Raw genomic sequence first — 72,089 nt, 5'->3', positions numbered from 1 at the left:
GTTTGAGGTGGCGGCACGTCCTGAAGCAGGGGGCTGGCGATAGCCGTGTCAGCCGTCGGCATCTCTTGTCGGACCCTTGATGGTGAACCGTGGCCTGCTAGCGACTTGACTCGCTTCGATCACTGAATAAGGCGCTCCTCCTCCCTGAAGCAACGAAGGAGCTAGATTAGAATGGAAAAATTGAATGAATTGAGACATAGCGGCAAAAAAAGACAGGAAATTGGTTACTCTTCATCAGATTCAAGGAGAACACTCTTTTTTACTCGGCTGGCGGTGGAGAATCCCTGGCTCTCTTGATAGCCGGTGGCGGCGAGATTGCCAGGAACGAGACCTCATCCTCTCCGGAAAGTTCTTCCCGGGAGGACGGAGGCTTGATCTTGACCCGTCGTGCAGGCTGCTGATGTATCAACTCCTGCTTCCCGGTCTTGGTGGTGGACTTCCTTGCCGCATGAGCGGATCAGGGCGGGGGAGTACCCACACGCTCTTGACCTGGAATTCCCCTTCTCCGGGTTTTTCGGCTGTCTCCGTCCCGGCTGTCTCATCCCCAACAAGCCCTTCCCATCCCTCTTCAACACGCTCCTCATCGTCATCCTCGTCTTCCTCCTCTTCCTCCTCCTCATCATCATCTCCAGTACCCTTAGCAAGAACTGTGGCCCTCGCATATTCTGGCCTACGGGCCTCTACGATCCTACTAGCAATGTACACCTGCTCCTCTTCCGTGGTTGCCTTGACAAGGTCGTCCTCCTCTAGCTCAGAGGCCCATTTCGCCTCATCCGCCAACTTGGGCAGTTCCTAGATTTCCTTAACCACTGTGGCAGAGTAGTCTGGCATCCACGCCATGAAGGCACTCCTCTCCGAGTTGATGTGCAGCAGCACGACCGTGGTCGAGAAGTGGAAAGTGCCCAACTTGTGGAACAACTACTAGACGGGGCCCACCACGGTCAAGTTGCGGCCGTGGCCTGGATACAGCCGCATCTTGTCCCCGTCATTCTGGTATAGCCAGGTTGGCCTGTCTCTCTGTTGCAATGGGGCGATGCGACGCTGTAGGAAGTCAGCTCCGACCATCTCTATGTTCAAACTGGTGTCCCACAGGTAGGAAATCATGTTTAGGATTGGGCGGAGGTTCTTCTCGCTGGCGCCATATTTCTTCCAATCATCATCACGATCAATTTTCTTTGTCCGCAGCAAGCAGAATGCCGAGAAGTTCTTCTCCCGGATCAAACACAAGGTTCCCCTCCATTCCTCCCACTTGTCGTGGAGCTGTCCAGGGATGTAATCCCTCTCATCTTTCTTCCCCCTCGGGAACCATGTCACGCTCCTAGACAGCGCCTCGCCCTCAACCCGAGGGACAAAAAAATGGCGGAACAGGTCCACGTTGGGCATAACTCCGATGAAGTTCTCACAGAAAAGCGTGAAGACCGCCATGCACGCCATGGCGTTGGGACTGAAATCGAGCAACTGGAATCCATAGGTCGACATCAACTCGTAGGAGAAATCCGAATACGGTGGCGACCATTCGCAATAAAAGTGTGCGCAGAAGAAAGGATAGGAGTTGCTTGGGACCGTAGGGACAAAAGGGAAAACCTTGGGGGCTCCATGGATGTCGGTCTCCTTCCCCCACATGTACGCATACATTTCGATCAAGGTGTTGGCGGACAAAGTCGGCGGCGAGAAGACGACGTTTTCTTGTCGTCGTCTCTCCCACTCCTCTAACTCCTTCTTCTTCTTCTGGCCGCCTTCTTACCTTCCATGGCAGCTCCCTTGGGCGCCATCAAGGGTTCGGGGAGAAGGAAAACTTTGGAGTCGAGGCGGATTGATGGCGGCGGCGGTGGCAGCGAATGCGGTCTTTCTTGGCGAGAGGAAGAAGATGAAGCAGGGGAGGGCAAGAGTGAATGAAAAGCGAATGCGGTGGCAGCGAATGCGGTTACCTTTTTATGGGGAATACACGAGGGGAATGGCTCTTTGCCGCCTCCCCTAGCCACGCCCCTCGCAGGCGCGCCTTGATAGATAAATGCAAATACACCAACGCTCCCATGCCCCACGATTAATGCGTGGATTGGACGTGCGTCAGTGAGAACCGTCATGATTACATATCACAACAAAAGATTATGTCAGTTATCCTCAGCCACGTGTGTCCATGCACATTTTTGGGCTTAGCCCAACGACGCCTCAGATGTGAGTTTGGACCACGCCCGGGGGCTCCTGTCGGTGCACTAAGAATGGGGGCCTTAGCGCCCCTGACTTGTGCATGGACGGTGGCAGCGTTCGCGGCAAGGGCCCTTGGCGGGGACCAACAACCAAACCAGAGAAATCGCTCTTCATGAGATCAAGGAGCATAATGGATAAAACCAAGGCTTGGAGCAAGCCACGAAATTCACAACAGAAGCAGCCGATCCCGACAAATATGGCCTGCAAGACAAGACCCGGCAAGCTCACCAAGCTAAGACTTGCCGCCAATCGCCAGCGCTCCACCTCTCTGGCCAGTTGTGCGCTGATCAGTGAGGTGTCGAGCCCGCAGGTGATTAGGTGGAGGCAGATCATGCGTGTCAGCTTGTTGGGGAGGAAGATTATCTTTATTGACACCCGTCCTAATGGCGTGTCAAGCTAATAGGAAGTAGGTGGATAACAGGTGCATCACCCTTGTCGGGGTTCACCCTCCATGCGACACCTAGTAGTGCATTTAATGCGCTTTTGTCCTAACTAGCAGAGTTAGATATGATAGATCTGCATCAGTCTGATCACCCTGTAATGACCTTTTGCCATTGTGGTTACCCCTTGAGCTATAAAAGGAGGGCCAGGGCAACCTTTACGAGGGTTCGGAACCTTGCAACACACACGCATAGGTATCCGTGTAGCTGCTCACTCCTAGTGACTTGCCGGGAGAGAGTGCTCCATGTACTTTCTTCCACATTCACCCAATACATACAAGCAGGAGTAGGGTTTTACGCTTCTCAACAGCCCGAACCTGGGTAAAAATCATAGTGTCTCTTGTTGTGCTTCCTCTTCGCGCCAATCGACCCCCGCCGAACCAGAAAAGGGGCAGCCCTACCCCATAGATCGTCGGCTCCATGCCGACAGTTATATATATGGGATCAGATCATTTGTTGAACTCATATTTACACATGTGCTTTACAAATCTATCTTCTTCTAGGTGAACTTTTCAAATAATAAGGCGAGCCGTATGAAAGTGAAATTCCAACAGATGACCGGATCTCGTAGCTATATTGCACACTGCGAGGCTCTTGCAACTAGATGTTGTTTCACTCTTTTCGTTGTGCCATATTATCAAATCTATATTGACTTGTTCCAAATGCAAAGGAAATCCTGCAATGACCAAAAAGTACTTGAACCAAATGCGGTGGAAATCTTCAAGGATTGTCGCGCCAGCAAGACAAAGGGCATGACTACACCTGTCAAAGCCGCAGTTGTAAATCCTTAATCATCATGCCTTTGAACTACTAGTTACTCTGACTTGTGCATTAAACTGCGCGGTTTGCAGCCAATGTCTATTACTCTTTTCGGTTTTATACACAGTTGTCTTAACGTATCATTGCACCTTACAAGGTTTAAAAGAGAGGAGTGATGTTCCTTTGCTCTTGATCTGTAATCTAGTTCCGTGCTAGGCTTGCCCACACAATGTTACAATTGTTTGTTTATCTGTTCTATGTTGTTTTGATATGAATGATGTCATACTATGCTTACCGTATTATAAACTTTTTCTCTTTATCCTTAGCTGTCAATGCAATGTGTAGAAGTGGACAATACATTAGCCATGGTACATGGTCATATGTTTGGAACATGGTTTTATTATGTACTTTGCAATAAAATACAACTAATATTTTACACGGGTTCACCAAATAAGTTTTGTATATAGACCAAAGATATTACGTTTGGTTTTGCTCCCTCATTAATAACTAATGTTCTGGTACTACTAATGTACAAAGTCAACTTTTCAGCAAGCTATGGAACAAATGGTGGAACCGCCACCTCCTGAAGATGACAAGGCAACCATAACCGCAATGTCACCTCTTGCTGCAGTGGGTTATCTCTCCACTAACAGTGCCAAAAGCACCTTCCTACGTAATACTGGGTTGGTTGTTAAGGAAACGTCATCCAAACTGCCTCATGATCAAGATCTGCAAGCTCAAAAGAATGATATATCTGCGCTCCAGACACAAGTCCAATCCCTAATAGATACCCTTTTTAAATAACGACATCCATTGTTCGATGTCGCCAAGATATGCATGGTTTTGAAACCAGACTATCAGGCATAAAATTTTCTATGTTGTTCAGGAGCCTAGCATAAATGAAGGCAAAGGTTATGGTTCTCCATCAGACACTACAGCATGAAAACGTAACATTCAAGTCAAATGAACTGAGCTTCTGAACTTCTGATGGTGCATTTATCCGTCGGACTGTTAACTTTTACGCCAACCCTCCTTTTGTTATATGGTTGTAATTTGTTTTGTTGCGATACAACATTTGTTCTTAACGGGTAGCGACCGGGTGAAGAAAACAGGAAGCAATTTTCATATAGTGTAGGGTGTTCCCTATATTTGCACTGGTGGCAAACTTTGATGCCAAGTCGATGTAATCTGTGCAATCGCGGTAATAGTCGAGCATTAGTTGCTTGCTTATTTATTTCCTTCACCTTTGTTTTCCTCTGTTTGCTAGTGGCCGCAATAACCATGGGCCACATACGAACCTTGGTAACCATGGGCCTGCTACCTGCTATAGTAACCATGGGCCATCTGTGTCCCGTAGGATCAATGGGCCTCCTACGGGCTATACAATCCAAAGGCCTTTTGTGGTCCAAAAGTGGACTGCAATATGGGCCGTAAATGGGCCAAATTGGTAACCGTCCATTTGTGAGCCCGCACTTTAATAAGCCATTAACTAGCTTGAAGACAGCAAATTTTTAATTCTATTGACATATATTATGGGCCGTTATTGGGCCGCAATATTTTTCGGGATGAAAACGACCCAATGGTTTAATGGGCCACAAATGGGACGAGTGTATCCACTGGCTGAATTTGGCCCATTAGCCGAGCAGGCCAGTAACGGACCATGAGTAATCAAGGCCGGAAATGATCCCAAGAATATATGGCCCGTAGAAGGCCGAAAGATAACACGGGCTGGAAACAGCCCAACTGAATCATGGGCCGTTAATGGGTATTGTTTATTATGGGCCGGGATCACAAAGGGTCGTTAAAGGGCCTAGAGATACAAAAGGCCTCATATGGGCCAAAAGACGACAAGGGCCAGACATGGGCCAAAAGTGACAATGGGCTGGAATTATATTGGAAGGCCCACATGACGCTACTGGACCGAATTCAAAAAGGTCATAATGGTCCGTGAGTTAACGGGCCGTAAATGGGCTATATGCGATCAGGCCGTTAACAGGCTTTCCATGGGCCGACCCTCTAACTTTTGACCAAGCCAAATGGACCGGCCTTATAAACTAATTGGGCCACTGTTGGGCCGTGTGTCACTTTTTCATAGGCCCGTCTCGTCCATTGAATGAATGACATCTGTCATGACTTCGAGTTGACACGTTCTAGGATCAAAAGTAGGTCTCGAGGGGGGTGATTAGATTACTTGACAAAATAAAAATCTAACATTTTCCCAATTTTAGTTGTGGGGAGATTTTAGCTATTAGCACAAGTCAAGCAATCAACCAACACATGCAATTCTAAGAGTGTAGCAGCAGAAAGTAAAACTTTGCATATGAAGGTAAAGGGAAGGGTTTAGAGAGTGCAAACGCAATGATGACACGGAGATTTTTGGCATGGTTTCGATAGGTAGTGCTATCATAACTCCACGTTGATGGAGACTTCAAACCATGAAGGGTAACGGTTGCGCGAGTCCACGGAGGGCTCTACCCATGAAGGGTCCACGAAGAAGTAACCTTGTCTATCCCACCATGGCCATCACCCACAAAGGACTTGCCTCACTCGGGTAGATCTTCACAAAGTAGGTGATCTCCTTGCCCTTACAAACTTCTTGGTTCAACTCCACAATTTTGTCGGAGGCTCCAAGCGACACCTAACACTACTAGGGAAAACCTTATACACAGAACTTTAGCAGTAGCGCTGGACCAAACAGGGCGCTACTGCTATTTAGTAGTAGCATTTTTAAATAGACCGCGCTACTGCTACTACTTTAGCAGTAGCGCGTTCTTCCAAAGCGCGCTGCTGCTATATTTGTACTGGGCGCAGATGGCTAGCCCCACTTAGCAGTAGCGCGTACCACTGACAAGCGCTACTGCTACGGAACGTAGCAGTAGCGTGTTTCTCTGAAACGCGCTACTACTTACTTACCTTATCCTGGAGCGGTTCACCCTCTCACACTCACTCCCTCTCGCTCGCTCTCGCCCGCGCCGAACCCGTACGTCGTCCGCCGCCGCCGCGCTGCTCCTCGCCGTGGTACTCCCTCCTCCCCTCCCTCTTCCCCCCTCCTCCTCCGGCCGCCCTCCTCCCACCGCCCCTCCCTCCTCCTCCTCCGGCCATCCCCTCCCTCCTCCTCCTCCGGCCGCCCCCTCCCCCTCCACCCCCCGCCCCATCCCTCCTCCTCCTCCGACTGCCCCCTTCGCCTCGTCCCCCCGCCCCCTCCCTCCTCCTCCTCCCCCCCTCCACCCCCCGCCCCCTCCCTCCTCCTCCTCCTCCGGCCGCCCCCACCCTCTCTTTTTTTTCTATTTTTCACTGTAGTTTTTTACTATTGTATAATGTAGTTTTTTTACTGTTTTTAGTAAGTGTTTAAAATAATTAGTAAGTAAATTAATAAACTAGTTGAACTAGTTTAGTTTTAGTAAGAACTAGTTGAATTAATAGAACTAATGTATTTTTAGTAAGAAAATTAATATAACTAGTTGAACTAGTTTATTTTTAAAAAGAACTAGTTTATTTCTATTTATAGTAAGTTTATATTTAGTAAGAACTAGTTGAATTAATAGAACTAGTTGAACATGTCACATTTGTTGTTATTTCTTAGTCTAAGCAATTATTCCCGCATCGACGTCGACGATGCCTATCCGGCATCCTCGTCGTCGATACCCGTCGTTCGCTAGGGTTTTAGTTGTATTAGTGATGTTATATGTATGATGCTATTCAGGATGTATTAGTGATAACTTATAGGATTTTTGTTTTTGCAGAAATCAAGGAGCCCCTCCATCATCCCCGCCGTCATCCCCGTCACCGACCCCTTCCAGCCTCGAGGTGAGACCAGCCAAATCTCCATGTCAATATGAGTCCTATAAGATATGATGTAGATAAACTTGTGTTGCTCAAATAGGATATGTGGTTGCCCAAGTGGCCGGTCATGTTCAGGTTACACCTCCGAGTGGCCTATGTTTTGCTGGAGTGTTGATTAATTTCCGTTCCGACAAATCCGCGCTCGATATGTCCTGTTTTAGCAAAGGTCATGCCAGAATTTTCCGTGAATTTTGGCATGACTTGTGCTAGAATATGTAGGAAATATCGAGTGGCCTGGATTTTCTAGAAAGATAATTAAACGATATTTCGGGTTGACTTTAAGTCTGTCGAGTCTCCACCATATATGAGAAGACAAAGAATCCCGACTGTTGTCGTGCGGGTAACTTCTCCTTCGTTCCCGTGTGCTAGACAATTTGGTGTAATGCACTCGAGAACGAAAGGAGGAGCTACCATCACCGACGGTCGAATCTATCCACCACGTGAGCTGAGAGTTTTCAAGAAAAGACTCGACAGACCGATAGTCAACCCGTGATGAATAATGAACAAGCTGAGAGTTTTAATTGTACAAGTTTAATCTTTGAATTATGAACATAGGAAATGTCGTCGGACGAAGAAGGTCCCGGGGAGTGCTCCTGGTGCGGCGACAACCGGAGTTTCTGCGACAGGCCTCACCTGGAAGAAGGTCGGGGCTTCAGCATTAAGCTCAAGGAGGCCTTCGATTGTGATATGGTAAGCTACGACGCAAAGTGTTTTTTTCGTAATTAAGCTCGACTTCTACTACTTCAACATGTAATTTTCGTCTTTTACGATTCGACTAGCTTATCTCATGCCATGCAAGACGCTATGTCTTCGAGAGGATGGGTTTTGAAGATCGTGAGAGGAATGAAACAAAGAAAATTAACCTAAGGACCCATCATGGTATGGATTTTGAGGTAAATCTATACAATTCTGAGAGCGTATCCCATTTTGGTTGCCCGGGTTGGGAAGCACTTTGCAAGATGTATGATTTTCAAGAGGGTATGTTTGTCACCATGGATCTTGGTGATCCTGACATCGACCAAGACAATTTGGACATTTGGATCCTTGTTGATACGCTTCCAATTCTACCGCTATGTGAGTTCCTCAAACATAGTTATTAAGTAATTTATATTGTTTATTTCAAAATAGTTGACAGCTTATTTCCGTTGATAGCTTACTTTCATTCTTCAAAGAATGTGTGGAACATGGTAGACAGAACCAACTACACCGATGGCTCTGAGTTAACTTATCAGGAGAAAAGTCATCTGGTCGCATATTGTACTTATCTTGAGAATTACAATGCCTTTTATCGAACTCCTCCAAATTATGGTCAATACGTGCCACTAGTGCACGTGTTGAACCACGATAACTTCCATGGAGATATCCTGGTAAGATTTTATACTATTACGACATCCGTGCATCTTTTGCATACTTCTAAAACTAGTACATCATTGCTAACTACGAAGTTATTACTATGTTTTTCAACAGAGAATCCCGATGGATTGTGTGCCTCATTTGATGTATCAGAATGGTCGCCTTGATGTTTTGAGCATACAGCCAGGTCATCCTACGAATCTCACCTGTCCATACCGGATTTCTAAAACCGGTGAACACATGCTAAAATTGAAAAATGTATGGACAGTCGTAAGGAGGTTCTTGGAAGCAACATTGTGCGAAAGGCAAGAATTGGAGACAGGATAATCTCCATTCTCCATAATGGAGAGTCAGGGGCTATCTTGTTTTATGCTATTTTACCTCAGATAATATAGTAGGTCCTAAGAGAATGTAGTAGGTCCTATGAGGTACAATATGTTTATGAGAGTTGATAATGATGAGTAGTTGTGATTATGTCTAGTGACCAACTTGTATGTGATGTCTCATTGATGAAAACGATGATCATGAGGAGGTGTTATATGACAATGATGTATTATGATGATAAGTTGTTAATGATATGATGATGATGATATATTATATCATTGGATGAAAGAACCGCGGATTAGTTTCAAGTGGATGTCTATCCACTTGAAACTAGTCCACGGTTCTTTCTCCCAGTGATGTAATAACTCATTATGATGTAAAACCATTCTCTAAATTGCTGCGGTATGAAAACTTGTATAAAAGTGTATGAATACAACATGAAATAAAAAAGAAATACGGAATAATAGTAGTAGCGCGTGCTAGGAGAAGCGCTACTACTAATTACAAGTAGCGCTCATAGTATAAAGCGCTGCTACTAAGTCGATATAGCAGTAGCGTGGTCCAACCCACGCTACTGTTAACCTTTAGCTGTAGCGCCGCACCCCACGCTACTGATAGGCTTTAAATACGCGCTACTGCTAGGGTTTTCCCTAGTAGTGTAACCAATCTAGGAGACACCACTCTCCAAGAGGAAATAGATGTTGTGTTGATGATGAACTCCTTGCTCGTGTGCTTCAAATGATAGTCTCCCCAATACTCAACCCTCTCTCGCAGATTTAGATATGGTGGAAAGATGATTTGAGTGGAAAGCAACTTGGGGAAGGCTAGAAATCAAGAATCTTGTGGAAGGATTGGAATTCCTTGATCTCAACACATGGGTAGGTGGTTCTCTCTCATAAAATGTAACTTGGAACTGTAGGCACGTTCTGATGGCTCTCTCACTTATGGAGAAGGGGCTGGAGGGGTATATATAGCCTCCACACAAAATCCAACCGCTACACACATTTGACCCAACTCGGTCAGAACGAATAGAAGAACTCGGTGAGACCGATTTAGTTCAAAATGTGAACGTTAGGAATCTCGGTGGGACCGACTGGAACAACTCGGTGGGACCGACTGGAACAACTCGGTGGGACCGATGTGCTAGGGCTTAGGGAAAACATCAACTCGGTGGCGCCAATTGCATCAACTCAGTGAGACCAAAGTGAAGCAATAAGGCAATAGAGAACATGTCAAGCCAACTCGGTGTGACCGATCGCAATTTCGGTGAGACTGGAATAAATGCAATAGGTAATAGAGAGTTTGTAAGGCCATCTCAGTGAGACCGAGATCTGTATCGGTGTGACCGAAGTGTTAGGGTTTCTGGCAGTGGCTATGCCATATGAACTCGGCGGCGCCGGATAGGAAATATCGGTGGGGCCGAGTTTGACTATGGGTTTTGGACATATTTGGAATGAGAAAGTGGTTGAGGGCTTTGGAGCAATATCACTAAGCAATTTGAGAAAGTAGATCATTAAGCAACACCTCATCCCCTTTTAATAGTATTGGCTTTCCTATGGACTCAATGTGATCTTGGATCACTAAAATAGAAATGAAGAGTGTTGAGCTTTTGCCAATATGTGTCCTTAGCATTTTAAGGGGTCCACATCTCTAGTCCATGACATGACATTCATTGAAGTTTTGAAATATTAGATTTGAATGGATATTAGTTCAATGAGTTATATGTTCTTATGAATTACCAAAACCACCCAGGGATTAGTTGCACTTTCAATCTCCCCCTTTTTGGTAATTGATGACAACATATAGATCAAAGCTTCGACAAATGATAATATGAATTAAATACATCATCGCTTTGAGAAGTATGTGATAAGTAAGATCTCCCCCTAAATTTGTGCATTATTTAAAATTTGCGTTTGAATGCAAATGCACAATCGATTAGGATCATGGGTCACTCTTCCATGTCACATACATCTTGGTGGAGCGCCCAAAATGATAAGAATTAAGTAACATGCACTCATCACCAAGGATACAAGTGATTGATCATACATAAACATGCAAGGATATAATCATGCAAGCACACATTAAGCATAATATGATCAAACACATGATCAAATAAGTATCTCATGAGCATAACTCAAATTGTAGCAAAGGAAGACAACCAAAGTAGCAAGAGTAGCAAGGCAAATGAAACAAACAAAAGGCAAAAGGCAAAAGGCACTCTCTCTCGAAGCCTATGATCTATACACTTTCTCCCCCTTTGGCAACAAGTTACCAAAAAGTTCGAAAACGTATAGTGCTATATGGCACTCTAAGCACGATCTTCGGGAGCTCCTAAAGGGGTCTTCTGGCTTGTCGCTCCGGTGTGCGTAGACGGCATGGAGACGAGTCCATCTACAAATGCCTTTGAGGAAGTATGTGGAGCTGGAGGAGTTGACACTCGAGGGGCAACTGTGGCAGTGGCTGCAGGTGCTGAGATGGTAGTCCTGGGTCTCTCACAACTGGCACAACTGATGATCTTTGTGCCCTTGGCACTCTCTGGAATGTATCTATTGTGGGTCTATCATCACGGTCTCGGCATCATCCCTAAGATTCTCCACAACTGTCTGAATCTCAGTGACCTTCACAACAAGGTCATGTATCTTTGTCTCAATGATCCTTTCAAGACTCTCCTGATTTTGAGACAAGGTGGCCAAGCTCTTCTCAGTTCTCACGGTAGCCTCAAGTAGATAACTGAGTTGATCTTGCTTGGTCTTGAGATTCACAACTGAAGCATCTGAGGCACTTGCTACCTTTGCTGCTTTTGCAGCCTTAGCTCTCTCAATCTTCTCCTGGGCTAAATAGTACACTACATTGTCTCTTGAGTTGAAGCTCTGGCTTTGGACATTGGAGTCCTCTTTGCAGGACCCTTTTTGGAAAGGCCTGGCTTGGTAGCAGCAACAGTAGTAGCATACTCCTTCTTGAGCACCTTTTTCTTGGAGGTCACTTCCTCCTCAATCACAAAGTCTTCATCTTCACTGACAGAGTTTTTCCAGAAAGCATTTTGGAGCTACGGATTTGACAAACTAGGTGACACCAAAGCACTAACAGAGTCTAAACATGCAGTTTCGGTCAGACTAAGACACAGTTCGGTGACTCCGAGATGCTAGGGTTTCACCGAGAAAGCGATTTCGGTCTCACCGATTTGTACACTTCGGTCAGACCAAGTTGTACTTAGTGCAACGGCCAGGGCCAATCGGTGTGACCGAAATCTTCAGATCGGTTGGTCCGAGATGGGTTCGGCGGAAACCTAAACCTAAGTTTTTGCATCAAATCTATTCTAAAGGATTTCTTTGCTGGATAGATTGATTGCATACGTGGGAGGAATACATGCAATGTACTTTGTGCAAGAATTGGAGTAAAGGATAGCACAAAGGGGTCGAATCCGTACCCTAACTCGGTGACGGTTCGCTACGGCGGTGAAGATACCCGTTGACGGCGGCAGAGACCAGTGGCGGAGGCTCACTAGCGGAGATGGCGACGATCCGAAGACCAAGGGGCGGCAGTGCTGGGGAGGCGTGAGCGAGAGTGTTTGAAGAAATTTCCAAACTTCGAGCCGCGGTATATATATACCTAGACGCTGTCGGTGGCGCCGAGTGGAACGTCTCGGTGGCACCGAGATGCAAAACTGCTAGTAGTTGCTGCAGCTCGGTGAGACCGAATTGTTCTAATCGGTGGCACTGAGATGAAAACCTAGATCAACTTACTGATTTCGGTGAGACCGAGTAGGATGAGTTGGTCTGACCGAAAATCGCTAAGATGTTTTGGAAGTTAGCCCTTGACGGATCGGTGGCTCCGAGTGCTCCTCACCCGGAGGGTCCGAAAGTGACTTGTTCAAATTTTTTGATGTAGCATGAATAGAGTTTGAGACGAGAAAAAGCATAGATAGCTAGAGGGAGTACTTAGGCATTCTTGTCCATCCATTTGGCAAAAGAAGAACCAAACAATCAAAACTACAAATGGATGTCCTCGAATGGATAAAATTATGCAACCAACATGCTCACACAATAAGATAGCAAACAAAACATGTGGCAAAGCATGCACATATACTCTAGCATCTATCAAGCAATTGGCGATGACTAGGTCATCTATATATGAGTATATTGACTTAGGAGTCAAATGAAATCATTTGATCATAGGTCATACTGATTATTGTTTAAGCACAAGTGGGGTTACCACTTTTACGTAAAGCATTGTTGTGTTCACATCATTAGAGTTGCTTCAGCTCAATTTTTAGAGCAAAGCTCCCCCTAGATGTGATATCCCCCCTAAGAGTGATGAACTAACCTTGGGTTTTGTCGATGATGACTTCATGTAGATGTTGAAGATGTGGATTCTTAATGTTGATGTAGATCTTTTGGAGCAATCCATAGGAGTGTTGCACTTTTCCATACCTACATGGGTTAGTCCCACAAGGAACATACAACGATATCCATAGACATAGAGTGAAACACACATATGATGATGCCCGTGAAAGCACTAGGTTACCTTGTCCCTTGTCTTACAAACAAGAGGGTTTGTGACTCCATGAACTAGTGCAAGATATGAAAGTTGATTGCACTTGTCCTCGCCAAAATGAATACGAGTGAAGTATGTTGGCAGAGTCACCCTCAAGAACATTCTGGTTCTTCTTCTTTGGGATCCACATCAACTTGATGGGAATCCTTGGAGTTGTAGTCGTACTTGATGAAGTAGAACTTGATGTAGTCTTGGGAACCCACTTGACCATGGCCTTAGGAGCTTCTTCACATGAATCAATCTCTTCTGAAGCTTGTCCTTCCCTTTTAGCTTGTGGTCTTGTGGTGGAAGATCATCTTGAGCTTGTGTTCCCTTTAAAGAAGTGGGGTCATACTTCTCGTGTTGAGGAACAAACTTCATCTTGGGGTATTTATCTTCTTCCCACTCAACTCCATTGGCATTGAACTTTCGTTCAAAACCAACACCTTGATTCTTCTGGTGTCTTCCTTGCTTGCGTACAGTTTCCTCAAATTGCTTACTTCCGGTAAGGCTCGTGTAAACACCTTTTCTAGAATTCCCTTCAATAAGCTATTTTCTTGCTTAAGTGTAACTTGGCTAAGAGAATCATTAGAGGAATCAAGAGAACTACTAGAAGCAACAATATTGGATTTAACATGGTTATTGTTACTACTAGAGGAAGAATCTTTCTTGTTCTTATTGCTAGATTTTACTTGTGGCATGTAAGTGGACAAGACCAGACGTTTGGCAAGATAAGAAGAGCTCTTCTTTCGAAGATCATCATTGGTATCTTTTAGGAACTCATGCTCTTGCTCTAAAGTTAGCTTCTCGAAGCGTAGCTTCTCATGAGTATTTAGGAACTCTCTATGATCCTCTAGAGTTGTTTCATGAGCTAACTTAAGAGTGTTTAGTTCTTTAGTTAGACGCTCAATCTCCTTCTTATCATTGTCATTCATTTCATCTTGATTAGCATGAATACTAGAAATTTCATCATAGTTTTCATCACTGGTGTTCTCAACAAGTAAATCGTCATCACCTAGCAAATCATCTTCAGCACTATCGAAATCAACATACTCCGGTTGTGATACCTTAGGGCCTTTAAACATGAAGCATCTTCCAATTCCTTCATTTGGTGAGTCAAATATGTCATAGGAGTTGGATGACACAAGTGCAAGACCGGCAACACCTTCATCTTGAGTATATTCAGAGTCGGAGTGATAGCTTCTTGATACGTCTCCAACGTATCTATAATTTATGAAGTATTCATGCTGTTATATTATCTATCTTGGATGTTTAATGGGCTTTATTATACACTTCTATATGATTTTTTTGGGACTAACCTATTAACCTAGAGCCCAGTTCCAGTTTCTGTTTTCTCCTTGTTTTAGAGTGTCACAGAAAAGGAAAACCAAACGGAGTCCAATTGACGTGCAACTTGACGGAGATCATTTTTGGACCAGAAGAAGCCCACGGAGTACCGGAAGTAGGCCAGAAGAGTCCCGGGCTGCCCACGAGGGTGGGGGCGCGCCCCCTGCCTCGTGGACAGCCCGGAAACCCCCCTGACGTGAAATCAACGCCAACACCTCTCATATATACCCAAACTTCCAGAAAGAAACCTAGATCGGAAGTTCCGCCGCCGCAAGCCTCTGTAGCCATGAGAAATCAATCTAGGCCCTCTCCGGCACCCTGCCGGAGGGGACCATCATCACCGGTGCCCATGGAGGAGTATCCCGGAGAGGCCATCATCGCCATGAAGGCCAAGGACCAGAGGGAGAGCCTTTCCCTATCTAGGGGGGAGGCCATGAAGGAGGAAGCACAAGGGGGAGAACCTCTCCTCCTCTCTCTTGGTGGCGCCAGAGTGCCATCGGGAGGGGAATCATCGCCGCGGTGATCGTCTTCATCATCATCACCATCCTCATCTCTTTTACGCGGTCCACTCTCCCGCACCCCGCTGTAATCCCTACTTGAATATGGTGCTTTACGCCACATATTATGATCCAATGATGTGTTGCCATCCTATGATGTTTTGAGTAGATATCCTTTGTCTTTGGGTTGATTGATGATCTAGATTGGTACGAGTTGTATGTTTTATTTTGGTGCTGTCCTATGGTGCCCTCTGTGTCGCGCAAGCATGAGGGATTCCCGCTGTAGGGTGTTGCAATACGTTCATGATTCGCTTATAGTGGGTTGGTGAGTGACTGAAACACAAACCCGAGTAAGGGGGTTGTTGCGTATGGGATAAAGAGGACTTGATGCTTTAATGCATGGTTGGGTTTTACCTTAATGATCTTTAGTAGTTGCGGATGCTTGCTAGAGTTCCAATCATAAGTGCATATGATCCAAGTAGAGAAAGTATGTGTAACACCCCGGATGTAACTTTCCATAATTGTAACTCCAACTCTGCCATTTTCGGCTATGCGTTATGATATTCCCTCTGTGGTCGGGTTTTGTCTTTCGTTTCGCATTTTGTTCATGTCATGCATTTCATATCATGTCATCATGTGCATTGCATCCGCATACGTGTTCGTCTCATGCATCCGAGCATTTTCCCCGTTGTCCGTTTTGCTATCCGGCGCTCCTATCTCCTCCGCTGCACCCCTCTTGTTTTCTTTCGTGTGCGGGTGTCAAACGTTCTCGGAATGGACCGAGACTTGTCAAGTGGCCTTGGTATACCACCGGTAGACCACCGGTCAAGTTTCGTTCCATTTGGAGGTCGTTTGGTACTCCAACGGTTAACCGGGTAACCGCAAAGTCCATTTGTGTGTTGCAGCAAAACCCCCTCTCTAAACAGTCCAAAACCCACCAAACTCTCTTCCATTCTCTAGGTCGTTCGATCACGATCGCGTGGGCGAAAACCGCACCTCATTTGGACTCTCCTAGCTCCCTCTACCTATAAATATGTGAGACCTCCCGTATACTTTCGCAGACGAAACCCTAACCCACTCCTCTCCGCGGCCGGACGCGTCCAGCCGCCGCCGGACGAAACCGCAGCGAACCAGCGCCCGCCACGTGGCAGCCGCGCCACCGCCCGTACCCCGCGCCGCCACGGCCCGCCGAGGCCCGGGGCCAGCCCCCGCGGCCCGACGCCGCCCGCGCGAGCCCGCGCCTCCGCCGCGCCTCCTCCGAGCACCCGCGCCTCGCCGCCCGCCGCCTGTCCTCTCCCGCGAGTCCCCGCGCCGCGCCGCCCTCCACCGCGCCGCCTCGCCGTCGCCGCCCGCAGCTCACCGTGCACCGCCGCCGCGCCCGAGGACGAGCCGCCGCCCGGTGCTGCTCCTCCTCCCTCCGGCCGCCTCCTCGCCCCCGCCGTCCTCTCCTTCCCCTCCGCCGCCTCCCCGCACTCCGGCGAGCTCCAACTCCGGCGGCCCGAGCTCCCTCGGCCAGATCCGATCTGGGATCCCCTACGGTTGACTTTTCCCGAACCCTAAAAATCCTCCAAGTCATTTTATATTCCAGCACGTGCCCATGTTCATAGCATCGTATCTCTCTGCATATAGCTCCGTTTCGCGCGTGTAATATACCGAATTGTTCGCCTCGTGATGCTCTACATTTTGTTCAATTGCACCATGTTCATTTGAGGCCATATTGATGCCCAAATCTCTGTTGCAAGAGTGCTAGTTGCTGTTATCTTCTGGTTCTTAGCAGAACTTGGAGATTTGTTATTTTTGTATCTTTTAATCTGTGCATCTTATGGGCATGAACTCTACATGTGTTTTGTTGTATGCCATGCCATCTTTCCAATGGTGTATGCCATGTATTTTTGTGATCTCTGTGGTGACTAGCACAAGCATGCAAACTAGGCTCCGTAATGTTTCTGATTTCAGGGACTTGGTGATTTCTCTAAGTCTTTGTCTGCTGTTATTTTGTTGCCATGTAAACTTGATGCTACAGAGAGATCCATGCATATTTTGGAGATGTTCAGTAAGGATGTTTTGTAGATATTGTTGTAATTGATCCATTCCTGCCCTTGTTTGCAATTATGGAGTGCCATAGTATGACTCAATCTTGCTCTACTTTTGCTATAAAATATTTCTGGCAGATTGTTTACGTGTTATTCGATTTTGCCAAGCTTATTATAGTTGATCCATACATGCTATGCTTTTGTTCTTGCCATGGATAGCTTCATAAACATGCCATCTTTCTGTAGGTATGATTTTTTTGTCATGCATTGCTTTGTGGTGAGTGCATCAAGCTCACCAAGATGCCCTCATATTATTGTTTCTGTCATGCTCTGTTTTCTGCCAAGTCTGAAACCTGTTAACGAAACTTGCTATGTTTACGGGGTTGCCATCATATCTTCTGGTCCTTTTTGGCTTATGGTCAGTAAGGGACTTTTGTAATATGCATTTAGTAGAACACATCCATGCCTTGTTTTTCTATGTTAAGTTCCTGTAGCATGTTCATTTCGTGCTCTGAACATTGCTACCTGATGCTGTTTTCTGCCATGTCCAGTAATTTCACAAGTCTGTGAACCTGTTATCTTTTGCACTTTTGCCATGCTTGTTTGAGCTTGTTATGTTGTGATCTAGCCATAGCTCAGTGTTCATCTTTTGTCAAGCATCTCCTGTAGACTACTGTCATATGCTTTGTTGCTATGTTGGAGTGTTGTAGCATTGTTACTTGTTGCATTTTAAGTGCTATCATGCTGTTAATCGCAGATTCGTGTCATTCTCGTTTTGCTTGCCGTTTGCAAACCGTGCATCCGTTTCCGGTGATCTTTATATCGATTTCGACCGAAATCATCTCATCTTTCCAGTGGCATGCTTGGTTTGCCAAGTTACTGCCTTGTTCATCATTTTCCTCCCGGAGCATGCATACGCACCGCATATCATACATGTTGCTCGTGCATTTCTCGTGATTGATTGTGGTTCCGTTGCTTGTGTTCTTGTCTTGGGTAGAGCCGGGAGACGAGTTCGTGAACGAGGAACCTGTTGAGTACGCTTACGAGGATCAAGCTTTCGACAACTCTGAGAACCTTGCAGGCAAGATGACCACCCCTTGAAATCACTTCTATCTTTGCTTTGCTACTTGTTCGTTCTATTGCCATGTTGCGCTACCTATCACTTGCTATATCATGCCTCCCATATTGCCATGTCAGCCTCTAACCATCCTTTCCTAGTAAACCGTTGTTTAGCTATGTTACCGCTTTTGCTCAGCCCTTCTTATAGCGTTGTTAGTTGCAGGTGAAGTTGAAGTTTGTTCCATGTTGGAACATGGATATGTTGGGATATCACAATATCTCTTATTATATTAATGCATCTATATATTTGGTTAAGGGTGGAAGGCTCGGCCTTATGCCTGGTGTTTGTTCCACTCTTGCCGCCCTAGTTTCTGTCATACCGGTGTTATGTTCGTTGAGTTTGCGTTCCTTACGCGGTCGGGTGATTTATGGGACCCCCTTGACAGTTCGCCTTGAATAAAACTCCTCCAGCAAGGCCCAACTTTAGTTTTACCATTTTCCACCTAAGCCTTTTCCCCCGGGTTTTCGCGAGCCCGAGGGTCATCTTTATTTAAACCCCCGGGCCAGTGCTCCTCTGAGTATTGGTCCAACCTGTCAGTCGCCGGTGGCCACCAGGGGCAACTCTGGTCTGGCCTACCGGAAGCTTGGACAATCCGGTGTGCCCTGAGAACGAGATATGTGCAGCTCCTATCGGGATTTGTCGGCAGATTCGGGTGGCTTTGCTGGTCTTGTTTTACCATTGTCGAAATGTCTTGTAAACCGGGATTTCGAGACTGATCCGGTCTTTCCAGGAGAAGGTTTATCCTTCGTTGACCGTGAGAGCTTATGATGGGCAAAGTTGGGACACCCCTGCAGGGTATTATCTTTCGAAAGCCGTGCCCGCGGTTATGAGGCAAATGGGAATTTGTTAATGTCCGGTTGTAGAGAACTTGTCACTTGACCCAATTAAAATACATCAACTGTGTGTGTAGCCGTGATGGTCTCTTCTCGGCGGAGTCCGGGAAGTGAACACGGTTTGAGTTATGAATGACGTAAGTAGGAGTTCAGGATCACTTCTTGGTCATTGCTAGATGACAATCGCTCCGTTGCTTCTCTTCCCGCTCTCATTTGCGTATGTTAGCCACCATATATGCTTATTGCCTGCTGCAGCTCCACCTCATTACACCATCCTTTCCTATAAGCTTAAATAGTCTTGATCTCGCGGGTGTGAGATTGTTGAGTCCTCGTGACTCACAGATTCTACCAATACAGTTGCAGGTGCCGACGATGCCAGTGCAAATGATGGGATCGATCTCAAGTGGGAGTTCGATGAGGAACGTGGTCGTTACTATGTGTCTTTGACTGATGATCAGTAGTGGAGCCCAGTTGGGACGATCGGGGATCTAGCATTTGGGGTTATCTTATTTTTCATTTGGATCTTGACCGTAGTCGGTCTATGTGTGTATTTTGGATGATGTATGAATTATATTTATGTATTGTGTGAAGTGGCGATTGTAAGCCAACTCTTTATCCCACTCTTGTTCATTACATGGGATTGTGTGAAGATGACCCTTCTTGCGACAAAACCACAATGCGGTTATGCCTCTAAGTCGTGCCTCGACACGTGGGAGATATAGCCGCATCGTGGGCGTTATAGTATGTTAGCTTATGCCTCTCCCTCATATGAAATTGCAATGACGACTATTGGTCTTGTTAACAATTGCCTAGGACAATTCCGCACACCGATCCACCATTATTCCACACTCGCTATTTATAATATTTAGTAATATATTCTAACTTCATGATAACAGCACCTACTTTTATATTTTAGCTCTCCGATATCATACAAAGATATCCTCTTCATACCCACAACATAGTTTTATTTCTCGTTTCTAGTTGGAAGCAAACGTTCGGTGTACGTAGAGTCGTATCAGTGGCAGATAGGGCTTGAGAGAATATTGATCTTACCTTTAGCTCCTTGTGGGTTCAACACTCCATACTTATCACTTCCACCTTTGGAAATTGCTACGATGATTCCCTACACTTGGGGATTATCAAGCTCTTTTCTGGCGCTGTTGCCGGGGAGCAATAGCTTGGGGTTGATATTCTTGTATGTGCTTGTTTGCTTTCTTCACTAAGTAGATTTTGTTTTTTCCTTTTTGTTTCTGTTTAGTTGTGGGTGAAACATAAAAAAATTAAAAGAATGAAAATACAAAAAAAAATATTACTTGCCTCTCATGCCTAAAAAGTTTTTCAAAAAGAGAAGTGATTGGAAAGTTATGCATTGAAGAAGTGAGGGTCGACCTTGAGCACTTGTGTTCATGCTCACCGAAACAATGTAGAATTTTTCATGGAAGTTTCTCTGTAAATAATTATCCCCTTGTATATATCCATTGTATTATAAAAATAATGTGCCAAGCTTTGGTTTTAGGATGATTAGATTGCTTGTTTACTATGTGCAGAACAAAAACAGAAACTTTGGCTGTAGTGCATGAATTTACATTTTTTTACTGGAGAGTCAAATGGGTCTGAAACGTTTTGCACATTACTTCTGTACAAATTTTTCAATTTGTCAAATTTATTTCATAATTTTAGGAGTTACAGAAGTTTACCAAACTTCCAGATTACTACAGACTGTTCTGTTTTTAACAGATTCTGTTTTCGCGTGTTGTTTGCTTATTTTGATGAATCTATGGCTAGTATCGGGGGGTATGAACCATAGAGAAGTTGGAATACAGTAGGTTTAACACCAATATAAATAAAGAATGAGTTCATTACAGTACCTAAAGGTAGTGATTTGCTTTATTACACTAACGGATCTCACAAGTTTTTGTTAAAGTTTTGTGTGGATGAAGTTTCCGAAGGTCGAGGAGCTATCAATATGAGAAGAATAAAGAGAGGCAAGAGTTCAAGCTTGGGGATGCCTAAGGTACCCCAAGTAAATATTTCAAAGTATACTCAAGCATCTAAGCATCTTTCTTCTTCAACAAATATCGGTATACCTCGGTTTTTGTTTACATGATTTGTGTCCTTTGTGTTTTTGTTTTTCCTTTAAGAACCATGCTAGCACGAGATAGCCCTTAATTTATTTGTAGAATACTTCATTTGCTTCACTTATATCAAGTATGACCTTATAGAATTACTCTTTGTGCTTCACTTAAATCTTTTGAGTATGGTTTTATAGAATGCTTCGTGTGCTTCACTTATATATTTTGAGCTTGGATATTGGTTAGTCTATGTTAATTGTAGAATAATCCATGAACTTCACTTATATCTTTTGGAGTATGAATAATACTATCATTTAAAGTGGGTTTGGAAGAGTGTCAACTTTAGGAATTAGTGATCCCACTATTTTGGAGGTGTTGAATCTTAGTGTGATATTTATGAAAGTGGATTTGGAAGAGTGTCAACTTTAGCTAGTAATGATTCCACTATTTCGGAAGAGGTTCCAATTAAGTATGAGAACAAAGTTGCTATCCATGATGCTACTGAAAATTATTATGAGGGAGGAATACATGCTTGTAGGAGTTGCAATAATATCAAGTTTCATCTCTAAGTGCTTAAAGTTTTGAAGTTATACTTGTTTTGCCTTCCTATGCTAGTTGATTGTTGTTCTTATAAATGGTGTGCTCACAAAATGCCTAGGAATAGGAAGTGGGTTATGTTTAAATGTGCTAGTCATATTCTTCATGATGCTCTCTTTATGTTTCAATTCTTTTCTTTTATGTGAGCATCATTAAAATCATCATGCCTAGATAAAAGGCATTAAAGAAAAGCGCTTGTTGGGAGACAACCCAATATTTACCCTTACTGTTTTTGTGTGTTTACATTATTAAGCTACTGTATTAATCATGTTTTATAGCTTTTGTTTCAATAAAGTGCCAAGTAAGACCTTTGGGAAGACTTGGGAGAAAGTTAATGTGATCTTGCTGTAAAAAACAGAAACTTTGCGCTCACGAGAATAGATGTAATTGTTTACAGAAGAGTGCTTTTGAGTTGATTCTTTTTTCAGAAGATTAATAGACAAATTCCTCACGTCCACCAATTTATTTAATAATTTTTGGAGTAGCAGAAGTATGGTTATTGTTCAGATCATTACAGACTGTTCTGTTTCCGACAAATTCTGTTTTCATTGCATAGTTTGCTTGTTTTCTAGTTTCTATGGCTTATATTCCTCAATATAAATTGTAGAAATGATATGGTACAGTAGGAATTATGTGAGAACAATTATGAACCTTGTCTTTGACAGTACCAAAGTGAATGGTTTGCTCTTTATCATACTAACCTATCTCACGAAGTTACGTTAAGTTTTGTGTGATTGAAGTTTTCAAGCTTTGGGTGAGATATCGATATGAGGAGAATAAGGAGTGGAAAGACCCTAAGCTTGGAGATTCCCAAGGCACCCCAAGGTAATATTCAAGGAAGACTCAAGCACCTAAGCTTGGGGATGCCCCGGAAGGCATCCCCTCTTTCGTCTTCAAAACTATTGGTATATCTTACTCGGAGCTATATTTTTATTCGTCACGTGATATGTGTTTTGCTTGGAGCGTATTTTCAATTTTACTTGCTGTTTGAATAAAATCATTGGATCTGAAATATTAAATGAACAAGAATCATCCCATGGCTAGTTAATTATTTGACTACTCAGTGTTCTTCACTCATATCTTTTGGAGTAGTTTGTCATTTACTCGTGTGCTTCACGTATATCCTATGAGTAAATGGTTGAATAAATTGAATGTCATAAACCTAAATTTATATATGTTTCATATGCTTATAACAGGGGGAGTAATGACTTCACACATAATAAGTATAGGTAGTAAACTTATTAAAAGTTAGCAAACGTAGAATTGGTCACTTGAACAATTCATGAAAGAATATCGAAGGAAGAAAGATTTCACATATAAATATACTATCTTGGACATCTTTTGTAATTGTGAGCACTCATTAAAATATGACATGCTAAAAGGTTGATGTTGGACAAGGAAGACAACGTAATGGGTTACGTTTTCTTAAATCTGAAATAAAGTATATTGTCATGGATCGCCCAACACGTTGATCTTGCCTTTCCCCCTCATGCTAGACAAATTCTTCGCACTAAGTAGAGATACTACTTGTGTTTCCAAATACCCTTAAACCCGGTTTTGCCATGAGAGTCCACCATACCTACCTATGGATTGAGTAAGATCCTTCAAGTAAGTTGTCATCGGTGCAAAGCAATAAAAATTGCTCTTTAAATATGTATGATTGATTTGTGTGGAGGAAATAAACTTTATACGATCTTGTGATGTGGAAGAAATAAAAGCGACGGACTGCATAATAAAGGTCCATATCACAAGTGGCAATATAAAGTGATGTTCTTTTGCATTAAGATTTTGTGCATCCAACCCTGAAAGCGCATGGCAACCTCTGCTTCCCTCTGCGAAGGGCCTATCTTTTACTTTTATCTCTTAACCTTATGCAAGAGTCATGGTGATTTTCACCTTTCCTTTTTACATTTTATCTTTTGGCAAGCACCTTGTGTTGGAAAGATTCTGATATATATATATCCAATTGAATGTAAGGCATCATGAACTATTATTGTTGACATTACCCTTGAGGTAAAAGGTTGGGAGGCGAATCTATAAGCCCCTATCTTTCTCTGTGTCTAATTAAAACTTTGAACCCATAAATATCGCGTGAGTGTTAGCAATTGTGAAAGACTAAATGATAGTTGAGTATGTGGAGTTTGCTAAATCAAAGCTCTAACATAGACTCTTCCTGAAAATAAGATGAATTGTAATTGTTTGATGACTGATAACACGGTTTGTTAGTTTTCAAGAAAGTTTATGATCTATACTTTAACATGTGAATAGCTTGTTACTTGATCATGAAAAGTTTTATGAGATGAGCTACTGTTATGACATATAATGATGCTAGAAAAAGTGATTGGAATTATCATTGATCAAACTTAAGCACTTGCTAGCATTCACACTTCATAAATTAATTCTTTTATCATTTACCTAGTCGAGGACGAGCAGGAATTAAGCTTGGGGATGCTGATACGGCTCCAACGTATCTATAATTTATGAAGTATTCATATTGTTATATTATCTATCTTGGATGTTTAATGGGCTTTATTATACACTTTTATATGATTTTTTTGGGACTAACCTATTAACCTAGAGCCCAGTGCCAGTTTCTGTTTTCTCCTTGTTTTAGAGTATCGAAGAAAAGGAAAACCAAACGGAGTCCAATTGACGTGCAACTTGACGAAGATCATTTTTGGACCAGAAGAAGCCCACGGAGTACCGGAAGTAGGCCAGAAGAGTCTCGGGCTGCCCACGAGGGTGGGGTCGCGCCCACCCCCTAGGGCGCGCCCCCCTACCTCGTGGACAGCCCGGAAACCCCCCTCACATGAAATCAACACCAACAGCTCTCATATATACCCAAACTTCCAGAAAGAAACCTAGATCGGAAGTTCCGCCGCCGCAAGCCTCTATAGCCATGAGAAATCAATCTAGGCCCTCTCCGGCACCCTGCCGGAGGGGGCCATCATCACCGGTGGCCATGGAGGAGTATCCCGGAGAGGCCATCATCGCCATGAAGGCCAAGGACCAGAGGAAGAACCTTTCCCCATCTAGGGGGAGGCCATGAAGGAGGAAGCACAAGGGGGAGAACCTCTCCTCCTCTCTCTCGGTGGCGCCGGAGTGCCATCGGGAGGGGAATCATCACCGCGGTGATCGTCTTCATCAACATCACCATCATCATCACCATCCTCATCTCTTTTACGCGGTCCACTCTCCCGCACCCCGCTGTAATCCCTACTTGAATATGGTGCTTTACGCCACATATTATGATCCAATGATGTGTTGCCATCCTATGATGTTTTGAGTAGATATCCTTTGTCTTTGGGTTGATTGATGATCTAGATTGGTACGAGTTGTATGTTTTATTTTGGTGCCGTCCTATGGTGCCCTCTGTGTCGCGCAAGCGTGAGGGATTCCCGCTGTAGGGTGTTGCAATACGTTCATGATTCGCTTATAGTGGGTTGGTGAGTGACTGAAACACAAACCCGAGTAAGGGGGTTGTTGCGTATGGGATAAAGAGGACTTGATGCTTTAATGCATGGTTGGGTTTTACCTTAATGTAACGCCCCGAGACCGATGCTCCAGACGCCTTCCATCTTTTTCGTTATCGTTGTGTGTATTTATTTATTTGTTGCATTCATCATCGCATCATCCGCATTGCGTCGGCACCTCGTTGCCGTCGTTGTTTTTAAAACTTGCATCCGCTCGTAGTTGCCGCTCCTCGCTTTTCTCTGTTGCGTTCGTTGACCATTCTGAGTCTAACCGGATTTTCAATTCTCTCTTGTCTGACCGTTTGACCCTCTCTGCACAACCACCGAGCCCCTCGTGTGCGCTTCCGAAACTGTCCCGAACTCGAACCGTTCAGTCATCACCGTTGCATACAAATCATCCCCAAACATCTACAAAACATCTCCGTTTTCTTAATTGAGCTCCCTAACCTAATTTTCCCGGACCGTCCGATGATGAACGGAGGGACCGGATACCCCTAAGCTATCCCCTACCTATATAAATAGTGGGCAACCCTAGATACTAGGAATCCTGTCCCATCCATCCATTTCGTGCCCGCCGCCGCCACTCTGTCCAATCTTCCTCCTCGGGATCCCTCCTGATCCTCTCTCCTAACCAACTGGCACCCGAGGCCTCCCCTCGATCCACCCGGCCAACCAGAGGAGCTCCTCCTCTCCCGCTCCTCCCGCAGCCAGCTCCTGTCCCAAGCGCCTCCTCTGCTCCGAGCGCCTTGGCCATCTCCTTCCTCGGGCCCCTGCACGGATCCAGCCAGCCCGCTCGATCCGGATAGGACCGAGGCAGCAGCCTCCATCCTCGAGCGCGAGAGGAGCTCGCCCGAGGCTTCCGTGACCATGACCTCGACTCCAGGCCGCCCCTCTGCTCCCCGCGCCTCCCCGTCTTCCGCCGAGCCGCCCGCCTCCTCTCCAACTCCGGCGCCGACCTTCGCCGCCGCCCCGTCGCCGGTGCGCCTCGCCACAGCCGCCTTCCTCCGCAGCAACCCAGTGCCGCCGCCCATGGAGCTCCTGCCTCCGCTGCCGTCCGTCCGCGCGGCCGCCCCACTTCATCTCCGCCTTGATCCGATGCCGCCGGACCCGCTCTTTTCCTGGCCTCCTCGCTGCCGAACCGTGGGTTCTCCTCAGGCCATCGCGCGCCCGTCGCCCTCGCCTTCTCTCTTCTTCCCCTTTCCGTTCTGGTTCTCTGAATATCTCTCTCTCTGTCCTTGCCTCGAACAGGAGCACCAGCCGGCGCCACCATCATCAGAGATGGGCTCCCCCCCCCCCCGGCCGGATCCGACGCCCTGGAGACCCGCGCCCCCGCCGGACCTCCTTCCTCCGCGCCAAGTCCGCCCGTCATCCCCTGTTTCGCCTGGTCCTCGGCCAAGGAGGACGAGCAGCGCTGCTGCCTGCTCGATCCGCCCGCATGCGCGCCTCACGCGTTGACCGCTTTCACTCCACGCGCTTGGGCCTCATCCACAGCGCCAAGGCCCAGCCTCCCCTCGGCCCATCCGCGCGAACCCAGCTCTGCCAGCCCACTGTGAGCAGCCGCCCTAACCCCCACTGTGCACTGTTGGGCTAGCCAGTTTTGGCCCGAGACATTGTTTTTTTTCATGGACGAATTTGCTAATTAACTGAGTAGTTGCTGTTTTACAGAAAAACCCATGTTCTTCATGCATTTAATAACTCCACAACCGTGCATCGGATTAAAACAAACTATATATGAAAAACACTTAGAATTTTGTGTAGATTAATAATATGCCACTTTCATCCCATGATAAAATGTTTAACGTGCTGTTTGTGTTTATTTTGCATAATGCCATGCTAAAATGCTTTAATTCATAACTAAATAACCGTAACTCGGATTTTAATAAACTTCATATGTAAATGGGGTAGAAAAATGCATAGATTAACATGGTGCACTTCATTTTGCTGTTTAACAATATTAAAATTGCATTTATGGCAGAACAGTACCAATCCCAATATATGGACATGAGGATTTTCCGGAATTGTTGTTGTTTGTTACCGGCCTCATTTAACTTGCTTAAATAGGTAGTTTCCTTATGCTTCACCTCTTGCCATGGTTAACAACATTTAACATTGTTGGGTACATAACGAGAGAGAACTAAATAATTGATGTGGTGTTTCGTCAATATGCAACTCGTTGCATATTGAGCTCCACTTAATTTATAGTGTTGTTTGTTGCACTTTGCCATGCCATGCCTCATTAAACCGGACATGCATCATATTTGTTTTGCATCATGCCATGTGTATGTGGTGGTTGTTTACTATGTTGTTTGTTTCTTTCCGGGTTGCTTCTCTCGTTAGCTTCGGTTTCGTTCCGGAGTTGTGAGGATTCGTTCGACTCCGTCCGCTTGTCTTCTTCATGAACTCGTTCTTCTTCCTTGCGGGGTCTCAGGCAAGATGACCACCCCTCGAAATCACTTCTATCTTTGCTTTGCTAGTTGCTCGTTCTATTGCTATGCTGCACTACCTACCACTTGCTATATCATGCCTCCCATACTGCCATGTCAGCCCCTAACCTTTTCACCCTTCCTAGCAAACCGTTGTTTGGCTATGTTACCGCTTTGCTCAGCCCCTTCTTATAGCGTTGCTAGTTGCAGGTGAAGATGAAGATTGCTCCATGTTGGATTATGTTTATGCTGGGATATCACAATATCTCTTATTTAATTAATGCATCTATATACTTGGTAAAGGGTGGAAGGCTCGGCCTTATGCCTGGTGTTTTGTTCCACTCTTGCCGCCCTAGTTTCCGTCATACCGGTGTTATGTTCCTTGATTTTGCGTTCCTTACGCGGTTGGGTGATTTATGGGACCCCCTTGACAGTTCGCTTTGAATAAAACACCTCCAGCAAGGCCCAACCTTGGTTTTACCATTTGCCTACCTAAGCCTTTTCCCTTGGGTTCTGCAGAATCAAGGGTCATCTTTATTTTAAACCCCCGGGCCAGTGCTCCTCTGAGTGTTGGTCCAACCCGTCAGTCGCCGGTGGCCACCAGGGGCAACTCTGGGCTGGCCTACCGGAAGCTTGGACAATCCGGTGTGCCCTGAGAACGAGATATGTGCAGCTCCTATCGGGATTTGTCGGCACATTCGGGCGGCTTTGCTGGTCTTGTTTTACCATTGTCGAAATGTCTTGTAAACCGGGATTCCGAGACTGATCGGGTCTTTCCGGGAGAAGGTTTATCCTTCGTTGACCGTGAGAGCTTATAGTGGGCTAAGTTGGGACACCCCTGCATGGTATTATCTTTCGAAAGCCGTGCCCGCGGTTATGAGGCAGATGGGAATTTGTTAATATCCGGTTGTAGAGAACTTGACCTTAATTAAAACGCATCAACCGCGTGTGTAGCCGTGATGGTCTCTTCTCGGCGGAGTCCGGGAAGTGAACACGGTTTCTGGGTTATGTTTGACGTAAGTAGGAGTTCAGGATCACTTCTTGATCATTGCTAGTTCACGACCGTTCCGTTGCTTCTCTTCTCGCTCTTATTTGCGTATGTTAGCCACCATATATGCTAGTGCTTGCTGCAGCTCCACCTCATTACCCCATCCTTTTCCTTTAAGCTTAAATAGTCTTGATCTCGCGGGTGTGAGATTGCTGAGTCCTCGTGACTCACAGATACTTCCAAAACAGTTGCAGGTGCCGATGATACCAGTGCAGGTGACGCAACTGAGCTCAAGTGGGAGCCCGATGAAGATCTTGTTCGTTGTGTTGTTCTTTTCTTGTTGATCAGTAGTGGAGCCCAGTTGGGACGATCAGGGATCTAGCAGTTGGGTTGTCTTCTTTTCTTTTGGTTTCGTAGTCGGACCTATGTGTGTATCTTGAATGATGTATGACTTATTCATGTATTGTGTGAAGTGGCGATTGTAAGCCAACTCTTTATCCCATTCTTGTTCATTACATGGGATTGTGTGAAGATGACCCTTCTTGCGACAAAACCACAATGCGGTTATGCCTCTAAGTCGTGCCTCGACACGTGGGAGATATAGCCGCATCGTGGGTGTTACAAGTTGGTAATCAGAGCCATCCCCGACTTAGGAGCCCCCTGCTTGATCGAATCGCTGGCGTTGTTGAGTCTAGAACAAAAATGTTTTGAGTCTTAGGATTATATATATCGGAGAGTAGGATTCTTTTTACTCCTCAGTCCCTTCGTCGCTCTGGTGAGGCCTCCTGACGTAGAAGTTTTGACTTTTCTCTCCTCAAATTTCACTCAATTTTTTTTAGGATCACGCGGGTATCTTGGAATCGTTCCGATGGTTTTGTGACGAGAACATTGTTCTTGGTGCCTCCTGACATTTAGGGGTTGTGGCAGTGTCCTGGGGAGTTGAGCTCCGAGGTGTTGTCGTCACAATTTTATCGTTGCAGTTCTGGAATACCTGAGTTTCGCCGACATCGAAATCTCTTTTATGCAGTTGTTGGTGAGATCACCTCGACGCCACCCAGTACTGGGGCGGGAGTTCGGGAGTATTGCCATAACTTGTATAACGGATGTTTTTCGAAGGTTGAGGTAAATGATTTCCGAAGGTTTCTTGGTTATGTGTTGAAGGATGGATACAGCTAGATCTAGGTATTGTTAGTTTGGGTGATATATTTTGTGTCCCCTGTATCCCCAACACCAGATTGCATAACCAGAAAGTTTCGGGAGTTTATAAGTGGGAATTCAAGTAGCCTTAGGATATCTTTCCGACAGACGCATGATATGAGATTGGGGTTCGACGTCTAGTGGTCCGCCTGTACACGGTTGATTTTACAGTGGTCTCGTAGTGTCTTAAAGAGTCCATGGCTATGCCGACTCGGGGACGCTTCGTATGTCATGTGCACAGCCTTGTACATGATGGTGCTGTACGGTTGATCCCGTGTGGGCCCCACCACGAAAACTTCGGATGAAATATCTATCATATGTTTGTTCCGGCTTATTCTGCAAGCCAAATCCTTTGTTTTGTTTTATTTGTGGTATTCGAGTTGCTTCAATGACAAGTGTTGATTCCATACCTTATTCTGAGTGGTGTTCTCATATTTCTATGTGGATGATAATCCTTCTTGATCATCGAGGTCGTCATGTTAATTCTTTTCCAACCGGCGTGCTTCTCTTCAAGATGATCCCATCATTCTCCCCATCCACAAGATCAATTCTAAGTTCTCTCAATGATGTCTGTTTCATTCATCCCAAGTTGCCTTTGTTTTCCTGCCCTCCCACCCTCTTTCTTCAAGGACTCAGATGTATTAACCAAGTATCCATTTTATTCACGTGAAGTCCCTTCATTCTTTTCAATCAATGTTCTTACCCGGTGGTTCTCATGAAGATGTTCTTCAAGTTTATTATTCTTCGTTCTTTTTCTTCTCCGGTGGATTCAATTCAAGCTTTGTCGATCATGTCCTTTCCTCGTTTCAAATGTTTTCTCATGCCGGTGCAACTCTTAATCATTCCCCGCTTGCTATTCAATTGTTCCAGAGTGTACAAGATATCTCAGAAGATTTGTGTCTCCATTATCAATCTGTTCAAGCTATTTTGAGGTTCTTATCTCATTAAAGCCATTTAATTCAACCGGTGTATTCTATCTTTCAAGCAATCTTTCCAACGGTGTTTCTTTTGAGTGGGCCCTAACCCACAGGTCTTTTTTCCAAGATCTTACCTAACTCTTCTAATTCTTTCCGGAGTTATTCTCAAATTCATTGCAAAGTTTTACGTAAGAATGATTTAACATCGGTCAGATTTCTTTCTCCAAGATCTTTCAAATTCTTTTCATCGTTGGTTCAACCTTTCTAATTTTTCATCCCGGAGTACCTCAATAATTCATGGTGGTGTTTCTCATCATCATTCTCCACATTTGAAGACCGAAGAAGAATTTCTCCTAAATCTTGATCCGTTCTCTTGAAGATTCATAGTTCTAGATTATGCCATCCTCTCATAATTGTTTTGATTGTGAGAATTCTTTTCACCCACCCGGAGTATTTCAGAAAGTCTTTTCGGTTTGATTCTCCGGAGCCCATCATCTCAGAATTATTCATTCAAGCTTTCAGCTCTCGTTCTCCAAATCATACCGGTGCATCACTCAAATATCCTCTAGTCAGCTCGTGATCTATTCGTTCTCTTGTATCTAATTTCCCTCGAGTATTTTCGCGCGTTCTTTAATTCTTACGGTGTTTCGTCCTCTTTTCTTCAATTGTTTTCAATTCTCGCGGTGGTTCGTTCAAGATTTCTCTTCCTTCGTTATCATATCAATTTATTCGTTGTTTCAATCCTACCGGTGGTTCGATGAAGACCTTCCCAAGTTTGCGCTATGTCTATCTTAATCCTTTCTACGGGGATAAGTAGTATGAAAAATCCATTGCTTGTCATCAATTAATTGGTGAAGGATGAGCATAATGTAATTCTTATTCTTGTTTCATCCAAGTGTTTAATCCTTGCTTTTGGAGTTCGTTCATGATATAAAATTCTCGGCTCCAAGTTGTTCATCTTTTCTTTCCGGAGTTCCAAGTTTTCTCGGTTATATCATTTCAAAGCTTCATCTAATCATTGCAAGGCTTCTCCTGGAGTTCTTTTCAACTTTCCATTTTGTTTGATCATTCTTTTATTACCGGAGTTCTTCATGGAGGCTCTACATGGTGGTTCTTCAGGGATTCTTTTCATTCTTCAATTGTTCTTCAAGATTTTCTCGAAGTTAAGATCCGTCAAGCTATACTCTAAAAAAAGAACATGGTGCTCAACACATGTTTTGTTTTTGCGGAGTTCAAGCATTTTTCATCTTGCATTCTAAAGTGCAATTCGTTCTACCCTATATTTTGAGGTGGTGTTATGTCATTCTTGACAATTTGAGTTCGCGTTTCTTGTTTCACATGATTGTCAAGAATGAGATATTTTAAATCCACCAATCTCTTTGTTGGAGTTATCTTGTGTCATGTTTCACCTAAAGCCTTCCCTAAGGAATGTAGCTATTTGTGGTGCTTATCAATGATCCAAGTTTTCTCCTATCCTCTTGGTGAAAAAAGCTTTTCATCACCTTGGTGCTCTCACTCAAACCATTGGCTTCCTTTAGTGGCCGTTCGTCACCTCATAATTTTGAGATGTGGTCCATAAGCCCACTACTAGCTTGTTCTTTTGTTGTTGGGTTTTCCAAACAACTCCGTTATAACCTTCTTGGAAGGATGCTTTCCAAGCTCATTTGTGGTGGAAGTTGTCATTTTCTTCTCCATTCTTTATTCCAATGATCTATCTTCTATTTTTCTTTCGGAGGCATTGTGATGTTGCTCTCTTCACTCATCTTCTCGGTTTGTGAGGACTGTGTTCTTTTCGTGCTTATCAATTTCCAACCGGAGTGCCGTGCCCTCTTTTCAAGTTCTTCCCATTCTGGCAAGTTTTGCCTCCCTTCTCAACCGGAGTGTTGTCTGAAATCTTTCTTACCCCTTGTGCCATTCTTTCTTTAGTCCCGGAGGCAGTGTGTTGTTAATTTCATCGAGTATCCTCTCATCTTGTCAAGATCATGTTCAATTCCTTCCATTTTCAGTCGGATTGCTGCCCAAATTATATCATTCTCATTCCTTCTTTATCTTGTTTTAACCGGAGTGTTGGTGTCTATCATTCCTCTTCTAACCGGAGTCTCATCCAAGTGCTTTCATTTTGCCAAGTCCATATTGTACCCCCCCCCCTTCCATTTTCCAACCGGAGCGTTATCGTATTTGATCATTATCGTTCCTTGTACATCTCGTTTCAACCGAAGTGCTTGCATGTATTTCTCGTCCATTGTTCTCGTCATTCATAGCTTTGCAAACTCCAAAGTTCACATGGTGTTCCTTGTTTTCCGTTTACTACGGAGTGCTCTCAATTCACTTATCTCCGTTGTGTCATTTCTTTCGATTTGTTCAACCTCTCAAGGTTCTTTGGTTTCACTCTTTTGTCAATGAAGCAACTTAGTTTTACCTCTTCTCTTCCTCTTCCGTTTCTCTCCGGTGCAATCCTAGATCTCGGGACGAGATCCTCTTGTAGTGGTGCAGTGTTGTAACGCCCCGAGACCGATGCTCCAGACGCCTTCCATCTTTTTCGTTATCGTTGTGTGTATTTATTTGTTTGTTGCATTCATCATCGCATCATCCGCATTGCGTCGGCACCTCGTTGCCGTCGTTGTTTTTAAAACTTGCATCCGCTCGTAGTTGCCGCTCCTCGCTTTTCTCTGTTGCGTTCGTTGACCATTCTGAGTCTAACCGGATTTTCAATTCTCTCTTGTCTGACCGTTTGACCCTCTCTGCACAACCACCGAGCCCCTCGTGTGCGCTTCCGAAACTGTCCCGAACTCGAACCGTTCAGTCATCACCGTTGCATACAAATCATCCCCAAACATCTACAAAACATCTCCGTTTTCTTAATTGAGCTCCCTAACCTAATTTTCCCGGACCGTCCGATGATGAACGGAGGGACCGGATACCCCTAAGCTATCCCCTACCTATATAAATAGTGGGCAACCCTAGATACTAGGGATCCTGTCCCATCCATCCATTTCGTGCCCGCCGCCGCCACTTTGTCCAATCTTCCTCCTCGGGATCCCTCCTGATCCTCTCTCCTAACCAACTGGCACCCGAGGCCTCCCCTCGATCCACCCGGCCAACCAGAGGAGCTCCTCCTCTCTCGCTCCTCCCGCAGCCAGCTCCTGTCCCAAGCGCCTCCTCTGCTCCGAGCGCCTTGGCCATCTCCTTCCTCGGGCCCCTGCACGGATCCAGCCAGCCCGCTCGATCCGGATAGGACCGAGGCAGCAGCCTCCATCCTCGAGCGCGAGAGGAGCTCGCCCGAGGCTTCCGTGACCATGACCTCGACTCCAGGCCGCCCCTCTGCTCCCCGCGCCTCCCCGTCTTCCGCCGAGCCGCCCGCCTCCTCTCCAACTCCGGCGCCGACCTTCGCCGCCGCCCCGTCGCCGGTGCGCCTCGCCACAGCCGCCTTCCTCCGCAGCAACCCAGTGCCGCCGCCCATGGAGCTCCTGCCTCCGCTGCCGTCCGTCCGCGCGGCCGCCCCACTTCATCTCCGCCTTGATCCGATGCCGCCGGACCCGCTCTTTTCCTGGCCTCCTCGCTGCCGAACCGTGGGTTCTCCTCAGGCCATCGCGCGCCCGTCGCCCTCGCCTTCTCTCTTCTTCCCCTTTCCGTTCTGGTTCTCTGAATATCTCTCTCTCTGTCCTTGCCTCGAACAGGAGCACCAGCCGGCGCCACCATCATCAGAGATGGGCTCCCCCCCCCCGGCCGGATCCGACGCCCTGGAGACCCGCGCCCCCGCCGGACCTCCTTCCTCCGCGCCAAGTCCGCCCGTCATCCCCTGTTTCGCCTGGTCCTCGGCCAAGGAGGACGAGCAGCGCTGCTGCCTGCTCGATCCGCCCGCATGCGCGCCTCACGCGTTGACCGCTTTCACTCCACGCGCTTGGGCCTCATCCACAGCGCCAAGGCCCAGCCTCCCCTCGGCCCATCCGCGCGAACCCAGCTCTGCCAGCCCACTGTGAGCAGCCGCCCTAACCCCCACTGTGCACTGTTGGGCTAGCCAGTTTTGGCCCGAGACATTGTTTTTTTTCATGGACGAATTTGCTAATTAACTGAGTAGTTGCTGTTTTGCAGAAAAACCCATGTTCTTCATGCATTTAATAACTCCACAACCGTGCATCGGATTAAAACAAACTATATATGAAAAACACTTAGAATTTTGTGTAGATTAATAATATGCCACTTTCATCCCATGATAAAATGTTTAACGTGCTGTTTGTGTTTATTTTGCATAATGCCATGCTAAAATGCTTTAATTCATAACTAAATAACCGTAACTCGGATTTTAATAAACTTCATATGTAAATGGGGTAGAAAAATGCATAGATTAACATGGTGCACTTCATTTTGCTGTTTAACAATATTAAAATTGCATTTATGGCAGAACAGTACCAATCCCAATATATGGACATGAGGATTTTCCGGAATTGTTGTTGTTTGTTACCGGCCTCATTTAACTTGCTTAAATAGGTAGTTTCCTTATGCTTCACCTCTTGCCATGGTTAACAACATTTAACATTGTTGGGTACATAACGAGAGAGAACTAAATAATTGATGTGGTGTTTCGTCAATATGCAACTCGTTGCATATTGAGCTCCACTTAATTTGTAGTGTTGTTTGTTGCACTTTGCCATGCCATGCCTCATTAAACCGGACATGCATCATATTTGTTTTGCATCATGCCATGTGTATGTGGTGGTTGTTTACTATGTTGTTTGTTTCTTTCCGGGTTGCTTCTCTCGTTAGCTTCGGTTTCGTTCCGGAGTTGTGAGGATTCGTTCGACTCCGTCCGCTTGTCTTCTTCATGGACTCGTTCTTCTTCCTTGCGGGGTCTCAGGCAAGATGACCACCCCTCGAAATCACTTCTATCTTTGCTTTGCTAGTTGCTCGTTCTATTGCTATGCTGCACTACCTACCACTTGCTATATCATGCCTCCCATACTGCCATGTCAGCCCCTAACCTTTTCACCCTTCCTAGCAAACCGTTGTTTGGCTATGTTACCGCTTTGCTCAGCCCCTTCTTATAGCGTTGCTAGTTGCAGGTGAAGATGAAGATTGCTCCATGTTGGATTATGTTTATGCTGGGATATCACAATATCTCTTATTTAATTAATGCATCTATATACTTGGTAAAGGGTGGAAGGCTCAGCCTTATGCCTGGTGTTTTGTTCCACTCTTGCCGCCCTAGTTTCCGTCATACCGGTGTTATGTTCCTTGATTTTGCGTTCCTTACGCGGTTGGGTGATTTATGGGACCCCCTTGACAGTTCGCTTTGAATAAAACACCTCCAGCAAGGCCCAACCTTGGTTTTACCATTTGCCTACCTAAGCCTTTTCCCTTGGGTTCTGCAGAATCAAGGGTCATCTTTATTTTAAACCCCCGGGGCAGTGCTCCTCTGAGTGTTGGTCCAACCCGTCAGTCGCCGGTGGCCACCAGGGGCAACTCTGGGCTGGCCTACCGGAAGCTTGGACAATCCGGTGTGCCCTGAGAACGAGATATGTGCAGCTCCTATCGGGATTTGTCGGCACATTCGGGCGGCTTTGCTGGTCTTGTTTTACCATTGTCGAAATGTCTTGTAAACCGGGATTCCGAGACTGATCGGGTCTTTCCGGGAGAAGGTTTATCCTTCGTTGACCATGAGAGCTTATAATGGGCTAAGTTGGGACACCCCTGCAGGGTATTATCTTTCGAAAGTCGTGCCCGCGGTTATGAGGCAGATGGGAATTTGTTAATATCCGGTTGTAGAGAACTTGACACTTGACCTTAATTAAAACGCATCAACCGCGTGTGTAGCCGTGATGGTCTCTTCTCGGCAGAGTCCGGGAAGTGAACACGGTTTCTGGGTTATGTTTGACGTAAGTAGGAGTTCAGGATCACTTCTTGATCATTGCTAGTTCACGACCGTTCCGTTGCTTCTCTTCTCGCTCTTATTTGCGTATGTTAGCCACCATATATGCTAGTGCTTGCTGCAGCTCCACCTCATTACCCCATCCTTTTCCTTTAAGCTTAAATAGTCTTGATCTCGCGGGTGTGAGATTGCTGAGTCCTCGTGACTCACAGATACTTCCAAAACAGTTGCAGGTGCCGATGATACCAGTGCAGGTGACGCAACTGAGCTCAAGTGGGAGCCCGATGAAGATCTTGTTCGTTGTGTTGTTCTTTTCTTGTTGATCAGTAGTGGAGCCCAGTTGGGACGATCAGGGATCTAGCAGTTGGGTTGTCTTCTTTTCTTTTGGTTCCGTAGTCGGACCTATGTGTGTATCTTGAATGATGTATGACTTATTCATGTATTGTGTGAAGTGGCGATTTTAAGCCAACTCTTTATCCCATTCTTGTTCATTACATGGGATTGTGTGAAGATGACCCTTCTTGCGACAAAACCACAATGCGGTTATACCTCTAAGTCGTGCCTCGACACGTGGGAGATATAGCCGCATCGTGGGTGTTACACTTAATGATCTTTAGTAGTTGCGGATGCTTGCTAGAGTTCCAATCATAAGTGCATATGATCCAAGTAGAGAAAGTATGTTAGCTTATGCCTCTCCCTCATATGAAATTGCAATGACGACTATTGGTCTTGTTAACAATTGCCTAGGACAATTCCGCACACCGATCCACCATTATTCCACACTCGCTATTTATAATATTTAGTAATATATTCTAACTTCATGATAACAGCACCTACTTTTATATTTTAGCTCTCCGATATCATACAAAGTTATCCTCTTCATACCCACAACATAGTTTTATTTCTCGTTTCTAGTTGGAAGCAAACGTTCGGTGTACGTAGAGTCGTATCAGTGGCAGATAGGGCTTGAGAGAATATTGATCTTACCTTTAGCTCCTTGTGGGTTCGACACTCCATACTTATCACTTCCACCTTTGGAAATTGCTACGATGATTCCCTACACTTGGGGATTATCACTTCTCTCGGAGTAGTTGTTGGAGTCGGAACCGGATACCCATTCACCAACATGAGCTTGATGTCTTCTTCTTGTGTAGCTCTTTGATGACTTGTCCATCCTTTCCGAATCCTCGCTTCTACGAGAGGGTCTTCGTTCATAACGATCATCTCTACTCCTTCTCTCTCTTGGTGGTGATTCATCTCTTTTACTTCTCCTTTTTGGTGAATCTTCTCTTATCTTGTAGGGAGTCGTACACTCATTGGAGTAGTGTCCGGGTCTTCCACGATTGTAGCAATTATGATCATAACTAGAAGATCTTTTATCATTGTAGGATCTTGACTTGGAGCTTCTCTCTTTGCTTCTATTCTTGTAGAACTTGTTGAAGTTCTTCACCATTAAGCTCAATTCTTCACTGGAAACTTGTTTCTCACTTGATGTTGTAGGAGCATCACTTGAAGCTTTGTAAGCACCACTTGACTTGTTGTGGAGCTCTTCCTTATCCTTGAGTGACATCTCATGAGCAACAATTCTACCAATGACTTCCGTGGGCTTGAGATCTTTGTAATTGGGCATCATTTGGATCAAGGTGCACACAATATCATATTTTCCATCCAAGGCTCTTAGGATCTTCTTGATGATGGATTTGTCAGTCATCTCTTCGCTTCCTAAGCCGGCAATCTTATTTGTGAGAGAGCAAGCCTAGAGTACATCTCAGTGACTCCTTCACCATCCTTCATCTTGAACTTGTCAAGTTGCCTTTGAAGCACATCCAATTTGGACTCCTTGACGGACTCGGTACCTTCCTTCATATCAACCAAAGTATCACAAATTTCCTTTGCATTCTCAATGCGGTTGATTTTGTTAAATTCTTCAGGGCACAATCCGTTGAAGAGAATATCGCAAGCTTGAGCATTGTATTGCAGCATCTTCATTTGTTCCGCGGACGCTTCACGATCCGGTTCTTTTCCATCCTCGAAGAAATCACCTTGCAAGCCAATGCGCACAATAGCCCAAAACAGCGGGGTTATGACCAAGAATATGCATTTTCATCCTATTAGTAACATCAAAATAAGGACCTCTACGGTAGTAATTTCCCTCGCTAGACGACATACTCTCCTAGGTTGTGAAACCAAGGATATGATCACCAAAACTATGGAAATCAAGGAAAATGGAGACCAAAGCTCTGATACCACTTGTAGGATCGAAAGTAGGTCTAGAGGGGGGTGATTAGACTACTTGACCAAATAAAAATCTAACCTTTTCCCAATTTTAGTTGTGGGCAGATTTTAGCAATTAGCACAAGTCAAGCAATCAACCTACGCATGTAATTCTAAGAGTGTAGCAGCGGAAAGTAAAACTTTGCATATGAAAGTAAAGGGAAGGTTTTGGAGAGTGCAAACACAATGATGACACGGAGATTTTTGGCGTGGTTCCGATAGGTCATGCTATCGTACATCCACGTTGATGGAGACTTCAACCCACGAAGTGTAACGGTTGCGCGAGTCCACGGAGGGCTTCACCCATGAAGGATCCACGAAGAAGCAACTTTGTCTATGCCACCATGGCCATCGCCCACGAAAGACTTGCCTCACTCGGGTAGATCTTCACGAAGTAGGCGATATCCTTGGCCTTACAAACTTCTTGGTTCAACTCCACAATCTTGTCAGAGGCTCCCAAGTGACACCTAACCAATCTAGGAGACACCATGCTCCAAAAGGTAAAATATGTTTTGTTGATGATAAACTCCTTGCTCTTGTGCTTCAAATGATAGTCTCCCCAACACTCAGCTCTCTCTCATAGATTTGGATATGGTGGAAAGATGATTTGAGTGGAAAGCAACTTGGGGAAGGCTAGATATCAAGAATCTTGTGGTAGGATTGGAATGTCTTGATCTCAACACATGAGTAGGTGGTTCTCTCTCAGAAAATGTAAGCTGGAAGTGTAGGCACGTTCTAATGGCTCTCTCACTTATGGAGAAGGGGGTGGAGGGGTATATATAGCCTCCACACAAAATCCAACCGTTACACACATTTGACCCAACTCGGTCAGACCGAATAGAAGAACTCGGTGAGACCGATTCAGTTCAAAATATGGACGTTAGGAATCTCGGTGGGACTGACTGGAACAACTCGGATGATTTTGATATAAAAATCGTCTTAATCCAAGGTCGTATGCAAATGATACGGCCAAAACTATGCGTTGCAACAGTGTTTGGTTGGATCATTCGGCTGGAGCCCAGACGAACGACCCGGACGTACGGGCTTCATCCGAGAAGGGCAACAGAAGTTTGAACGCGAAGCCGGAACATCTGGAAGGAGTCCCGGGTGATCCGGGTTGGACGTTCGGACATTTTTTTCCTGCAGCGGACTTTATAAAACAGCCGAAACCCACCTCAAGATGATCTCAAATCGAAAAGTGTTTAACATCAAAGTTATGCGTCTCATCAAAATGGTTGATTTTGATATGCAAACCGTCTTAATCCAAGGTTGTATGAAAAAGTTACAGCCTCATCAATATGCTGCTGTCAAAAATCTTGGCTTGGCCGCATCATCCGAGCCTCCAGCCGGACATCCGGGCCAGAGATCGTGAAAAGTCCGTGTTGGTTAGTTTTTTATGATTTGGACAACAAGGCAAGTCCTTTTCTTGTACGGGAAGTCCATCCGCCCCTTATATAGACAGGAGACGACCGCCGATTGAACAACACACAATCGCAACGCATCTACCATTTTTTTTTCATCTACGTTTTGTCCCTCCCTCGTTCTTCATGATTCTTCATGTTGGAGAGCTGCGAATCCCGAGGCTCTCATGGCGGCTTGACCGACTTAGGGTAGCCCATAGCCGCCGCACTCCCCAACAGAGTCCCTCCCAGGCGTGTGGGGTTTCGGGTCTTCAAAAGTTCTCTCTGGTTGTGGTGAACAGGGCGCATCACCCCCGGCATCGAGGGTAGACGTGACGTGTTCGTGTGCGAACACACTTTTTCGTGAACATTTTTTCTAACTGTGGCTCAGTTGCCCCTTGCAAGCGACGCACCCTGTAACAGATCAGTAAATATATTCATTCCTTTTAACAAGGCAAAACCTTAGCCAACATCTGTGTAGCGAAAGAAGAGAGTAATCAAAGTGGAAAATGACGCATAAAGCTCCCCAATGTGTTGACACCAGATTTTTGCATGGCCAAAAGCTCAATTAAGATGGCCTCGGATGAAAAAAGTTTCAACAGCGAAGTTCTTTGTCTTGTAAAAAAATATGATTTTGATATAAAACCATCTTAATCCAAGGTCGTATGCAAAAGATACAGCCAAAACTGTCACCGCAGTAGTGTTAGGCCAGATCATCTGGGCCGGGATCCGGATCATCCGGCCGGTGCCCGGACGAACGACCTAGACGTATGGGCTTCATCCGAGAAGGGCAACAGAAGGTTGAACGTGGAGCCGGATCATCTGGAAGGAGTCCCGGATGATCTGGGTGGAGGCCGAACGATCCGGGCAAGAGTTCGGACGTCCGAACAAAAAAGATTCTGCTGCAAACTTAGAAAACAGCCGTAAACCCCCTCAAGCTGACCTAAAAACAAAAAGTGTTCAACATCAAAGTTGTGTGTCTCGTCAAAATGGTTGATTTTGATATAAAATCATCTTAATCCAAGGTTGTATGCAAAAATTACAGCCTGATCAATGTGCTATTGTCAGAAATCTGGGCTTAGTCACATCATCCGGGCCTCTAGCCGGACATCTGGGCCAGAGATCGTGAACAGTCCGTGTTTGGTTAGCTTTTTATGATTTGGACAGTAAGGCAAGTCCTTTCTTTACGGGAAGTACATCCGCCTCTTATATAGACAAGCCTCTTATATAGACAAGAGGTGACGGTCGATTGAACAACACACAATCGCAACGCATCTACCTTTTTTTCATCAACGTTTTGTCCCTCCCTCGTTCTTCATGTTCGAGCGCTGCGAATCCCGAAGCTCTAGGTGCGGCTTGACCGACCTAGGGCAGCCCATAGCCGCCGCACTTCCCAACGGGGTCCTTTTCGAGCGTGTGAAGTTTCGGGTCTTCAAAAGTTCTCTCCGATTGTCTTGCGAATCGCGTTTCTAGTAAGACTCCTTCAATGTGAGCTGCGATTCATCATCTTCAATTCAAGGGTACACGTGACATGTTCATGTTCGAACACACTTTTTCATGAACATTTTTTCTAACCGCTGCTCGGTTGCCCCTTGCATTCACGTGCGAACACACTTTTTCATGAACATTTTTTCTAACCGCTGCTCGGTTGCCCCTTGCAAGCGCACCCTGTAACAGATCAGTAAATAGATTCATGCCTTTGAACAAGGCCAAACCTTGGGCATCATCCGTGTAGCGAAAGAAGAGAGTAATCAGAGTGAAAAACGACGGCATAAAGCTCCCCAATGTACAATTGAATTGGACGTGTTGCACGTACACCATTACTAGTTACTGAAACGAGCGAAGCGAGAAGCTGTCCTCCTTCATCGTCCTTCTTATCCCTCTCCCTCCTCCCAACTATTACTTGCTCGTGAGATCTACTAGATCGGTCCTTTACAATGAGGCAGGGAAAGACCTCTCTTGGGACCAAACACATGCACGAAACGTTTTCAAACACTATTAAGCACGAGATAACGAGGCATTCATTTTCCTTCCCAATTTCCATGTACACATATAGTTGAAGCTCAACTACAGACTGCATTTTCTCATCCCAGCTTACTGAAAATTAGATGCCTATGAATACGTAAACATGATTAAGATATGAACGAATGGACTCAACTCACGACTTGCCTATACACTATGATAAACTTTGGCTAACTAACCTTACAACAAGTTCAGTATTCTTGATGTGCATGTAAAAACCTGGTAACGTAGTGCGAACACCGGATGATCCCTCTTGGAACAACCATGGCCCTTGAAATTACCCATCTGCAGGGTTATCCATGTCAACAGAAGAATCTGCTGTTTACTCCGGCTCTGTACAGCTGCAAGCACCCAGGGCCAGAAGCGTGAAGCTTCACCTCCGTGCGTGCCGGCACAAAGAAAACATCCCCTTCTTTTGCTACTCCTTCGTCAGGCATGCCATCAGCCTGGATCTCGCCCTCCCCAGTCATGACGAGGAAGATGGATGGGCCAGGCACTGGTAACATGGTAACCGATTCACCTTGAGGTAGTAAGTAGCGATCAACTTCAAACTCATCGAATGGGGGTGTATAACGAATTACATATGGCTGAACCAGAACACCTTGCAAAATTTCGGGGAACATCTGCATGCACAAGATCAAATGTGTATTACTTAAGGGAATAAAGCATAGTGTTTTAGAGAATATTTAAGCAACATATGTAAAAGCCTCATTGGCCCATCGGTTATTCCAGCCAAAGTTTCTCAATGTGATCAAACTCCAAATGTTCTCAAAAACCACTTCTAATTGCTAAATTATGTTACAAACAACCGATTTTAGCACACTAGCATGTAACAAAATAACCAATTACAATTAACCTGCAGCAAAAAATAATCAGAAACACTATTGACTGCCGATAGATGATGCTAAGCTGCATGCTGACAAAAATGAACACAATATGGCAAATAAAGAAACCGCATGCCAAAAGAATTGAGATTATAAACAGGACACTAGACGTACAAATGAAAGGAACACAAAAAAACAAACCTGCTTGTATGTCAGCATGGAGCAAAGAGTTTGGACATCTTTGTACTTAGGAGTCAGACCAGCACGAATTACATTGTCTGAGGTAGCCATACATTCAACACACTCTCCTGATAGATATGCATGTGGTTCGTTGGCACCAATGTAAAGTGCTTCACCAGGTCTGAGCTTAACATAGTTAAAGAAAAATGCTGATAAAACGCCAACATCTCCTGGGTACTGCTGCTCTAGTGATAAAACTAGTTGCTCCTTCTCTGTAAAGGTTCTAATCTGAATGGGAGAAGACATTATCAGTGCAAATAGTTGAATTACAAATACTAGGTTTTCCAAAACATATTGACTCTTTTCTTCAAACCAGCAATAGCTGCATATGTATATTCCTAATGGTGTGATGATCCTGACTCAAGTAACACAAGACAGCAAAATGAAAGTAGCACAAAATGAATCAATGTGCTGTGAGGAAAAGAACAAAGACACCAATAACAAAGATATCTTATGCTTGCAATAGTTTTCAGATTATATGGTGGCTCCATGTATGCAAAGTAAAACTTCATAAAATTTTCAATTAGGAAAACTCCTCCACAGGGAAAGCAGCAGTGCAGAAGTTAACAGTCTACTTGCATGTATCTTAGCGAGATTTTCAACAACCTAATTTGTACTGAATACTTGGGACATGCATTACCAGATGATGCTGGCTGCCCACTACGATATAACTGAATAATTAGCTTCAGCAAGCAGTGATATCGCTTTGGTGGCTACAACCAAACGATGATTACTACCTAGTTAGCTTGATTGTCCCATCGTTAATATTCACAACCATCACCTTCCAAATTAAATACCCAGCTTAATACTTCCAGAATCTTTTTGAGTTGAAATGAATGCTGCTTGGTGTCTACGTATTCCATAGGTAGGATCCTAGAGCAAACTCAATTATACCCAGACAACCATCAACTACACTAGTGCGTAGTTATAGCAATCCTACTCCCACCAGGGCAGCTCCATAAATATTGGTACTTATGCATTCCCTTCAGCGCATTGAGATGTTACTCTCAAGCAGCTATCGAAATTCATGTTTACTTATTTATAGCATAGCACATACATAGTTTATACGTGCACAGTCTTCAAGGACAAGTAAGTAACAATTCAAATTCAGATCTATTCTTCTACCTTTTCCAGGTAGTCGACAGCTATTCACAGCTACCACCTTACACCAAAGAAGAGTTCGACCCAATGTTTTACTTCTGTCTTAGTAAAACCCGATTCAACACTAAAAGTATATTGACTCTTTCCCAAGACTTGTTCCTGTAAATACTGCATATTTGATTCCATCCATAAATTTACTTTCCCTCCTATGCTCTGAGTTCCAGTGTCGATAAGAATTTGAGTTCTTATTGTTCTTATGTTATGGTATGAATATACCATACCAATTTGTTATGTATGGATGATGGATGAGATTCCATGGATAGAGAGTCAGTTTCAATAGACTTATGGAACGTTCCCGTTCGTGTGCATCCAGCAGGAATTGAACCAATAATTTACCAATTATGAGTTGGTCGCTTTAACCATTCAGCCATGGATGCTTAACAGGGATCATCTTACATCATAAATAACCAATTTTCATATATAAAGACATATCATAGAAAAATGAAATCAGTTACTCATATTTACTATATTTTTTATACTGTACAGTTGGCCTAAAATAATTTTTAGACACTGGAACTGTAAGAAAGCATTGAATAGCCAAGTGTAGGTCTCAAAAAATTACTGTGTCATCTACGACAAGATTGACCTACATGACTCTCTGGTAGGCAGCATTCAACTATGCTTTTCCTAGACATTTCCTATGACTTTCACTTCCACCATTGTTTAGAAAGAAAATAAAAAATGGAGGAGCTGCTTATGGTTGATACACAAACATGGACAAAACAATTGCAGATACTAGAGCACTAGGAAATGAGAGATACTGACATCAACCTCCCAGTGAACACAATCATAGGTAATTCAAATGAACATGAAATTGTCTATGGCAATAACCCAGCAAAGATATTTACCTTTATCTCCCCATTCAAGCGACTCCTTAATTTGGAAATTGCTTCAGCAACTGCTTCTTTGCTTGTTGCCATTAGCTTAGTAAAAGCTGATTGCAGATATGACCTTACTCCAATACCTCCATCGTGCTCTTTGGCAGTCATAAGCTTCACAACATCTTCTTTGCCAACTAACATTCGAACCTCAGGTACAGTCCTCAAAACATCCTTGAGCTCCTGGACCACAGTATGAATAAATCAGTACTTGATTCTAAAATGATCGACTGTTAATTTCTTACAGTTCCAAAAGCTCATAGTCAATAACATAGCCCACATTTTCAACAACCGAGTGTTTGCGCTATCTGGAACAATGCATCCTTTTTGGAAGAATATAACCAATGCAAGATAGAATTTGAAGTATCTAAAAAGAGGCAAACTGTACTTTCTACAAAACAGGATAGTTCTTCCAAAATGAATATAGCAAAGGTTTCTCTGCTCCATACTTCCCTCCCTAAATGTACGTATCTAATCATTAGTCAAGAAAAGAGGAGTGCCTCTTACAATACTTTAGCTACACTAACCATTTAGCCAACAAGAATCTAAACTTCACCGTAAATATTTTACAAGAGTCCTAATAACCCTTATTTACCCATCTGGTATGCAATAAAAAAACTATTGCCACATAGCAAATTCAGTCGAACAAACATCAGGCAACGCCAATTGCACAGCGGCTTTGACTATCCATAAATTTCCTGCCACCTACCTAACCAGCGAACTTTTCCAACCACATCGCTGGATGTGATTTGGACAGAATGTGTGCATGGGGCCAACAATTAAGATGCCAATGCCGCCGAGGGATATCCAGGACAACTTGCTGGACGCCATCACTATCTTCTGAACAAGGACCACGGTACCTCATGGAAGGCAAGTGATTTGCCAGCATGTTCATACTCTGTTTTTAAACTCTTCTTCTGACAAAATTTCTAAAAAAGAAACAAGGGTTGCTCACATAAATGCAGATGGTACTTTGGCGAATAATCAGACCTTGATCGTTGGGCTGTCAGTGAGCAATTACACTATTCTACAGTTACAAATCTCTATTATTATTATCAAACTCGTTAGCAGCCAGATCCACACCCCACTTGGTATTTTGACATTGGTCAGCTCATCCCACCAACCCATCAGGAATCATATTGGGAATCTGCTTGCCACGTCGAATAAACAATCCACCTACCGCATCAAACTTCGCTAAGTAACTAACTCAACGCATCAGCTGACCCTATTAATAATTCCAGGTCAACCAAACCATTAGAACAATCGCAGATCAGCGTAAATGGAAATGAATCGGCCATTCAACACAGAAGCGATTCAACAGTGCGTGCACGCAAGGAATGCAGGGGCACAAACCTGGACGCTGACGAAGCCGCAGAGGGCGCGGAACTCGGTGACGGCAACGGCCATTTCAGGCTTGTGGTTGGCGTCGCGGTACGTGGTAGGGCGCAGCGCGTGGAGCGCCCTGGCGAGCTCCCTGTCCGGATGCGCCTGGATGGAGAGCGGCTTCGCCACCGACAGCACCTTGAATAGGAAGGGGAGGTCGCCGTCCCAGCGCGCGGTGACGACGCGGCCGAGGAGCGCAGCGGGGTTGCGCGCCAGCCACTCCCTGAGCGAGACCGCGCCGCCGTCGTCGGATGCTAGCGACGACGGGGCAGCCGGGTGGGTGCCCATCCAGAGCTCGGCGCAGGGGCGGCCCTCCTCTGTCTCGCCGGCGAGGCGCGCGACGAGGGAGGCGTCCCCGCGGCTGCCCCACTCGTAGTGCTGCACGGCGCCGCGCAGCCGTAGGACGCCCTTGGGGGGAGAGCACGGCTCCAGCTCCGGGTCGTGTTCGCGGTCGGCGGGGAGGAGGAGCCCCAGGCCACCCATCGCGCCTAACCCTAGCCCGAGGCCGAGCCCCAATTGGGCGGAGGAGGAGGCGGTGGAGGAGGACGCCATCGAGGCAGCGAGGGCGTCGCCGGCGGGAAGGAGGAGGGTTTGGTCTGCGCGGCCGTTGGGTGGGGGGCGAGTGGGCAGTTGCGCGGTTGGGTTTTATGGAGGGAAATGCGAACGGAAGCGGTGAGGGGAAGAAGAAGAAGAAAGGGGAAAGGAAGAGGCGACGACGACGGGAGGCGAAAGCGAGAGGTGAGGTCGGAAAGGGTCAAGCGAGGATGGTAAGCCATACCGCGGCAGTTTGGCTCGGTTTGCGGTGTGAAGGCTGCGGATCCGGTCGTTGGGCCCGCAAGTCAGCCTAAGTGTGTCTCCGGTTTGGAAGGACCACATGTGAGTGACTACTAGAGGCTGAATTTCCAGAAAATCAATTCGGCTCCCCGGTGCATTTGCACCCGGGGCCATTTTTTATTTTTTCAAATGGCGAAAAAATTGAGACAAAATGTTTTTGTCATCTTTGTCACATACAAATGCGATCTGTAAATTTTGAGACAAAAAGGTTAAGCACTTTGGCTTGCGCAAAAAAAAACAAATCAAAGACCAAATGTCACCCCAAAATGTCATCCAAAATTTGTTTTTTCGCCGACGAAAAACCGCTGCTCCATTCCGCATGAATTTTGCCAAGCATGTTTGTGTCACCAACATGATCATCTACAATTTTTTTCACAATTTTTTGAAAACATTTAATTTATTTTTTCGGGGTACTGTTCATCCGAGTGCAAATGCACCTGGGAGCCAAAACGCCTCCCCCTGAATTTCGTGTTTTGACCCTTTTCTGGTATAATTTCAGGAACTAACCCCGTGTCAACAAATTTCGGGATTTGACCCTTTTGCCTACCGCCATGGGTGCTGGCGGTAGCCCCACATCCTACCGTCGGGGCACCTGGCGATAGGCAACGTGACGGCGCCTGACGGCCGTCAGCTGCAGCTGACATGAAAAAGGGCCCTACCGCCACATATCCTGGCGGTAGGCTATTGGAACCTACCGTCAGGGGCCCTGGCGGTAGGGTCCTGGGATGGATAAGGTTGGGAGGGGCTGGTGTGTGGGCCCCACTGTCGGTGTCAAAACCGGCGGATCTCAGGTAGGGGTCCGAACTGTGCGTCTGAGGATCGAAGGTAACAGGAGACAGGGACACGATGTTTACCCAGGTTCGGGCCCTCTTGATGGGGGTAATACCCTACTTCCTTCTTGATTATCTTGGATGAATATGGGGTTACAAGAGTTGATCTATCTCGAGATCGTAATGGCTAAACCCTAGATGTCTAGCCTGTATGATTATGATTGTGTCTCTATGGACTAAACCCTCCGGTTTATATAGACACCGGAGGGGGCTAGGGTTGTAAAGAGTCAGTTCAGAGAGAGGAATATTCATATCCGCACGCTAAGCTTGCCTTCCACGCCAAGGAGAGTCCCATCCGGACACGAGGGAAGGCCTTTTATCTCGTATCTTCATGGCCCACCTGTCCGGCCCACATCACGTAGCCCGGACACCCGAGGACCCCATAATCCAGGACTCCCTCAGTAGCCCCTGAACCAGTCTTCAGTGACGATGTGTCCGACGCGCATATTGTCTTCGGCGTTGCAAGGCGGGTTCCTCCTCCGAATTCTTCAAAGCAGTTGATCATCAGTACTATATCCGGCTCTGTACAACAGTCATACCCCTGAATTAGAATACAGATAAGTTCTGTCCTCCGAAGATTTCACTGGTGAGACGTTATGTCCGGCCATTCTATTATTTCAAACCATTTTTCGGCCTCCTGTTTCGCGTTTCGAGATGCAACCACCGACGACACGTCTTGTCAAGGCAGAGATCGTGCCCCCTTATTATGGGATTCTCATCAATGCGGGTATGGGGAACCCAACCGTGCCGTTTCGCACGACCCCTTGAAAATAGGCGAGCTTTTAAGGCTCGTGGGGGACGCATGGTATTTACTTCCTTTATAAGGAGATAAGATTCCCCCTTTTACCCCATGCCTTCCCCTTCCTCAGTCCATCCGCCCTCAAGCTCCAGCGCTCAAGCTTCGATCACTCCGTTCCCAGAAAGTACTCCAGCCATGTCCGGATCCGGAGCGCATGGCAAGTGGATGGCCTCCTCCGTCACGGAGAAAAACATCAAGGAACTCCGGGAAGCGGGGTATCTGGCCAAGGAAATCACCCACCGGCTTCCAGCCAAAAAGCAGATCATCCCCACTCCAAAGCCCAGTGAGAGGGTAGTGTTCATCCCTCATTTTCTTCGCGGACTGGGGTTTCCCCTTCGTCCTTTCGTCCGCAGCCTCATGTTCTACTATGGGTTAGATTTTCATGATCTAGCACCGAATTCTTTCCTCAATATTTCGGCGTTCATCGTCGTATGCGAGGCCTTCCTCCGTGTTTCCCCCCACTTCGGCCTACGGCTCAAGGTCTTCAATGTGAAGCCGAAAGTGGTGGACGGCCAGCACGCGGATTATGGTGGCGCTATGGTGAGCAAACTGCCCAATGTCACTTGGCCCAAGGGTACCTTCGTGGAGACCGTGAAGGGATGGCAGCAAGGGTGGTTCTATGTCACAAAGCCCCGTGACTCCACATGGGCTGCTCCCATGGAGTTCAAGTTCGGGCCCCCAATGCGGCTGACATCCTGACTCAGCAAGGGCCTGGACTGGGCGTCGTCTAATGAGGTAACTGAAAGCACAAGTGCTCCCTGGGTGTTTTGGTAATTAATGTCAACATATCTCTTGTTGGACTAATGCTTCTACCTAGTATGTTTCAGATAAGTTCAACAATGGAGTGGCATGGGCTAGAGGATGTGGAACCTCTTGAAGTTGCTGAGGACAAAGGATTGGCTCAAGCTCAAAGCTCAGGACTCTACATTTTCTATTTTAGTGATCCAAGATCACATTGAGTCCATAGGAAAGCCAATACTATTAAGAGGGGATGAGGCGTTGCTTAATGGCTTGCTTGCTCAAAGTGCTTAGTGATATGCTCCAAAGCCCTCAATCACTTTCTCACATCCACATATGTCCCAAACCAAAAGTCAAACTTGGCCCCACCGAATCTTTCTATCCGGCGCCACCGAGTTCTCTTGACATAGCCACTGCCAGAAACCCTAATCAATTCGGTCGCACCGATAGGGATATTGGTATCACCGAGATGGGATTGCAAACTCTCTGTTACCTATTTGCAATAATTTCGGTCTCACCGAAATATGCAATCAGTCCCACTGAGATTGCAATGCAAACTCTCTGTCACCCCTTCGTAACGTTTTGGTCCAACCGAGATGAGTGGATCGGTCCCACCGAGTTTGCCTGACCAACTCTCTGTTTGTCTATTACCAAAATCGGTCTCACCGAGTTTGTGTAATCGGTCTCACCGAGATTACGTTATGCCCTAACGCTAACGAAATCGGTCTCACCGAGTTGACATGTCGGTCCCACCGAAAACCCTAACGGTCACATTATGAACTAAATTGGTCTGATCGAGTTTAACTATTCGGTCCCACCGAGTTTGGTAAATTGTGTGTAACGGTTAGATTTTGTGTGGAGGCTATATATACCCCTCCACCCACTCTTCATTTGTGGAGAGAGCCATCAGAACATGCCTACACTTCCAACATACATTTTCTGAGAGAGAACCACCTACACTTGTGTTGAGGTCAAGATATTCCATTCCAACCACATAAATCTTGATCTCTAGCCTTCCCCAAGTTGCTTTCCACTCAAATCATCTTTCCACCAAATCCAATCCTATGAGAGAGAGTTGAGTGTTGGGGAGTCTACCATTTGAAGCACAAGAGCAAGGAGTTCATCATGAACACACCATTTGTTACTTCTTGGAGAGTCGTGTCTCCTAGATTGGCTAAGTGTCACTTGGGAGCCTTCGTCAAGATTGTGGAGTTGAACCAAGGAGTTTGTAAGGGCGAGGAGATCGCCTACTTCGTGAATATCTACCCGAGTGAGGCAAGTCCTTCGTGGGCGACGACCATGGTGGGATAGACAAGGTTGCTTCTTCGTGGACCCTTCGTGGGTGGAGCCCTCCGTGGACTCGCGCAACTGTTACCCTTCGTGGGTTGAAGTCTCCATCAACGTGGATGTACGATAGCACCACCTATCGGAACCACGGATAAAAAATCTCTGTGTCTCCCAATTGCGTTTGCACAATCCAATCCCATCCCTTTACATTCTTGCAACTTGCATGCTTTACTTTTCGCTGCTCATATACTCTTGCCATGCTTGCTTGATATGTATTGTGAATGTTTAAACTTGTGCGAAAACTCCACATCAACTTAAGAAAATTAAAAACTGCAACTTTTCTTCTTAGAGTCTATTCACCCCCCCCCTCTAGACACCTCTTCTCGATCCTTTCACTAACGATGCTGGAGAAGCGCATCAAGAGCATGGTAGATAAAAATACCAGCCTCGCCAGCATGATACAAGTAATGCTCTTCCGCCAGATACTCCCCTGTAAAGCGCGTCAAGAGCCCATGTGGAAGTTCAACCCGGCCGGTCCCCGGACCCTGCAGCGGTTCTTTGGCACGAAGCACAAAGACATGTGGAAGCTGCTCTTCAAGAACCAGAAGTCATGGCCGGAGACAACCGAAGACCTCGGCTACGACAGCACCCACGCTGCGACCCCCGTAAGTTCTTTAGTAACATTACTTTGCGAGCCCAAGGAGCACACTAAACTCTCCATTTTCTTTTGCAGGGCTGGACCACGAAAGCGGAACGGATTCATTGTCCGGCTCCGCTGCCCGAAGACGAAGCTATTCCTCTGTTGACGAGGATGCTAGTCCCAGCGCCATACCAGGCGCCGGAAAAGAAGGCCAAGGAGAAGGGCAAGGAGGCCAAGAGTGGCCTCCGTCGTAAAGGTGCCTCAGACGTAGTGTCCGAATACACCGAAACCCTCTCCTCCCCTGGTGAAGAGGAAGAGGAGGAGGAAGAGAGCGATCCCCCACCCAAGGGGGAGAAGAAGAAGAGGGTGTTGGGGATCGTTGTAGAAATTAAAAAAAATCTACGCATCACCAAGATCAATCTATGGAGAGACTAGCAACGAGAGAGAGGGGAGTGCATCTTCATACCCTTGAAGATCGCGATGCGGAAGCGTTACAAGAACGCGGATGAAGGAGTCGTACTCGTAGCGATTCAGATCGCGGTTGATTCCAATCTAAGCGCCGAACAACGGCGCCTCCGCGTTCAACACACGTGCAGCCCGGTGACGTCTCCCACGCCTTGATCCAGCAAGGAGAGAGGGAGAGGTTGGGGAAGACAACTCCAGCAGCAGCACAACGGCGTGGTGGTGTTGGAACAACGTGGTACTCCGGCTGGGCTTCGCCAAGCACCGCGGAAGGAGGAGGAGGTGTTGGAGAGGGGGAGGGCTGCGCCTTGGATGTGGTGCGGCTGACCTCCCTCCACCCCTCTATTTATAGGGCGAAGGGGGAAGGGGGCCGGCCCCTCTAGATGAGATCTAGAGGGGGGCAGCGGCCAAGGGGAGGGGGCTTCCCCCCAAGCCAAGGGGCCCCCCTTTAGGGTTCCCTCCCCAACCCTAGGCGCATGGGCCCTAGGGGGGATGCCGCCCAGCCCACTTAGGGGCTGGTTCCCTTCCACATACAGCCCATAGGGCCCTCCGGGGCAGGTGGACCCTCCCGGTGGACCCCCGGAACCCCTTCGGTGGTCCCGGTACAATACCGACAAACCCCCGAATACTTCCGGTGACCGTATGATGACCTCCCATATATAAATCTTCACCTCCGGACCATTCCGGAACTCCTCGTGACGTCCAGGATCTTATCCGGGACTTCGAACAACATTCGGTAACCACGTACAAACTTTCCCTATAACCCTAGCATCATCGAACCTTAAGTGTGTAGACCCTACGGGTTCGGGAGGCATGTAGACATGACCGAGACATCTCTCCGGTCAATAACCAGCTGCGGGATCTGGATACCCATGTTGTCTCCCACATGTTCCACGATGATCTCATCGGATGAACCACGATGTCAGGGATTCAATCAATCCCGTACACAATTCCCTTTGTCTACCGGTATGATACTTGCCCAAGATTCGATCGTCGGTATTCCTATACCTTGTTCAATCTCGTTACCGGCAAGTCTCTTTACTCGTCCGTAACACATCATCCCATGATCAACTCCTTGATCACATTGAGCTCATTATGATGATGTCCTACCGAGTGGGCCCAGAGATACCTCTCAGTCACACGGAGTGACAAATCCCAGTCTCGATTCGTGCCAACCCAACAAACACTTTCGGAGATACCCGTAGTGCACCTTTATAGCCACCCAGTTACGTTGTGACGTTTGGCACACCCAAAGCATTCCTACGGTATCCGGGAGTTGCACAATCTCATGGTCTAAGGAAATGATACTTGACATTAGAAAAGCTTTAGCAGACGAACTACACGATCTTGTGCTATGCTTAGGATTGGGTCTTGTCCATCACATCATTCTCCTAATGATGTGATCCCGTTATCAATGACATCCAATGTCCATGGTCAGGAAACCGTAACCATCTATTGATCAACGAGCTAGTCAACTAGAGGCTCACTAGGGACATGTTGTGGTCTATGTATTCACACATGTATTATGATTTCCGGATAACACAATTATAGCATGAACAATAGAATATTATCATGAACAAGGAAATATAATAATAACCATTTTATTATTGCCTCTAGGGCATATTTCCAACAGAGGGCAGCTTCCGCCGATCTAGCGGCGGAAGTGTCCAAGAAAGGGAGGACCTCCCTTACGGATGACTCCGAGTCGGATGCCAATGAGTGGCGCCCCAGGCCGAAGCCCCTGGCTGGATTGTAAGTACCCACAGGTATATATATGTCCGAATTTTCTGGCTTATAGTTGTAATGCATTTAAATTGTATGCTGCAGTCCGGTTAAGGTCCTTCCCCAGTGATCCTCCTCTTCCAGGAATTCGCTGGGTACGAACATGATGGAGAGAGATTCCCCTCCACCAGCTTCCTCCCCCACTGCCGCGGATAACACCGAGGTGTCATACCAAAGGACCCTTCCGGGACAAGGAGAGGTGCCGGAGGCTGCCAAGAACATGGGGGAACCGACCCCCATGGAGACAGGAGACGGGGGCCATGTCCAGTTTGGCCCCCAACCAAATGTCATTCCGGAAACACACACGGTTCCAGAGTCAGAGGAGCAACCCTCTTCGCGAGAAGGGGGGCGCGCCTAATATACCGGTGACCTCTGTCAATGCGGAGGCACCGGACACTTTGGTGAGAGCGCTTCAAAGCGCCACCATTGTGGAAGAACATCGTACCCTTATAGGTATGGTGATTGAAAAGGTTCAGTCCACGAAAAGTGGACTGAGCGAAGCCTACACCAGCCTTTTAAGAGGCTTTGAGGTATGTGCTTTACAGTATCTTTTAAAAGAATGCGTGTGTATAGATAGTAGCCCCTGAGACTATGTTCGGTGTTCGGAAAGAAAACCGAACAGAGGATCTAATAACTCATGCGGGAGACTAACGCACATATCTGTTTGAACAAGCAGGCAACAAAGGAGGCGTCGGCTACCCATGCCGCTGAAGCATCCGAGCTAAGGCGGAAGCTAGAAGAAACACAAGGTATGTAATACCGAAGCACGTCTGTAACGATGCCGGCTATGATGTAGCATCTCAATGAGTTTCATAATTATGTTTGCAGCTGACACGTCTGAGGTCGAGGCCCTCAAGAGTGCGCTGGCAAAGGCCAAGAAGGAGGCAGAGGAGGAACGAGCCTCCCACCTCAAACATGAATCGCGGGTGGGGGAAGTCCAGCAAGAGCTCAAGGACGCCATAGGAAAATGCGAGCCCTTAGAGCGCAAGAGTTTGGAGCAAAATTCTGAACTTTCCAAGGCACTCCAAAGTGCACAAGAAGCCTGGGCCGAAGCCCAAAGCACTGTCCGGGAGATCCAGGAGGCAAGGCAAATTGCGGCGGGTAAGGCCTTTAACCTGTAGAGCAAATTTGTGAAGAAAAGGTACATCTTTCTAACCTGGGTTTGGAGTTCTACAGGGGTGTTTGCAGACCTGCCCCGGAGTGTTGCTGATGCCGCGGAGTTCTTCTGGGCTGAAGAGGGGAGCTCAACGGAGAAGCTATTATGGTCGCAATACCTTGCGCCAGAGCATCTTGTGCCCCTCAGCGATCAGCTGAAGCAATGGACCGAACTGCATAGGGTGGCTGAATTGGCCATGAGGGATTTGATAATCCGTCTTTGGCCCGCCGAACCCATGCCCAGCAGCTACTTCGGTCTCGTCAAGCGGCTAGTCAGCGGCTGCCCTCGGCTTGATGTCGTGAAGTGGTCGGTCTGTATTGAAGGAGCGCGGATGGCCTTCGCCTGCGTCAAGGTGCAATGGGTGAAGATGGACATCGTCAAGCTTGCGATCGAGGGACCACCCGCTGGCAAAGAGCACCGAACGCCAGAGTGGTACTTTGATGATGTCCTGAAAGGATCCCGCATTGTAGAAAGCCAATGTTCGAAGGACATCATTTTTGAGTGAATGTATCTATGTTGTCCAATCCTGTATCATGAGACAAGGCTTATATATGATATATTTCTTATTTTACTTTAAAATATATCCTCCTATGCGGCCGTTTATGATATCTGAGAGTTGGCCAGTCGTCGGCTTCAGCCCCCACGTACGTAGTACGGGGGTGTTCGGAATAAACACTTAAACACACTTGACCCAACATACTGGTCCGTGAAGGAGGTGTTAGTGCGGCGAACCAGGCAATCGGACTATGCGGCTTTATCGCCCTCACTTAGCCATATGAGTTTTATAATGGGAGAGCGTGCGCAGCCCCTAGTATTGTTCGATTATCCGAACTCGGGTGCTGTGAATACCCAGCCGGGTGGAGGCCGGCCTATCGCATAATGCGGAAAAAATCGCTAGAGATTTATACTTAGTCAACGAATAGCTGACCAGCTCTCGCCGCATCATGACAGTCAGTTTTCGGCTTTCTCTACTGAGGTGTTTGTCCGGGTGAACAAGAAACACAATCACAGTAGTTCTCCCTTTACTACCCTAGCCGATCAGACGGAACATAGGGTAGCAAGCACAGGAGCCGGGCAACCCAACTATTAAACAAAGACATGATTCGGAGCCAACGCATATAATGCTATATTCGGGACGCCAAATTGCACTTGTGAAAGTGTTCAGACTTTGTTTTAATATTTAAAAGATGTACGCGGCTTAATAAAGCCCCTGGCAATTTAGGCCATACCGAGGTGTACATGATAATCAGACAAAAACAGGGAAACATATGTTAAAAGATAAGCCAACGCCGTGTAGGTTTGGGCTAAAAACTATTTCCATTGTAGTCTGATTGATACGTCAAAACGTATTGATACAAATAGTGCAATAAGCAACAAGGCTATTTTACATGCCGAACACAAGGGGAAACCATGCGTGCGTCCTAAAAGCGGAGGAGGTGATCTTTAAGGATCCTTTAGGTACTCTGGCACGCGTCTATGCTGCTTTTCTCCTTGGTGTATTGTCCTTCGAGAGGATCATCGACCGGTGTTTTCATAAAAGACCACGGAAAAAAGGCCTTGGTACCGTCGAAAGGGTGATGTGGTTTGAGGGAACCTGAAAGAAAAATAAAATGAAAGAAGAAGGAGAGGAATGTGAGTTTCCTGGTAGGGTCTGGCCGTATTGCAGGCATTGTCCTTATTGTGCCGCCATCCTTTCCCATGGTATTTTTAGTGCGTAATTATGTACGCGTGGAACATATGCCACAATTCGGTAGGGGATGTGATGGGGGCTGGATTGCTAATCGAGCTCCTGACGAGCTGGACATTCGTACAATGGGGTAGTCCGGACTCGTGTGACAGTGTCCGAGGACTTGGCGGCCGACGTAATAGTTGGCTTAATGAGGCCACCCTGTACTTCCGCTGCCAGGGCCGCGGTGTGCTCCTCAGTGCGGAGGGAGCGTTCCATGTTTCCATACACTGTTATAACACCGCGTGGTCCGGGCATCTTAAGTTTGAGATAGGCGTAGTGTGGGACTGCATTGAAACGAGCGAACGCGGTTCGTCCGAGCAGTGCATGGTAGCCACTGCGGAAGGGGACGATGTTGAAGATCACGTCTTCGCTGCGGAAGTTGTCCGACGAGTCGTAGACCACTTCCAATGTGATTGAGCCCGTGCAGTGGGCCACTACACTGGGTATCACTCCTTTAAAGGTAGTTTTAGTGGGCTTGATTCTTGACGGATCAATACCCATCTTGCGGACTGTGTCCTAGTAGAGCAGGTTAAGGCTGCTGCCGCCGTCCATGAGGACTCGCGTAAGGTGGAATCCGTCGATGATTGCATCGAGGACTAATGCAGCCGATCCTCCGCGACGGATACTGGTCGGATGGTCCCTGCGATCGAAGGTGATCGGACAGGCTGACCATGGGTTGAGTTTTGGAGCGACTGGCTCTATCGCATAGACGTCCCTTAGCGCGCGCTTGCGCTCCCTCTTGGGGATATGGGTGACGTATATCATGTTCACCGTTTTGACTTCGGGGGGAAATTTCTTCTGACCCCCTGTTTCTGTTATGCGAGGTTCCTCGTCATCATCCTCACTGGGCGACCCTTTCTCCTTATGTTCGGCATTTAACTTGCCGGCCTGTTTGAAGACCCAACAGCTTCTGTTGGTATGGTTGGTGGGCTTATCAGGAGTGCCGTGGATCTGGCAGGGTCGATCAAGTATTCGGTCCAGGCTTGATGAACCGTCTTTGTTTCATTTGAATGGCTTCTTCCGTTGACCGGATTTGGAGCCCCTGAATGCGGCGTTAACTGCTGTATTATCTGTATCATCATTGTTGCTCCGACGCTTATGTTTCTCGCGTCGGGGCCTTCCGTTGCCGTTTCGGGCTTCGGAAGTGCCGGGGTCGCTGGTACTATTACCGCTATGGGCTAGCCAGCTATCCTCGCCCGCGCAGAAGCGGGTCATTAGTGCTGTAAGGGCTGCCATGGACTTCGGCTTTTCTTGGCCGAGGTGTCGGGCGAGCCATTCGTCGCGGATACTGTGTTTGAAGGCCGCTAGGACTTCGGCGTCCGGACAGTCGACAATCTGGTTCTTTTTAATTAGGAACGTGGTCCAGAATTTCTTGGCCGACTCTCCGGGCTGTTGGACTATATGACTGAGGTAATCGGCATCCGGAGGCCGGACATAAGTGCCTTGGAAGTTGTCTCTAAAGGCATCTTCCAAGTCTTCCCAGCTTCCAATAGAGTTTTCTGGGAGGCTGTTTAACCTGTGCCTAGCTGGCCCCTTAAGTTTTAGGGGAAGGTATTTGATGGCGTGTAGATCATCACCGCAAGCCATGTGAATGTGGAGAAGAAAATCTTCAATCCATACTATGGGATCTGTTGTGCCATCGTATGATTTGATGTTCACCGGTTTAAACCCTTCAGGGAACTCGCGCTCCATTACCTCATCGGTGAAGCATAGGGGGTGTGCGGCGCCTTTGTATCGGGCCATGTCACGACGCAGTTCGGATGGAGTTCGTATGCGGTTTTCAGCCCGGGGTTGGTTGTGTTTATTGCATCAGGCTTGATAGCACGCCTCTCGTGCCGGAGCATGCCCCCGCGATCCGTAGATTGACCTGGTCTGACCCGCCCTGTTTTCTAGGTCCTGTCGTAGGTCGTATCTGTATCCCCGAGCTGTTGTTTCTCTGCTTTTGCAGCGAGGTGGTGCGGGCTGGTGTTCGGCTTGAGTTGCCGCTCTGTCCCGGCCACGTGGTGGTCTATCAGATCCGTCAGCCGCATTACGCACGGGTGGTATGGGCTCCAACACCTCATCGTCGAATTGGGGTAGCAGCTTACGCTTTGGGTAACTCTTTGCTGGGAGTTCAAGGCCGTATTCTTCGGCTGCCAGGACGTTAGTCCACCTGTCGTTGAGCAGATCTTGGTCAGCTTGAAGCTGATGCTGCTTCTTTTTCAGGCTCCTTGCAGTGGCTATTAGCCTGCGCTTAAAGCGTTCCTGCTCAAGGGGTTCCTCAGGCACGATAAAGTCTTCGTCGCCGAGGCTCACCTCATCCTCGGAGAGTGGAAGATAATTACTATCCTCCGAGTCTTTGTTTACAGCCTGTTCATCAGGGCCAATTTGCCTGTCTTCCCGATCGTCCTGTTCGGAGGTTGGCTCGATGGGGTGTTCTTGGTCTTCGGAGTCGTCCGGAGTGTTGATGTCCCCGGTGCCGGTATTGCTGTCTTTTCCACGGCGTGATTTAGAGCGGCGCCGCTGATGTCGCCGCTTTGGTTGTGTCTCAGGAGGTTTATCCTCAACAGGCTTTTTCTCGTTATCGCTGTTACCCTCTTTGGGTGTATCCACCATGTACACGTCATACGAAGAGGTGGTCGTCTAGCGTCCGGTAAATGACGGGTTTTGGGCCTGCTCTTCTCCGGCCTCGTCGTCCATACCGTCGATGTCTTTGGAGCAGTAATCGAGCATGTCGGTTAAGTCCTCGGCAGTGGCTATGAAGTGGGTGGTGGGTGGGACGTAAAATTCCCCGCTCTCAGCCCCTAGTTCGGGCTGGGCGTAGTTTGGACGTTGCCCCTTTGTAATGACGAGAGATCGCATTAAGTCCAGAGCCTTGCTTAAAGGTGAGGTTTAGCCAGGGAGAAAAGAGTCCGAGGAGTACGGCGGGAAGAAAACTCCTTGGCCGAGCTCACACGATGCTGACTCCGAGGGTTCAGAGCCAGTGTTCGGAGAAGAGTCCGGCTTCATGATGATTTTCGGTGGTGCTGCTTCCTTTGGCTCTACCGTACCAGGCTCGATAGCCGCAGAGAGTCCGATGGGCTCGGGAATCCCGTCTTCGGACCTGGTGATGTGCTCCGAATCTAAGGCCCGAGCGTAGGTTGGGGTCGCGAACCCTTGGAAGATCAAGTCTCCTCAGATATCAGCGACATAATCCAGATTTCCAAAACTGATCTGGTAACCTGGGGCGTAGCTATCGATCTGCTCTAGATGGCCAAGCGAGTTGGCCCGCAGTGCGAAGCCGCCGAACACAAAGATCTGGTTGGGGAGAGAGATCTCCCTCAGGGCAGCATTGTTGTAGATGACTGATGGAGCCATCGAACCTTCTGGCGATGACATAGCAGAACTCTCAATGAAAGCACCAATGTCGGTGTCAAAATCGGCGAATCTCGGGTAGGGGGTCCCGAACTGTGCGTCTGAGGATCGAAGGTAACAGGAGACAGGGACACGATGTTTACCCAGGTTCGTGCCCTCTTGATGGAGGTAATACCCTACTTCCTTCTTGATTATCTTGGATGAATATGGGGTTACAAGAGTTGATCTACCTCGAGATCGTAATGGCTAAACCCTAGATGTCTAGCCTGTATGATTATGATTGTGTCTCTACGGACTAAACCCTCCAGTTTATATAGACACCGGAGGGGGCTAGGGTTGTAAAGAGTCGGTTTACAGAGAGAGGAATATTCATATCCGCACGCTAAGCTTGCCTTCCACGCCAAGGAGAGTCCCATCCGGACACGAGGGAAGGCCTTTTATCTCGTATCTTCACGGCCCACCTGTCCGGCCCACATCACGTAGCCCGGACACCCGAGGACCCCATAATCCAGGACTCCCTCACCCACCACTACTCTTCTTCCCCATTCTTCTTCTTCTCTGTGGTGAGCTCCTCTCCTCTCTCTCCCCCACCCAAACACCCCCTAGATCCACTCCATTTGCTTGAGATTTCACCGGTGGATCCGGAGCATTTTCATCACCCAAGGTACCTCTCTCAATTCCTCTCATTTTGATTGGTTGAAGTCTTGGTTTTGTGTGCATTTGCTCAATTTATTGCAAACCCTAGGTGTTGATCTTGTTGTGTGCATTTATAATGCATTGATGGCACATTTATGATGCATTTATGGCTATGGTTGTGCTTGCCTAGGGTTAGGGGTTATAGTGGTTGTGTTAGGGGTTAGTGTTAGGATTATAGTTATGGTTAGGGTTATGGTTAAGGTTAAGGTGAAGTTAACTATGAATAGAAGTTATTTGTCCAATGTGTGCATAAATTATGTTATTGCTCCATTTGAATTGGTTGGATGACATATATGGATGACTTTATTGTTTCCATTGTTCTTAGATGCATAAGCTCGTAAATGTTCATTATTTGGACAAGATGACATTTATGAATGAAAATGACGAGGAAGGGAAAGAGGCTATGGTTTTTGACACAAGTCCAAGCTTTGATGATCTTGTAGTGAAAGTGAGAAGTGCCTTACATTGGAATGACCCAAATGTCATGGTTAATCTTATTGGGAGGTATGGCGTTGGATTGGGAGTAAAATCCTGATTAAAGAGTATGTCCATGACCTCCCAATTGCATTGGAATGTGTACAAGGACAGAGTAGACGCATCACAAGACAAGTGTCTTGAGATATTTTCCACAAAGGTTGATCCTCCTCCCTTGCAAATTGATTTGAACCGCAATGTATCCTTCCCAATACATGATGGTAGTGCCAAGGTGTATGTCCCCAATTATTCTAACCAACCACCAAGTAGCCAACCCAATGAAGATCATATCAATGCTAGCGCCATAGTACTCCGAGATTATGCTATTCCTCTTGTTCAAGAAGATGCTAGTGATCATGTTGATGATGATGCTATTGTTGCTCAAGAGGATGCTTACATGGAGAATGAAGAGATTCATTACAATGCCATTGGTAACTTGGATGTCATTGTGCAGCAATAAGACATGGATCGTACCTTCCCTTACAACCGTATGTGTGGGTATGACTTCGATGACGAGGGTCCAGAGGAAGAATTGGATGAGGATGGGTTGACGGCGCAAGAAAATGAAATCTACAAGAAGGTGACAAGCAAGGAAAGAGGGCCGTCGTTGTTTAGGGATGTGAGTCTTGCGGACAAGGTCGTTATTGATGGTGGGATGAGATTGGGCTTGTTTGAGCCAACACCGTGCCCCAAGGTCGGTGATCCTCAGCCAAAAAATGATGATGAGAATGCTCATTTGAAGAAAGGAATCAAGTGTGGTTCTTTGGTAGAGTTCAAGATATGGTTGTGTGACTACGCCATTAGGAACCAGAGGCCGTTTGTTGTTGGTCATTCCAATCAAAATGTTCGGTACGCAGTCAAATGTGACAAAGAAGGTTGCCCTTGGAGGGTTCGTGGAAGAAAAATCAAAGAAACCAGGCAATGGGTATTGAAGAGTTGTGTTGCCACTCACACGTGCGTACCCCCAGACAAGGCCGGCCGAAGCAATGGACACCGTCAACTCACGTCTGAGTATCTAGGCTACAAATTGTTGAATCAAATAGCACATGTTCCAACCGTGAAGGTCAAGTTTCTCATGACTTCGATTGAGGAACTATTCGGATACCAGGTCAAGTATGGGAAGGCATGGATGGCCAAGGCAAACGCTATTAGGAAGTTGCATGGTGATTATGAGGACGCATATAACATTCTGACGAAGATGTTGGTAGCCATTGCTCATCGGAACCCGGGCATGCGCCATCGGGTCAAGTCAATTGAGGGAGTATTCACTGGTACAACGAGGTGCTATACAAACGGTTTGTTACCCCTTTCCGCGACGGTGTTTCGAACCGTCGCCATGTGAGTGACTATGATGGGGGGGGGGGGTCCTTCCCACACGACCCAGAAACCGTCGGGGATAGGCCCTCTTGGCACACACGCTCGACAAAATGAGGTCATGTGCGACGGGCGAGCGATCAAATATGGTTATACGTATAGTTGTGCTAAAAAAATACAATTAATCAGGCCAAATCGTTTTTCGGTCGTAAGTACATCCCACAAAGTCAGTCCCGGCTAAACGTTTCCGTTCGTATGTACATTCTACACAGTCAATCCAAGGAATACGTTTCTGTTAGTATGTACATCCCACATAGTCAATCCAAGAAGTATGTTTCCATTCGTATATACATCCCACACAGTCACTCCAAGGAAAACGTTTCCGTTCGCATGTGCATCACACACAATTTTCCCTATTAAATCATTTGTGATAGCGTTGCCATTGCACACGATATTAATAATTTTATCGTTTGCGTTATTGAATGCATCACACTACGTTGAAGAAACTGTGTGGCAAAGGTTGTCCATCACACACATTTTTTATGTGGTAAACGTTTGCTCAAGGTGGCCTAACGCAAAGAGTTTTGTCGTGTGTGATTGTTTATTGATCCAACATGGATTATTCCTAGAAACTGTGTGTGTTGCCTGAGGTCATCGCCCACGGTGTTTTCTCAATAACCGCTTGCAATAGAAAAAGCCAATTAGCAGGCTAAGTGCCTGTCCATCCTTCGCCCTCTTCAGGAACACTTCAATATTGAATCGTGGGTGTTGTATGAATACCTTCCTCGCCTCCCGACCATATAGGTGGTTTGAGAGGTAATCATTAGTGAGCTGCTTTGGAAAGGCATGAAAACAAGGATATGCATAAATATCTTCTCTAGATTTGAAATGGCGCAAAGGAATTAAGAAGACAAGGTATAACAGTTAGTACCATCCTATAGTGAACTGATGTCTTCTTCATTGTGCAGACAAAGATCTTGTTGTTTTTTGTCGCTTATTTCTTTATCGTAACAATCTTTCTGAGTTTCTTCACTTGACTGATATTTATGGACAACTCATTTCCACATATGCAAAAAGGGTCAAACAGTGGGTCAAAACCTCTGACAGCAGGACCTACATGTGCAAGACCAAATTGTTAAAAACCTAATATTTAAAAACAAGAAGTTGAAAGGTGTGTTATTAACTGCAACATGCCTAATATTTGAAAACAAGCAAACATAGTCATTCAAACTTGTATTGTGTGGGTCTAAGTACACTAGTTATTGGCCCTATTTGGATCCATGGGTTAGAGTTAGTTTGAGCTAGTTTGGGCTCAAATAGCCCTAAAGTATCCAAACATGAGGGCTAGTTTGAGCTAGTTGCGTCTAACCCACCCAAAACAACTATCCCACCCAAGAGGTGCTGATTGGGGCTAGTTCTCCTAGTGCATTTATTGTCAATCTAACACTGTCATCCAAACATCTCTTTGGCTAGAGTTAGTTCAGGGTTAGTCATTGTTGAGTATCATTGTTATTTAGGAAACATAGGATAGCTTAGGATTTATTATACCTTGACTTGTACTCCAAGATGACCATGTACTCCTATATATATGCCCACGAGGCTCAAGCAATACAATCAACTATTCCACCAATCTCTCTCTCCCTTTTAACTGTCATGAGCTAGAAAGTAACTCTAACCTCTAGCTAAGTTAGTGTATCCAAACAGTGCCATTGTTAAATCAAATGGAAAGGCTTGGTAAATACTCCCTCCAGTCCTTTTTACTATGCATATAAGAATTGTCTGAAGTCAAACTTCATAAAGTTTGACCTTATTTATATGAAAAAATATCAACATCTACCATGCTAAAGTTATACAATATGAAAATTTAATTCATGACACATGTACTGATATTGATTGCATATTGTGAATATTGGTATTTTTTTCTATAAAGTTGGTCAAACTTTACGAGGCTTGACTTTAGACATCTTATATGGGAACTAAAAAGATTCGGAGGGAGTTCAACATGCTTAACAACAACCAAATATAGTCATTCATAGAGCTATTGTTAAAATTGGTATTGATGAAATTGAACTGCACAGTTCATACTAGCACATATAGAACATCACACTGTGGATAGCTGAAATAAACAAGGCATGCTACGAACAACCAAAGATGGCAATTGAAACTGGACATATGCTAACTACAAACAACCGAACAACCTTAAACCGTAGAAATAAACAAGGCGTAATGCAAACAACCAAATATAGCAATAAATACTGGATAGGTTCTCACTACAAAAGGGGTTCGAGAAAACAAATCATGGGTTTCCTCACTTGTCACTATCGGCGTTCTGGGAATGGGGGTCCCCAGACTTGCCTGCCTGCGGCCCACGGCGTGGTTAAATTAGTAGGCCTGTACGACCCATCTTCATCAACAAAGCATTCAAGACCCTCGCGAGGGGCCAAGCCTCGCGAGGCGGACGACGCAAGACTTCCTCGGGAGTGGCCTCACCAGGCTACCTCACGAGGAGCGGAGATATCAAGGCGAGGCAAACCTCACGAGGCTCTCATGACGTGAGCCATGACGATCGACACCAGGCGGGCGCCAGGCGGGCACTAGCGTGCGCAGCGTCCTTGTTTCCTCTTTGGTGCAAAGGAAGCAAGTGCAGGCGCGGAGTACCGAGGCATCAGGAAAAGGTTTCGATATGGGTGCAACGAGACCAAGACCAGCCGGCCAGCAGGACGGAGGTCGCCGTGGAGCCCAAGACGGCGTCACCACCAGACCCTTTCGCAGGCGAAGACCGCTTTTGTCAGGATAGCTTGTACTAGCTGTCCCCTTTCAAATTTGCCTGCCGTTGTTGGCTCCCTTCCCGCTCAATATTTGGGGAGAGGACCAAGGCCTATATAAGTAGAACTAGCCGCCACGGTCGGAGGCATCTTGATCTGAGAACGCACTCAGGTTAGGGGGATCCAGAGCCATCTCACCCACACAAGTCTGCTGAGCACAAGAACACCTCAACCTCAGGAGGCTGTTCTTCCCCTTGTACTGTCCTTCATCAGCCCAAGAGGCAACCCACCACCACACACTGGAGTAGGGTATTACACCACAACGGTGGCCCGAACTAGTATAAATATCGTGTCTTTCTGTGTTGTGAGTTCGTCGAGTTTGTCCGCGAGATCTTAGTGAGCTAGGGCGTGGATTGGTAGGAGGGAAAGAACTTCGCGCACACCCCAGAGTTCGAACCTTAAGGGTTTTGCCGGAACCCCACATCCGACATTTGGCACGCCAGGTAGGGGTGCGCCGTAGCTTCCGTTCCGTTGATCCGTCGCTCCGTCGTCTCCATGGCGGACGCTCGCCACGCTTGAGGTGAGCGCTGGGCTGCCCTCACTGCCCGCGTCACTCAGACGGCTCCCGTCGCCAGCCCACCTCGTCATTCCCTGTCACCCGCCGCCAACGCCGCCACCGGCCCGGCGGGGAACGAGCAGCAAGCGTCCTCGCTGCACCCATCGGTGCGGCAGGACGGCCGCACCGCCACTCCTTCGCTGACCCCGGCCGGTTCCTCGTCCCACGCACGTCGCACTCCCATGGACGCGCAGGCCGCGCTCCTCATGGCGAACGAGCTCCTGCGCTATCGCCCAGTCGACGACCTCTACGAGGACTGGCTCGACCGCGTCGCCGAGCTCGTCCGCGCCGCAGGGGGCTCCCCGGCGCCGTCCCTCTCTCTGCCACGCCCTCCGCCAGCCACGGGCGACCTGGCTCTTGGAGCGCCTCCACCACCTCTGCCCCAAGACGGTGCCTTGGCACCAAGGCGCGCGGCCCCACGGCGTGATCCACCACGCCCGGTGCCCGCGCGCGAAGAGAGAAGCTGCTAAGAAATTCCTCGGCTGCGAGAAGCTGCACCTGCGCTCCCCGCGCCACCTCGCCAAGACCGCGCGCTACCTACGGTGGCAGCACGCGGGCCTCACCAAGACCAAGATCCACCTCCGAGACGGGCCCCGGCAACCACGGCCGGCTGCCGCGCCTTCACCCCCGAGCTGCGTAGTGCCGCCTGGCCAGGCAAGTTCAAGCCGGATCTGCCTCCTCGCTACGACGGCGACCCCGCGGAGTTCCTGCAGCTCTACGAGCTGAGCATCGAGGCGGCCAACGGCGACGAGAAAGTCATGGTGAACCGGTTTCCTATGGCTCTCAAGGATGGTACCCGTTCGTGGCTCCTGAACCTGCCTCAGGGCTCGATCTCCTCCTGGGATGAGATGCACGACCGCTTCGTCGCCAACTTCCAGGGCACTCGCGACCGCCCGCCGGCCGCGGGTGACCTGCGCCGCATCAAGAAACAACCAGGAGAGACCCTCTAGAAGTACATCCAGCGCTTCAACAACACTCGCCTCAAGATCCCCAAGGTCACGGACGAGGCCATCATCTCCGCGTTCTCTGACGGCGTCCGCGACATCAAGATGAAGGAGGAGCTCGCTATCCACGAGGAGCTGTGCAAATCTCAGGAGCTGTTCAACTTGGCGACCAAGTGCGCGAGAGCTGAGGAGGGGCGCCTCTCCCTCCTCGAGCTGCCAGCTGCGGGCGCAGAGGAGAAGAAGGCCAAGGCCAAGGACGTGAAGCGCAAGGAAGCAGCCGTGCTCGCCGCGGAGCCGGATACCAAGCGAGGTAGGGACCAGCCCGAGTCATCCAAGGGCAGCCGACCTTTCTGCGCCTTCCACAACCTGAACACCCACAACACCAGCGACTGCCAAGAGCTCAGAGCCATTCGCGAAGGACACTTCGGTCGACGCCACGAGCGCAGCGACCGGGGCTACGGCCGAGGAGGAGGATGTGGAGGAGGACGCTGGGACGACCGTGGCCGGCGCCAGGAATGGCGCGACAGGCCTCGTGAGGACCGTTGGCAAGATCACCCTCGCGAGGGTGCCTGGAGGGACCAGCCTCGTGAGGATCTCCCCCAAGGCAACGCGGGTCTTCCCCCGCTGCCGCCACCACCAAGAAGGAACGACGATCACCATCAAGACGAGGGGGCTGGGGGCTTCCAGGAGCCGCGTGCAATCGCCTGCATCTTGGGTGGCGCTCAGGCCCCAGCCTCGCAGTGTCTCTTCAAACAGTTCGCTCGTGAGGTGAATGCAGTCTTCCCCAAGATCGAGGCCACGCGCCCGCTCAGGTGGTCCGAGTGCGCCATCACCTTCAACTCGGCAGATCAGCTCAAGTGCACAGCCACCACTGGCGCCCTCCCGATGCTTTGTTCACCAGTCATCAGCAATGTACAAGTTACCAAGACCCTCATCGACGGCGGTGCAGGGCTCAACATCCTGTCCGTCGACACATTCGACAACCTCCAAGTCCCGTATGAGTAGCTTCAGCCTACCAAGCCTTTCTCAGGAGTGACCGATGGTTCCACCACACCGATAGGGCAGGTCCGCCTGCCTGTCACCTTCGGGGAACGCAAGAACTACCGCACCGAGCTCATCGACTTTCGACGTCGCGCACATCCGCCTGCCATACAACGCCATCCTTGGGTATCCGGCCTTGGCCAAGTTCATGGCGGTCACCCACCACGGCTACAACGTCCTCAAGATGTCGGGAAGCGGCGGAATCATCACGGTCCCATGTGAAGAGAGAGATGCGGTGTGCTCCCTCGAGCGCGCCTTCCAAGCTGCAGCAATCGACGACCCCAACAGCAAAGGCGAGGGCCCTCCTGAGGCCCTCCCCAAGAAGAAGAAGCAGTTGCGCCGTGCAGGATCTCAGGAGGGTGGTGACGCAGCTGGAGCCTCGTCAGGATCAGCGCCCGCTCCAGGGGCGCCTCCCTCCATCGCATAGGAAGGCGCGCCCGGCGCCCTCCTCGGGCAGGGCTCGGGGGCTCTCTTCTGGAGGGCCTCAGACCTTGCCAACCTCACGAGGGAGGCGCTTGGGCACCACTTGGAGGCGTGCTTCGCGGCACGTTTCCCTCAGAAGAACACAGGGCAAGGAGTGCCCACCACTCAGGAGTTCATCACCAAGACCACCCAGGAACTGCAAGACGCAAGGGCCATGCGCGGCGACCGCCGCTCACCAGGCGCAGCTCGCCATCCAGGCGAGGATGCCGGGCGGTGCGTCTGCATCGACGTCCCAGGGCTCAACAGGGCCGCATCTCAGGAGCTTTTCTGGCCTTCACGTGTGGGCTGTTGCGAGGGTCCACCACACAGCTTCGTTCGCATGCCCTTCGGCTTGCCAAGCGTGGTGTCAGCCTATCAGCGCAACATGCGGCGTGTCCTGGCGGCTCAGGAGGCCAGGTACCACACCGTCCTGGCAGAGATGGAGATGGCCTTCAGGGAACCACCCGAGCCCCCAGATCCTCCCGAGGCTCAGGGCCCCGGTGGCTCGTGAGGAGCCATTCCTTCGCCGCGTACCTTCAGCTGCCCCAACTCTCCTTCGTCAACAGAACCAGGTGACATTTTCCAAGTTCGTTTAGCTGGGAGCGCCCCTCAGGCTGCATTATTCCCAGGCCGCGTGGGTCCGTCCCTGTGGCATGTATCCCTTTTGCTTATGTCTTTAGCTTACCTTGTTAGGGGCGCCCCTCGGGCTGCATCATCCCCAAGCCGCTCGGGCCAGACCCAGTGGCATGTATCTTTCTGCATTTACCCAAGCTGATTTGCCTTCCATGCTTAATCTGCCTATGATTATCACCTGCTCGATTGCCGCCCGCATGGGTACATCTCTTCGTCATGCAATTCTCTTGCGCATTAAAAGGGGGGCTCCTGAGCATAGCGAATCAGGAGCTCTTACTGGCTCTCCAGCCCTCACCCACTGGCCTTGACCACGGCATCGCGACCTGGCATACCAGCGGCGGCTGAGCTCGCTCGAGGGCCGGGACCTGAGGACGTAGAGCGCTTGCACCTAACCGTCTCGCAGGAACGCACAGCTATCAAAGACTCAAGACCAGGCGCAACCCGCCTTGAGGTAGGGCCTCGTGAGTCCCGCGCTGGCTCACGAGTGCCCAGATACACCTCGCAGCCCTGCCGTGCAAGCCACGTGTCAGGGCGGGGCTGTACACGCCCCGAGGGCTCCTCCCGGAGGGGCCCCCCTCCCACGCACAAGTGGAAGCACCATGCTCTACGCTGGCCGTCGACACTGCCGAGGAGCGGCTATGCCCGTGCACAAGCGGAAGCACTATGCTCCGCGCTGGTGATAAACAACTGAGGGCGGCTCCACGGTCGTACCAACCTCAGGGAGCCCCAGAGCTCAGCGTCCGGCCTCACCGCAACGCCTCCCCTCGGGAGAGCCGCGCGAGGGGCTGGACACGGGGGCTGCGCTCGGGTCATGCCCAAGCGTACGCCACCCAACCAGGTCTCCCGGGCCTGGGGGCTGCGCTCGGGTCACGCCCAAGCGCATGCTGCTCAAACAGGTCTCCCGGACCTGGTCGTCGCACGCCCCTCCCGAGGCCTCGGCGAGGGCAGGTATGGAAATTGTTTGCACGTCAAGGGGGACTCCTGAGCATCGTGACTCAGGAGCCTAACTGTTCACGTAGCCCCTCACTCCTTGGTCCGTCCTGGTCTCCGGTCGGCCCAATGGCGGTTGAGGTATGCGCGGGGCCGGGCTCTGCCGACGTAGAACATTAATCTATCCTCGCGTACTCTCCCTATAAGCTGTTTGCGCGTCAAGGGGGACTCCTGAGCATCGCGACTCAGGAGCCTAACTGGTCACGTAGCCCCTCACTCCTTGGTCCGTCCTGGTCTCCGGTCGGCCCAATGGCGGTTGAGGTATGCGCGGGGCTGGGCTCTGCCGACGCAGAACGCAAAGCAAATAGGAAGGAAATCGCAAAATCTCGAAGCAAATATTACAAAACATATTGTCCTCACAATACCAAATGAAAGGTTTAACGCCTCCACGAGGCCTGATGCATATTACAGGAACGAAACAGGAGAGTAGCCGCAGGTCACCCCTGGACACCGCCATTGCCTGCAGAAGGTGCTCCTCCTCGGGTAACGACGTCTTCACCTGCACCACCAGCCGCAGGATCGGCAGCATCACCGGACAAGGGCGCGGAGGCAAAGCCGCGGAACTTCTTCAGCAGGGCCTCCACCTGACCTTGCACGGCTGCGGCGGCGGCTGCGCAGTGATCATTAGTCACAGGCTCCAGCAGCTCGTCAAGACGAGCGCTGGGGTCGCGAAGGTACAGATGGCTGAAGACATGAGTCAATGCAGCTGAAGACAGGACGCGAGCTTCTGCCTCCGCCATGGGGCCGATACCATCCACGACTTCCTCAAGCGCCTTCACAGGAGAGGAAGCAGCAGGGCGGGGCCGTCCTCATTTGTGGTCAGTGGCCTCTCCAAGCCATGCTCATAGAGCATCTTCAGTGCCTTGCGAGACCTCTCCTCGAGATCGGCAAAGGCCACGCGGTCTTTGGCCAGGACCTGCGCCTTGGCGTCGAGATCGGCCTCCCTCGCCTTCACCTTCCGCTCCAGCTCTTCCAGCCGGCTGCGCTCGGCGGCCTGCGTCTTCCCCAACTCCTCCAGCTCAGCGTCATGGTTCTTGACGGCGTCCTCCTGGGCCTTCATCTCCTCCTCCCTCACCAGGCGGCCGCGTGCTTCTTCGGCGTGCTTGTCGTGCAGGCTCTTCAGCTCATCCTCCAGCTCTTGGCAGCGGTCGCGGGCGGCCTTGGCGTCTTTTAGTGCTGCCTCGCGATCGGCTGCAGCATTGGCGGCGCTCTGCTTCTCCTTATCTGAAGACGCCGCGGCCTGGCTCAGCGTCGCGCGGACCGCCAAGTCAGAGTGAAGCCAGCCAGAGGCCAGTTCCAGGCGCCCGGCCACCAGGTGCGGGTCCGCGCTCAGGAGATCTGCCTGCAGCTGGGTCATCTCCGAAAGAGCACGCTCCAGGACAACAGCAGGAGCAGAAGAACCTGGGAGTGGAGGTGCAGCAGTGGGAGGAGGCGACGCCGTCACCAGGGCTTGGGAGACTGCGGGTTCCGGAGCAGTCGGGACCTCTTCAGCCGAGCCAGACGCCGGCACTTCAGGAGCCAGAGGGGCCATGGGGGCTGACTCCTCCCGGCGATGCTCT

At 47.7% G+C, this 72,089-nt stretch overlaps 1 protein-coding gene across 1 annotated transcript; it reads right to left on the bottom strand.

The window, feature by feature from the left end:
- Window positions 1-42,495: 42,495 nt before the first annotated feature.
- LOC123097053 (mannose-6-phosphate isomerase 1) lies at window positions 42,496-47,745 on the bottom strand. The gene is made up of 4 exons (XM_044518825.1): window positions 46,976-47,745; window positions 45,593-45,805; window positions 43,545-43,811; window positions 42,496-43,142 (listed from the first exon to the last, which is right to left on the bottom strand). The coding sequence occupies exons 1-4, from the start codon at window positions 47,555-47,557 to the stop codon at window positions 42,822-42,824; spliced, it is 1,383 nt and encodes a 460-aa protein (XP_044374760.1). The 5' UTR covers window positions 47,558-47,745; the 3' UTR covers window positions 42,496-42,821.
- Window positions 47,746-72,089: the final 24,344 nt, after the last annotated feature.

This window comes from Triticum aestivum, chromosome 4D (genome assembly GCF_018294505.1).
Source record: "Triticum aestivum cultivar Chinese Spring chromosome 4D, IWGSC CS RefSeq v2.1, whole genome shotgun sequence".
Taxonomy (NCBI): domain Eukaryota; kingdom Viridiplantae; phylum Streptophyta; class Magnoliopsida; order Poales; family Poaceae; genus Triticum; species Triticum aestivum.
The sequence above is the reverse complement of the archived record's forward strand: the minus strand, read 5'-3'. Positions and strand labels throughout refer to the sequence as shown.

What these genes read in the sequence shown, in the direction of transcription:
- LOC123097053 (XM_044518825.1), bottom strand. Translation starts at nt 47,557, where the DNA reads ATGGCGTCCTCCTCCACCGCCTCCTCCTCCGCCCAATTGGGGCTCGGC. An exon ending in GCTTGAATGGGGAGATAAAG is followed by an intron (nt 43,812 to 45,592) that starts GTAAATATCTTT and finishes TCTCCCATTCAG; the next exon opens with ATTAGAACCTTTACAGAGAA. An exon ending in CCATGCTGACATACAAGCAG is followed by an intron (nt 43,143 to 43,544) that starts GTTTGTTTTTTT and finishes TTGTGCATGCAG; the next exon opens with ATGTTCCCCGAAATTTTGCA.